Genomic DNA, 72,089 nt, shown 5'->3' on the forward strand with positions numbered 1-72,089 from the left:
ACCGTCTATCTTCCTCTTCGTCCCGTAGGTCTTCAGATTTCCAACCAGCTCTTCTATGGTCAGCTCCTGCAAGTCCTTTGATTTAACAAATAGTAGTCACCTTGCTTTCCCAAGGGCTGGATCCCAACCTGGAACTTTGTGATCTCAAGGTTATGTAAATGTGTAACAGGTTCCTTATTTGGTTCTGGATGGTAAGTTTGTTAGATCATAAAGGTACTTGTAACCTATCATGCGTTCAGTCCAGGGAGACCAAGGTAGATCTACTGGCGTTCGCAGAGCCTGAAGTCCCATTTCCCCGCTTTAGTTTCTTCTATCTCTTCTATTTCGAGAACAGTTGTACTTCTTTCAGACTTATATTTGTAGTAAATCTTAGTCGTTCGTGGATTGTGACACCAGGTCTTTGGGATAGCTATGTATTAGAGTTGTTGGATTGCTATATCACTTCCGTATTTCATAATTATATTATTTTGAGTTATTATTTGTTCCTGTTTGAATTAATAATAATGGGGGTAAGACTGTAACTGTTGGCTTGCCTAGCTTTCACGAGTAGGCGCCATCACGATTCCCGAAGGTTGGAAAATCCAGGTCATGACAAATCTGAAGATGCAATGCCTCCAACCACAGTCTAATAGTCGTCAACGGAAAACGACTGGTCCCATGCAATATAGTCTCATGCTTTGGCCGAAAACTGGTGAGCCGCTGCAGCATGTCCAGGTACTGCACACATGTCATCTCTCTTATGCCATTCGGCAGAGCAACGAGTAGCCCATATAAAACCTCTATGTCCTGTAGTGTGACGGTGGCCTCGCCAATGGGCAGGTGGAATGTGTGCGTCTCTGGTCTCCACCGCTCTATCAGGACCGTGACCAAAGACCAATCAAGTTGCAGCCTCCCGATCTCAATCATCCTGTAGAAACACGTGTCCCATAGGCACGCGACTACACGGTCATGGCGAACTCTGGCATGCAAAAAGTCCCATATACCATCCACTCTCCTGGCACGGAGAGTCTGGGTCAGTAACTCACCCTCTCATATGTGGGCGGACCTATGATCGCCCTGTAACGAGAGTAGCGCATCGCTGGAAGGTCCGGGATGAATAGACGGCACCTCCATGTCATCTGCTGTAAATTAAACAACATTAATTACATGTTAGTTTTATAATTTAATTAGTTTGTAAATTAAATAATTATTTTTTATAATTATACAATATTTAATTATGATGTATTCACATAAGGGTTCCAGGCTAGATATTTGAGGCCTAGTAGCACCAAGATATCCTGAATTCTTCCATGTGCTAGTTTTATTATAATTTTATATGTTAGTTTGTAAATTAAATAATTAATTTTTATAATTAAATACTCACATATGGGTTCCAGGCTCGAATTTGGAGCGCAGTAACATCAATTTATTCTATGTGTTAGTTTTATTATTTTACATGTTAGTTTTATAATTTTATATGATTGTTTGTAAATTAAATAATTAATTTTTATAATTATACAATATTTTATTATTAAAGATTCATATATAGGTTCCAGGCTCGATATTTGCGGCCCAGTAGCACCAAGATATCCTAAATTCTTCCATGTGTTAGTTTTATTATAATTTTATATGTTAGTTTGTAAATTAAATAATTAATTTTTATAAATAAATATTCACATAAGGGTTCCACGCTAGATATTTGAGGCCCAGTAGCACCAAGATATCCTAAATTCTTCCATGTGTTAGTTTTATTATAATTTTATATGTTAGTTTGTAAATTAAATAATTACTTTTTATAATTAAATATTCACATATAGGTTCCAGGCTCGATATTTGGAGCCTAGTAGCACCAATTTATTCTATGTGCTAGTTTTATTATTTTACATGTTAGTTTTATAATTTTATATATTTTTTGTAAATTAAATAATTAATTTTTAAAATTATACAATATTTAATTATTAAAGATTTATATATGGGTTTCAGGCTCGATATTTGTGACCCAGTAGCACCAAGATATCCTAAATTCTTCCATGTGTTAGTTTTATTATAATTTTAAGTTAATTTGTAAATTAAATAATTAATTTTTATAAATAAATATTCACATAAGGGTCCCGCTAGATATTTGAGGCCAAGTAGCACCAAGATATCCTAAATTCTTCCATGTGTTAGTTTTATTATAATTTTATATGTTAGTTTGTAAATTAAATAATTACTTTTTATAATTAAATATTCACATATAGGTTCCAGACTCGATATTTGGAGCCCAATAGCACCAATTTATTCTATGTGTTAGTTTTATTATTTTACATGTTAGTTTTATAATTTTATATGTTTGTTTGGAAATTAAATAATTAATTTTTATAATTATGCAATACTTAATTATTAAAGATTCATATATGGGTTCCAGGCTTGATATTTGAGGCTCAGTAGTACCAAAATATCCTAAATTCTTCCATGTTTTAGTTTTATTATAATTTTATATGTTCGTTTGTAAATTAAATAATTAATTTTTACAAATAAATATTCACATAAGGGTTCCAGGCTCGATATTTGAGGCCTAATAGCACCAAGATATCCTATATTCTTCCATGTGTTAGTTTTATTATAATTTTATATGTTAGTTTATAAATTAAATAATTAACTTTTATAATTAAATATTCACATATGGGTTCTAGGTTCGATATTTAGAGCCCAATAGCACCAATTTATTCTATGTGTTAGTTTTATTATTTTACATGTTACTTTTATAATTTTATATGTTTGTTTGGAAATTAAATAATTAATTTTTATAATTATGCAATATTTAATTATTAAAGATTCATATATAGGTTCCAGGCTCGATATTTGCGGCCCACTAGCACCAAGATATCCTAAATTCTTCCATGTTTTAGTTTTATTATAATTTTATATGTTAGTTTGTAAATTAAATAATTAATTTTTATAAATAAATATTCACATAAGGGTTCCACGCTAGATATTTGAGGCCTAATAGCACCAAGATATCCTAAATTCTTCCATGTGTTCGTTTTATTATAATTTTATATGTTAGTTGTAAATTAAATAATTAATTTTTATAATTAAATATTCACATATGAGTTCCATGCTCGATATTTGGAGCCCAGTAGCACCAATTTATTCTATGTGTTAGTTTTATTATTTTACATATTAGTTTTATAATTTTATATGTTTGTAAATTAAATAATTAATGTTTATAATTATGCAATATTTAATTATTAAAAATTCATATATGGGTTCAAGGCTCGATATATGCGGCCCAGTAACACCAAGATATCCTAAATTCTTCCATGTTTTAGTTTTATTATAATTTTATATGTTAGTTTATAAATTAAATAATTAATTTTTATAAATAAATATTCACATAAGGGTTTCACGCTAGATATTTGAGGCCCAGTAGCACCAAGATATCCTAAATTCTTCCATGTGTTAGTTTTATTATAATTTTATATGTTAGTTTATAAATTAAATAATTAATTTTTATAATTAAATATTCACATATGGGTTCCAGGCTCGATATTTGGATCCCAGTAGCACCAATTTATTCTATGTGCTAGTTTTATTATTTTAAATGTTACTTTTATAATTTTATATGTTTGTTTGTAAATTAAATAGCTAATTTTTATAATTATACAATATTTAATTATTAAAGATTCATATATGGGTTCCAAGCTCGATATTTGCGGTCCAGTAGCACCAAACATATGTTGACTATAATTGGACAAAGTTTGTGTTTGATCTATTAGTTATTTTGACATATTTTTGAGTATAAGAGATACTTAAACTACAGAAAAACAACTCTAAAAGACACTACATTTTACTACACTAAAAGGCACTACATTATACTACGATAAAAGGCACTATATTTTACTACGCTAAAAGGCATTACATTTTACTATCCTAAAAGGCACTACATTACTACTATTCTTCAACCAAATAAATAATTTAAATCAGATAAAATACAACAAATACATTGTAATCACAAAACATTCACAAAAATACATATAAAATAGGAATAGTAATTTAGTAACATTTTTATTAACAAATAATAATGATTTCACAATTTTTACATATTTTTTACAACATTAATATCTTATTCTGGATAAAAAAAACATACCAATTTAATCGCAAAAAATACAAAACAACACACAACACATTTAAAACAACTAATATGCATTATTTATACGAGCTTGGACATAAACTAAATAAGAATACCTCGATTTATGTTTTCCGAAAAGTTGAAGATTTGAAAATTTGACTCTGAAACAAGCAACCTGCAACAATAGAAGGCTTGCTTAGGATGTGGGACCAACAATATCTACTTTTTACCGAATGTGTGGGGTCCACACGAGCTTTTTTTGGACGTTAATGGAGGGGGGACCTCTATTTTTGGGGATCTGGGCAGAAATATGGGAGAGAGGGGAGGATTTGTTATTTATGTATATAAAATGCGGTCCATTACCGCACTTTATGTAAAACGCGATAATGTACCGCGTTTTATATAGTTATCTTTTTAGCTACTAGGTAAAATGCGGTATGCTAAAGCGTTTATATAAAGCGAGGTTATGAAGCACGTTTTACCTTAACATCCCAAACGACCGTTAAGATAAAACGCGGTTCATAACCACGTTTTATATAGAAATGTAACTTTTTCTAACACTTAAAAAAAGTGTTTTGAGTCCAAAAGAACTATATTTAGGTTCCGGACTCCTTCTTTATGTAGATCTTGTAATTTTTGCAACTCCACCTGTTACCTATTCAAATGATTTATGTTGTTGATTCTATTAAGGTGAAAGTTATACCATTAAATTTGATTCTTGTATGATGCAAAACAAAAGCAAAAAAAGGATTACATTGATCGGTAGTTTATATTTGCAAGTTCGACAAAATTCACAACTTTTAAACAAGCCTTAGACCTTAGTGACGCATTTTAAAGTTGTGTGTGACTGGATCCAAATTGAAAAATATCATTAGTAAACTGGTTTGTTACATATGGTATTTAAGCTACTCCGCATGCAAGCTTGAATAATGATGGGGCAAACCTCCGCAGTCAACTTAGTTTAGGCGAATGTCACATCCTTGAAAAGGTGGTGGGGCAAACCTCAGCGAGGATGGTGAGACCCTGAAGGGTGTATGTGACACCCTAGGTGAATCTCATATCGCTAAAATATGGGAGAGATGCTGGATATATATATTGATAGAAACTAAGAGTCCACCAAACTATATAGAGAACCAGGTTCTCTATCAGTTCCCACAGTAAGCAACAGACTATAAAACTAAACAGCATAGGGAATCAGGTTCTCTATCTGTTCCCACAGTAAATCGGCAGCAAATAAAGCACACGCGATATTTACGTGGAAAACTCCTTGCTCAAGGGATTAAAAACCACGACCTACTCTAGTAGGATTTCAACTCCACTAAACCGAGCAAACTTTAGATTACAACCTATTGCAATCTAGGAATTAAACTCTTAATCCCTCACTCCTTACATTTAACTCTATTGTAAGCCCTTTGTACTAATTCTATTATAAAACAACAAAACTTGACTAACTCTAGTCAAGAAACTAAACAAAACAGTGGTTTAAATCTGTCCTACAAAGACATTTCTTGAAAATAGTGTAGGATTACAATTGAAGAACAAAATAACAAAGATTCAACAAACCTAAGGACTTAAGATATCTTCAATCTTTGGATCTGGTCCTTGAGGTTGCAACAGCTTTGTTCTTGAGAGAGGTGGCAGCTAGCACTTAAGAGAATATTGTTTTTTGATTTGCAAGTGTTAGGGAGATGAAATCTCTTGCCTCATGTTGATAATATGTGTGTGATGTCATCAAGGATGATGCAATAAAATGCCCTTTAGTTTGGCCTTAGCAAGCTACAGCTGTGCTGATGTACTGCTGCCAGACGGTACAGTGCAGCAACTTTTATAGCTGTAGAGTTGACTGTACGACGACCAGGGTAACTGATCTCTATTTGTTCCCTCTATTGTTTCCTTATCTGATTTTATTGAGAATTGAACCAGACATCTGACTAGTTACTCTGAACGCAAGAGAACTAATTGTATTAGGTTCCTTATCTTGTTCTCTCATGAAGTTTGTCAAATCATCAAAACAAAAGACACATAACTTATACATACATACATACATACATACATATATATATATATATATATATATATATATATATATATATATATATATATATATATGACTAACATATTTTAAAGTCGTGCGAGCTTGAGCCCAAAGTGAACAATATCACAAATGTACTAGGCTATTACATAAATATATGTGAAAAAATAAGTATAAAAAAAATGTATATTTCAGAGCGCATATTTTAGATTTAAAACTAACATCTTAAATTTTATCTTTGTTCTTTAATTACGACTTTCCCTTTTCTTTTAAGGCACTTCCTCTAACCCCTCACTATTGGTGTTTTCTTCGTTAGCATCTTTTTCATTTAATCCCTTTTCTTATAAGTAATGGCTTCTTGCGCTGTGAATTCTTACAATAGATCGATGTCAAAGTTCTCACTTTCCAAAAGGACCTAATTTATAGTTTGACAAGCAACGATAGCAAAAGACTTTTAATTCCAATTATTCTGCATTCACCAATTAAGCATTTGGATTAACTAGTTTGAATAATGTGAGTTATCTGATGATTTAGTTCTAAATCTGTGTATAATATTTACTGTATATTATAGTTCATCGTTTCGACCAAATCAAAGGGAAGGTTGAATTTGAAACTAACATAATTCCAAAACCTCTATTTTAAAAAAATGTGCCACCACTTATTAATTAATGGGCCACGTCTGGCAGAATGTAACCATCAAATTTAATTTGTTGTTAGACAGTTACCTATTAATCGAGTATTCACAATAACAAAATTAACCAAACTAATGCAACAAACTATGGCATAGTATTTCATTGGCCTTTCCTTTTCAAAACTTTGAGATAAAGCATCATTAAACTCCAAGGAAACATCATTATTCCGACATTTAGAACAAGGGGAGGTATCAGAACTAAGCAGCTAACTAATAATTTAATCGAACAGTTGGAGCTGTTTATTATAGTTCCATTAATTAGTGGGGAAGTTTATTAATTAAAGATTGTGTTGGATTGGCCATTGCTCATTTTCATCTACCTAAGCATCAATGAAGTAAATCTATTTAAGTCTTTTTCTTCTTAAATTATCATATATAAAGAATATACAAGAGCTTTTGATTAAGTAGGATCTTTTTACAGCAGTAACTAAAGTAGAAAAGTTCAAAACTTAACTGGAAGTGTGTACCATATCTAGATCAACAGGAAAAAAAAACAATATTAATATTAATAATAATAATCTTCTTTCTTGATTTGTGTCTCCCTTAGTGTTAAATTAACTATCCAACTTGGACAAACTTGTGTAACAAATTAGGCCAAGTTCTGCTTGTTTGAAAATTACACCGAAAAAAAAAAAAAGAACAAATGAGAAGAGAATAATAGAAGGCCCAATAATATAAGGCACACCTCTAAACCAGTTTTTGCTAACGGTTCGAAAATTCAAATAAGTGGCTCGGAACCGAAGCTAATAGGTTAAGAGATGGGTAAACATGGACCTTATGATGTGGTGTCCACGCGCTTGTGAGGGCGTTAAATTAGGCTCTCGAAAAGTACAGTTGACCCACATATTCCCCAAACCTTAAAATTTTGGATTATATCATAATTAAGAAATTAACTTGCGACTTAACGAGGAAAGGCCAAAACCACGAGATTGCAATCTACGAGATACATAAACATTAATTAAACTTTGACTCTGGAATTCATAAAACTCTAAGATCTAACACCGTGATAAAACGGTCCCTTATGATTAGATATCCTATCCCTGAAATTTGATAAAATAATGATACATTGTAATTAAGTTATATAGAATATGACATAATAAGATATCATTGTTGTAACTTGTATATAATGTCTTTTATACTGAAGTGCGCTCAATTTTGTTGAAAAGCGTGAGACAGCAAAATATTTATACTTTTTTCAGCTGGCTAGCGCATCTAAATTAATATTTTTTTATTTTAATTCATGCTGTGGTGTTCGATAGAGCACAATGTTTACAAAAAAAAAAAGACTTTTAAAATTTATGATCTTAAATATAATATAATATTATAAAAACATGTTATTTGGTAAATTGAAGAACTCAAAATTAAAAGTGTGACATATGAAATAAAATAAAGGGAGTATGATCTTTGATGAGCAATAAAAAAAGAAATGAGAAAAAAAAAAGTTGTCACGTGACCTGTATTTCGTATTTCGTATCCTGTATTTCATATTTCGTATCTCTTATATATTGTTGTTATTTTTATTACGCATTTTTATGGTATTAATATATCATCTCCTATTGCGTTTTTGAGCCGAGGGTCTCCTGGAAACAGCCTCTCTACCCTTCGGGGTAGGGGTAAGGTCTGCGTACATATTACCCTCCCCAGACCCCACTGGTGGGATTATACTGGGTCGTTGTTGTTGTTGTTCACGTGACCTGTAATTGTTAACTGCAAATTTGACGAATTTGATAAGCAACGAAAAGGAGATAGGAGGGGGAAAAAGTTGTCACATGAACGTGTAGTCGTGTTAATGTTAACCCAAAATTGGCAAATTAAATCACAGATAACCCAAAATAAAAAATCACAGACAACAAAGAAGAAGTAACATATCCAAAAACCTAGATTGTAATTGACATGACTCTATCTCCCTCCCCTTTTTCTTTTTTCTTTTTATTTGGTATAGTAGCTATTAGGAGCTTTCTTGATTAGTTTATGCACATTCAATTTTTTTTAATTCTTGGTATAGCTACTATTAGGAGTATTCTTGGATTAAAAAGGTGAAAACGACAGAGAATCCACCAACAAAAAAAAATTAAGGAGTGGTTTGCACCCAAAATTAATTGTATATCTCTGTCACAAGGCTCACAACTAATATATTCTTGAGTACTAAAAGAATTAAAATGTATTTTACCAACTTCTCGTTTTACTATTTAAATACTTCTCTTGTTTGGTAATCTCTAGTTGTGATTTGTGAAAGCCTCACGGGCAGAGGCGGATGCAACGTGTAGCTACGAGTTCAATTGAACCCATAACTTTTGACGCGGAGTAAAAATTTATGGGAGAAGTGCACAGTTGGCCACTAATAACACATGTATTTACTTTTAAGCCACCGTTTAAAATGTCTTTAGTCTTTAGCCACTGCTTTATAAACTTTAATTGCCCGGACGAAAATACTCTTCTGCTCATGTCCTTAACTTCAGGACTACATGTCATTAACTTTTGAACTTGGAACTCTAAGTTCAGGACTTCAGGACTACATGTCCTTAACTTTTGAACTTGTAACTCTAAGTTCAGGACTACATGTCCTTAACTTTTGAACTTGGAACTCTAAGTTCATGACTTCAAGGCTACATGTCCTTAACTTTTGAACTTGGAACTCAAACTTCATGACCAAGTGTCCTTAACTTTTGAATTTGTAAGTCAAAGTTAAGAACCTATTGTCCTTAACTTTTGAACTTGTAACTGTAAGTTAAGGACTGCTTGTCCTTAACTTTTGAACGTGTAACTATAAGTTAACGACTATCTGTCCTTAACTTTTGAACGTGTAACTATAAGTTAACGACTGTCTGTCCTTAACTTTTGAACTTAGAAATCAAAGCTAAGGACCTATTGTCCTTAACTTTTGAACTTGTAACTGTAAGTTAAGGACTGCTTGTCCTTAACTTTTGAATCTGTAACTATAAGTTAACGACTGTCTGTCCTTAACTTTTGAACTTAGAAATCAAAGTTAAGGACATGTCCTTAACTTTTGAACTTGTAACTGTAAGTTAAGGACTGTCTGTCCTTAACTTTTGAACTTGTGTCCTTAACTATTGAACTTAACTTTCGGATTTCAAGACTACATTTCCTTAACTTTTGAACTTGAAACTCTAAGTTCAGGACCATGTCCTTAACTTTTGAATTTAACTTTAGAACTTCAGGACTACATGTCCTTAACTTCTGGGAAGGAATTGCATTTCCAGTTTACTCATCACTCTTTTTCTTATTTTCACAACGTCATATCTTAATCTTTTTTTAAAATCTGGAACCTCTCCCCATTCTCCTTTTGCTTTTGTAATCGTTCCCTTATGTTCTTCATGCTTGTTTAGCTTATCAACAAAAACTATAACCAAAGGCTTTTAACATTCAGTAGCATTAATAGAAGTTCGTACCATTTGGTGCTCTCGTTGACCTTGCTTACCAATAGGTGAAGGTGAGGTTCCGAATACACGATTGCGCACCTTAGATGCGGAAATGAAACAGTGTAAATACACTGCATTTCCGTTGGGAAAAGAGATGGAAGAAAGGGTAACACAATCTTTTCATATTAATTTTAATAGACTAGTGGCTACTATTGCTAATCATTATAAATGCTGGATAAAAAGTAAATACCAGCTTAAACAGTGGCTACCCCACGTCATTTCTACAAAATTTATGTGTAAAAATTCATTAAAATTGCAAAAATTAATAGATTTGAACTCATAACTTTAAAAATATAATGGGTTCAATATTAAAAATTTTAAAAATTAAACCAATAGAATTTAATTCCTAGATCCACTTCTGCTCACGGGTTGCGCAACAGTTCCTTTTGATGGCATTCCCATTTTTTCATTTTAAGCAATCATTTCTAGACCGTCATCACGGAAGTTAATTTGATACTCCCTCCGCTCGTGATTTTTTGGTTTTCTTTCCTAGTCTACAATATTTGATTGATATCAAGAAGAAATTAATTTTTTCTTTCCAAAATTATCCTTGGAGTAAAGAGCCTAGGAGTAGTTTGTTATATTTCCAATGAGCAAATTAAGGTTAATATGGTCAATTTTATTGTTAATTAATGTTAAAAGGTGAATTCCTTATTATATGTGAAAATAACCAAAAAATCACTTAAAGTGGATCCGGAGAATAATAATTAACACTCTCCATCAATATTAGCAGCAAAAGGAGTTATTGTAGAGAGAGCAAATTAAATATTAATAACCTGTAAACTAAAGAATAATTTTAGTTTGTTAAATTGTACTGATGGTATGAAAATTATATACACTGTCTATGTATATATTAATTATGTAAATTCTTACAGCTCCAGTATTAGTATAATTAAAGGGATTTATGTTGATTGTTAGGCTAGGCATTATGATAACATTGAAGTTGTTCTTGCTCGCATAATTGGATTTAGATCCATTTCAGTCAGGACTCAGGACTAGTCATTCAAGAACCAACCCCCTCAAAATGTACATTTTAGTAGAAGAATAAGAGCAAAAGAAACACAGGAAAGGAATTGGATTAAAACAAATTAAATTTTAAACCTAATTTGCAAGTTCATCTTAATCATCATTGAATCTAACTATACCTTTCTCCCACCCACTTTTTACAGAAAACAAAAATTAAGAGGTGTTGCATTAAGACCGTCAAAAGCATAATGAGACAATGCCGTCAAAAGCATAATGTGACAAAGGAATTAAGATATACTCACTCCTACTAGGTATCTCCAATTGTGACGTCATTAAATTGTTTTCACCATTTTTTTTTACTTTGTTCTTTGCTAATTATATGCTTCTGTTGGCCGATTTTAGTTTTATGAATTTTAAAAGGATGATATCAAATGTTAATAACTGTATTGTATACATTTTAATCGAATATATTTAACAAAAATACGCAAAAACTACTAGGTTCAGTAGAATAGGTTTATACCTTCGCCCATGTCTGTCAGTTCTGTACGTGGATTATGTTGTCTTATCTCTAAGCATATTATTTTCCCTCCTCTAGGTTCTAACTACTATTCTCTCTCTCTCTCTTCTTTCTCCTCTTCTGTCTTTTGTAGAATATTAAGAAATCAGGATAAAAGTTTCAATATAAAAACAATAATCAAGAGATCAGTGTATTAAACTAAATACTCTCCGGGGTTCCAGAAGATATGTGACAAGTTGTTGCAATTACTTTGAAGGAAAAAAAATACTAATATTTACACCTTAAGGGGGAGGGGGGGGGGGGGAATTAAAGAAATGTTAGTAAGACATAGCTTTCTTATCATGGCAATGCCTTCCTTTAAGGTAGACACTATACTAACTTATGGGAAAAAGTATAAAGAAAAAGAGATTGTGATTAGCAGTGAAAGTCTAAACCAATTTATATTTCAGACTCATTAGTATTGCAATCTCTAAATTCAATGCATCTTTTTGTGTACACTGTGATTGTAAGCAAAATAGTTATGTATCGAGGTCCCTGTGCACAATGACAGTTTAAACTGTAGTGTTATTACGAATTGGAAAATTTTAATGATTTTCTGTTCATTACTATATGATTGAATTTTGTTCCTTTATTAACTATGTAAAGTATGATTATACTTCGAGAAATAGGCAACATAGTAAATCGCTCAAGGGCATAATTCTATCTAAAAAAATCATAAGAGAAAAGTGGTCCATTTTCAATAACATCATGAAAGCCATAGCACTCCTAACAATTTTCCCCTCTTAGTTTTCTTTTTCTCACTTTTTTTATTTCTTTACTTTTTGCCCACCGACCAGACTTATGATGAATGGTGTGGAAAGCAACTCCGTTCATGTTGCGCACATTCTCCTTCTTTTTCTTAAATCATACTATTACAATTTACAAATGACTTATAATGGCCAAAAAAAAAATTACTAGTATTTGTTGAAAGAATCCCATAAGTTTATGCGCAAAATTGATCCATGATTTTAACTGAGTAGTGAGTAGTAGTGGCAGAGCCACATTATACTAAGGAGTAAGGGGTGTCAATTATATTGCTACCTTTTCGTCGAAAAATTACACTGTTTAGCTAGGTCAAAAATTATTTTATGTACAAAAACTGTCTCTTGGCATGCTCTTTGAGCATGCAAATAACATTACTCGCATTATTTTTTATAAAGGGTTGGAGAAAGTTAAAGAAAAGACTGATAAGTTAAAAATTTAAATGTAACTTTGCTTATAGGCTAAGGCTATGGCATACTTATTACCCAGTGATGAAATATGAGAAAATAATGTAATTAGAAATAGTAAAAAATGTTACTTAATGATAATCCTGGATCAATCAAGCAATTCTTTTTCTCGGAAGAAACGAAAAAAGTTGTTTGTCTAACAAATGTGTTTCTTTGGAGGTAAAAATGAAAGACGTTGGATAAAGTTAAGACTTCAAGCAAAAGACGGACTATCTCAACTACAATTTGGTGAAGTTGAAAAACAAAATCTCTCTATTCTAGTATACCCAACTTTAGAAAAAAGCAAGATTAATATATTTTGATATTTTATTGTCCAGATGTTACTTGCTGATATTTGTGAGATTGGTACTATCCTACCCCCATATAATGAAAAGAGAAACAAAATTGCAAGATTAAGAATGCAATAGATAGTTTTGCCCAAGTACTTTCAGATAGTAACTACTTAGTTTCTAATAGAGTATGTTTTCTTGTTTCATTGGACCAAAGAATTTTCAGATACTGAAAATTAGATGCTGTCACACATTTGCTTTTTTCTTTAAATGTCAATAAAGTGGCATTCCGATAGAAAGTTGTCTGATATTTCAAGAATTACGTGACTTTGCACCTGGCAACCAATCATATAGTGAAGGTTCTTTAATGCCAACAGTTTAAATATCAGAGATATTTCTTCCTTAAGGAATAATATTTTCATTTTCGAAAAGTAGATTCCCCTTGCTTTAATAATTTTTTAGAAAATCTAAAGACAAGTTGGTCATCCAAGTCTCCAGGGTAATTTTTTACAGCAATTCCTAATATGAAACTAGCTACGTTTTAACAACTTCAAATAACCTCCTACTGAAGTCATCGGATAATAAGTAGTTGACTAAACAAGCCTACTGATTAGCGTGAAATTATTTTTCTAAAATATTCTTTAAATATTAAGTGACGAATTTATCCTTGAGCCAAAAAAATGGATTATTCTTATTATTACTTTTATTCCATCAGTTTTGTAGGCTGAATTTGTAAGTTTTATTATCTTAATTATTTAGCCTTAATTGTTTGTTTCTCATCTTCCACGGGTGATCACTTTTATTATATCTGCTTTTTAAGTTTAATTATTTTCATTATTCAGCTTTGATTGTTTGATTCTTTGTCTTCCACAGTTACAATGTAGAAAAATGTAAAGACATTATAAAAATAAATAACATTCATATTGTGAGTCTCTATTATTCCATATAAATTGAGTATGTTGCATTATTCCTCGATGATCTCATATGGAAAGGATGCGGAAGCCTCTAGGTTGAAGTCCTCCAAATTTTCATGATATGTCAATTGGACGGTCTTACTAGGCATCAATTGGAATAGAAGTATATTGCTTCATCAAGACCTCGTGAGGTAAAAGAAGAATCTATGTTAAATTTCATTAATTTTGGCCAAGATCATGTTTTAGAGCTCAAGAATAATGTAAAAGAAGAATCTATGTTAAATTTCATTAATTTTGGCCAAGATCATATTTTAGAGCTCAAGTCCAAACATATAGACTTGTTTTCAAAAAGCACAAGAAGTCCAAGAAGCTCAAGATTGGTTTCAAGAAGCAAAGATTCTTTCCTTCTTAAAATAGGATTTATTTTATTCCTTTGAATAAGGATTTTCCTTTTTAGTAGGATCCTAGTTTCTTTTCCTTGTAGAATATGGATTTTACTCTCCTTGTCTTTAGTTATTTTATTTTCTCATTAGAATAGGAATTGTAGTCATCAAAGAAGAGACTCTAGGCCTATATGAATGGTTCTCTTGCCTTGTAGAATAGAATTCACGTTTTTTAGCGTTACCCTAATTTGCAATAGAGTGTTTTTCTCTATTTTCTCTTCTTTATCCTTGTTTTTTGTTCCAAGCAAGGTGGTGATAGTCTTTATCTTGTTTGCAATTGCGTGTGGTGTTTCTTTATCACGTTAATTGATTCCAAGTGGTGACTTTGAGAATTTTATAGTTCTTGATCATTCAAGAACACATTTCTTGATCTAAATTTGGTTTTTTTTATTATCATAGATTCATAACTTTTCTTGAACCGGTACTGCATCAATTTTTACTTGTTTTGAATAAGTAAATAGTCTTTCTTATAGTTCGGATCGTCATCTTTTACCTCGTTTTTGAATCATCAAATTTTGAGTCATAAAACTTGAGATACGTCGTTTCCTAAAATTTGCCCAAAAACCACGTTTTCGTTTCAAGATCTTGATCCTGGTCGGTTGGTTCTTTGTTAACTCGAAGAATCACATCAATTTGGTATCAGAGCTTTAACCCACAGGTTCAAAGGTTGAGAAATCATCATGTCTAAGATTTAGCCAAGAGGAAGATTTTTGGTTCAAGAAGATGAAGAAACGAGACAACATGAATCTTTTTTCCACACTAGATGTACCTCCCATGGAAAAGTTTGTTCGTTGATTATTGATCGTGGGAGTCACATAAATATTATTTCTGAGGAGATGGTTATTAAACTTGGTTTGTCAACCAAATTTCATCCATATCCTTACAGCATCGAAGTTGAAGATGATGATATTTTAGAGGTAACCCGTCAATGCCTAGTATCTTTTTCTATTGGTAAGATCTATAAAGATCGGATTTGGTGTGACGTAGTGAAGATGGATGCTTGTCACTTATTACTTGGAAGACCATGGGTGTTTGATAGATGTGCTAAATATGATGAATACCTTAATACCTATTCTTTTAGTCTTTTACAAAGGATGAACATAAGAGTATTGTAGTACCATTGAATCCAGAAGAAATTGCTAAAAGTCTAAAGCTCAATGATGATTCTTTTATGACCAAATTACAAATAATTGGTCCAATGAATAAAGAAAAGCCTTTGAACGTTGGTCCAATCAAGGAGGAGAAGCATGAAGTGGATCTGCAAGTTGAGGATTTACCTCTGAAGTTTGATGATGACCCGTTGGAGCATCCCATATGTGGGCTTAACTTTTCACCTAATAGAGATGTTCAACATAATATTAATTTGATTGTTGATTCAATCCTTCCAAACGAGGCAATATATTGCATTAATCCAGAAGTCCATGAAGATTTGCAAATACAAGAGGAAGAGTTGCTTAAAAGGGAGTCCATAATGGAGGGTTTGAGTTCATGTTCTGTTCGAATTTTTTTCTTGCCCCCAAAGGATGAATATATTCAAAAATATATAAGAGATCTCAACGCAAATTCCATCAATGGTCATGATCTAGTTAAATATGAGAGCTTTGTTGCCGATGAATTCTCAAGAAGATATACTTCAATCTCCAAGCTTGATCCAATGGTACTTGAATTTGATTCTTCTAAGGGTTTTCGTGGTGCTAAATCAAATTTTCTTAGCATATCCCATAAGCACCACATTGAAATGGAGAAGTTCAAGATTTATGAAGATCAAAAGAATATAACTTATGATTATGGAATTAGTGTTTAAAAATCGATTTAAGAGGATTCATTGCAGCAATATTGGTACAAAGTTACTATTAAGAAAGTGAGATTTAGTTCGGCCACATGTTAAGCTTTGTTACAACACGATAAAGCTTTTTGACAAGTTAGAAAAATACAACTTAGAGCCCGGTGAATATGAGTTCAACCAAAGCATGATAGTTGCCAAGATTGTGCCATTTGTGGAGCCTTTAGACTCGAGGACGAGTCTTTCTCAACCAGGGGAGAATGATGTAAAAGAAGAATCTATGTTAAATTTCATTAATTTTGGCCAAGATCATGTTTTAGAGCTCAAGAATGATGTAAAAGAAGAATCTATGCTAAATTTCATTAATCTTGGCCAAGATCATATTTTAGAGCTCAAGTCCAAACATATGGACTTGTTTTTAAGAAGCACAAGAAGTTCAAGTAGCTCAAGATTGGTTTCAAGAAGCCAAGATTCTTTCCTTCTTAAAATAGGATTTATTTTATTCCTTTTTGAATAAGGATTTTCCTTTTCAGTAGGATCCTAGTTTCTTTTCCTTGTAGAATATGGATTTTACTTTCCTTGTCTTTAGTTATTTTATTTCCTTATTAGAATAAGAATTGTAGTCATCAAAGAAGAGACTCTAGGCCTATATAAAGGGTTCTCTTGCCTTGTAGAATAGAATTCACGTTTTTGTGCATTACCCTAATTTACAATAGAGTGTTTTTCTCTATTTTGTCTTCTTTATCCTTGTTTTTGGTTCCAAGCAAGGTGGTGATAATCTTTATCTTGTTTGCAATTGCGTGTGGTGTTTCTTTATCACGTTAATTGATTCCAAGTGGTGACTTTGAGAATTTTATAGTTCTTGATCATTCAAGAACACGTTTCTTGATCTAAATTTGTTTTTTTTATCATAGAATCATAACTTTTCTTGAACCGGTACTGCATCAAATTACTTGTTTTGAACAAGTAAATAGTCTTTCTTGTAGTTCGGATCGTCATCTTTCACCTCGTTTTTGAATCATCAAATTCCGAGTCATAAAACTTGAGATACGCCGTTTCCTAAAATCCGCCCATAAATCACATTTTCGTTTCAAGATCTTAATCCTGATCGGTTGGTTATTTGTTAACTCGAAGAATCACATCACCTCATTTTTCCTTGAGAATGCTCACTAAATGAAGATATTTTAAATTGAGAAAAAGTGAAATTCACCAAGTGTGCTTGTAGTGAATAGATTTTTGGGTTTGGTAAGAAAAGATTTTTATAATGGGGCTGATCTTCTGTGGGAGATATTTATAGATTTATTGAAGTTGAATGTTTTGTAAATTGATATATACAATTGAATTGATTAACCATTTGGAATTCTGACAAATTCTTGAATTCTTAAAAGTTTCTTTCTTTACAGGTAAGGTTCAGAATTTAATTATCAGGTAAGGTTCAGATGGCATTACCAATGATTTTCTCACATATACTTTGTTTGACAGGACATGAACAAGGTTTTGATCATTCTTGTGCCTTACCACATATTTTCCCATTTACTAAAGCCCATTTCATTCTTTGTTTTATTCTTTGTTATTCTTTCGACTCTTAATATTGGATACATATTTTTGGAGATCAATTAGAGTATTTCTTTACGAAACTCTGTCAAACTGTTTGTTTTTACTTTTTACTTTGTTTCTGACTCATCTATAGCATTAGATATTTTTGGGAGTCAGATCTAAAGTTGTAATGTTTTTTAGTAAAAATTTGGACCTTCTTGTTTGTCTTTTATTGTTGCCTTAGTAAGAATTTATTTAGACTTGTGTATCATTTCCACATACTTTGATGATATTTCCATTTGACTAGAAATATGCAAGTTAATTAATAGAAAATGTGGCCTTCATTTCGTTGTAGCGAATTCAATAATATGCGAATAATTCAATAAGATACCTAAGAACATGGGGTGTGATTTATTCCTTTGTTGAATTAGCAAGTTAACTAGGTAACGTCATCTTTCACCATTTTTATCATTTTCAGAAACTTCGTTTCCCACCCTTTATTTTTATATTTAGAGTTTAATAATCATCAAAGATACGTATCTGAGTGTAAATAGTTTGTACACGCCTCTAAGTAGTGCCAACAATATTGAAAAGTAAAAAAGTTATATTGACCCGGGAACTTTCATTTAAATTTGGAGATTTATCTCATCCAAGAGCTTTCATTTAAATTTAGAAAAGAAAAGTTCTTTATTTTTAAGCAGGAGCCCTACTGTTTGTAAGAATGTATTTAAACGCACATTATCTAACTCGCATGTTAATTTGTTCGTCATAACTGATTATTGGATATTGCAGGTTTATCACATTATACAAAGGGGGGTTTGGTGAGTTATGCATATGCATGAATCATGATTTGTCAAACATTCTGTTGCAAATTACGCTTTAATCTTTATCATCTACAACACTTTCTTTCCCATGTTTCCCTTTTAGCAATTTATTTTTCAAATTCCCCCTTTTGTTGCCTCTACCGAGTATTTAACCACAATATTATCTATTATTTATTTATTATCTATCTATTATTCCTATTATATATATGAGAAGCCTGATCAATGTAAAAAGTTTGAATCATCAAATGTCCATTACAAATTGAATGATGTTTTATCTTTTAACAATAATTTTTTCCCATAGAAAATGTGTCTTGAAAATTTTTAGGTTACTTATTATAATCATAAGTATATATAATCTTCTGCTAATTAAAGGTATTTACAATATTTTGGTATCAAAAAACTTTGAGGTATCAGATCAACACAATATTCTCATCCTGCTTAATACGAGCTAAGTACATTCTTTCTTAAATTTTATAAAATTTACCCTTCAAATATTCTTCCTTTATAGAGTTAGTTATATACAAACCCATTAATCATTTTCCAGAAACTCACACTTTTTTTTTTAATTTTGTAAGTCAAAATTTCTAATAATAATTATATGATTATTTAAGTACTTTTACTTAATAATTCATATGGGACGCGCGTTGCGCGTGTCCAAGGACTAGTGAACTGAATTTGACAAGAAATATACTCTTTTGTTTTACATTTAATTTGTTTTAACTTTTTCTTCGGCCCCTATTCTCTCTTTGCCTTTGTCACTCCACTTCTGAGCAAGGAGGAATATAATGATTCAAGATGAAAAGCCGGCAAAAATGCACTCAACAGAGTTTCATTCAATATTGAATTTTGTCAAAGCTCGCTCGTATAATCTCGTTTTCCTAGTTCCTACATTTTCAACACCTTTTATCATCATCATCAATTTCAGTGTAAGAATGGTATAGCAAATTTGTCTCACAATGTCCAAGATGGCTTCTCTATGACAGCTAACAAGAAATAAGATACACAACCAATGAGGAGACTGCTGCAGCCAAATTAGCCACCTCGCTCAAGGACTTGATGAACTAAACTGCCTCTACGGTGACTCCCCAAGTCGCGACATCCTACAATGGGTGAGGATGAGGATCAGCGGGAAACAAGGTTACAAGGAAGCGGTGAATCATCTCAAAACTTGTAAATGTGATAACAGCTGCAGGGGTGGTCCGAATTAGGTTGGTCGCACAACCTCGGTAAAAGCCTTGGATGCCTTCTTGATGAAACACTTTTTTAATGCAGTCAATTACACCAGAGTACCGCTTTTCAGAATGGCGCCCCTGTTCTTGAAGCCTTGAACGTACTACCTACAGCAGAAATTCCAACATATGATTTTGTGAATGTACGTTTTTGTCATATACTCTGTTCCCTAAGTTTTCCCTAACACATAGTGAAGTGTCTCAACCATAAAGTGACCAAACAAAAATAACAAAGCCCGAGAAGGACAACAGAAACGAGAACACAGAGATGCCTTCCCAGCAGAGAGAATTTGGTAGTGTTAGAAATATATAATGAAAGCAAGGACGGAAAATATAACATAAGGTATAAGTTGCTAGAATAACAAAATTTCATATATCCATAAAAGATAGTGCAACCCATTACCCCAGAACCCACCCGGACATACTGACAAAAGGAGAATCACTAATGTTTATTCCACTTGAAAATCTCAGAGCTAAATATCCCAAAAAATATAAAAAAGAGGTAGGGAAGAACTTGACTTGCAATATTTTTGTAAAATTGCGGACCATGATATCACATGGTATACCACTTTATGTTTCAGTTAACCATTTAAACTCAATTAACAATGCAACCACCGTTGCAACATACCTCATGTGGATATGTCAATGTAGAAGCAAATATTTTGGAAACTGATGATGCAACAGCAACATCAGGGGCCCCGAGTTTATCTGTTGAAGTGTTATCTGACATCATCACAACAGACCAGCACAATCAGATACAATGTCATCCTTTCTAAGAGGTGGGAAACCAAATAGTATAAAGATACTGAACTAACTAGAAGTAAAAGGAAATATGACCATAAGTGAGTAATCACCTCGCTTGGCCAAGTAAATCTTAATTTTCTCATAAGTTGGGAACTGAATGGCTACATGACTAACACCAGCCAAAGCAGGCACCAGACCGCTGTCCACCACAAAGCAAATACAAGTCAGCAAAAACAGTGGTAGACAAGCAATTTGGAACATTAAGAGCAACAAATTTCAGAAAAGAAAACCACTGACCTGTATAACCCACGAATGCCCTCTTCACATGCTATTCTCCTTAAAGCAGATAATGTACCCCTGTAAGGCTCGAGACCTGCTTTCATTCCTTGAGTCTACAGAAGGTTAAGGCAAATGAACAAGGGTGAGAATATGATTAATGCTTTGTGGTGAAGTGCATTCAGAAACATATCTTCGGTAAACACATCTTTAACAATTATTAGATGGCATAATTAATTGACAATAACGATCCAGAATAAAAAGATCCTTTCACATAAAAATTTTCACCAGAAGTACATATACATTAATTGGTCAATTACATGGTGTAACAATTCCCACTGCTGCATTAGCTACATTGTCCCCACAAAAAAATAGAACACTGAATGTTATGGAATATTGTACTTCTTGTCGATATTAGCCCTCCAACTTAGGCATGACAGTGAGGCCAGGCCATGCAGGTGAGGAGTTGGGCTTAGCTTCACTAGCAATAGCCCTGCCTGGATGCCAAACCTATCCTCCTGTCAACGCCCTCAATTTCCCAAGACATGCACACTCGCATTTTCTTACTTTTGAGCAAAAGTTCTGCTGTGTTTGGTCTTCTTCTTAACATTAAGATCTTGAATTTCAGTCTCTCTACTCCTTCGGGGTAGGGGTAAAGTCTGCGTACACACTACCCTCCCCAGACCCCACTAGTGGGATTTCACTGGGTCGTTGTTGTTGTTGTTGTAGTGATTGCACAGTCCGTAGTGATACCTTCCCAACTCCATATGACCTCCTTTCCCTTGTAATCCACTAAATTTTACACAAAAAATAAAAGATAGATAGCCAAGGTAGCCAGCAACTGGTGGAGTATAACGGCTGAGGTGGCAGCTGACTGTGCCTAACAATACTGGCTATGGTTGAATTACTGATGGTGAAAGTGGATAGAAGAGCAACTACAACCGAAGAGAACAGGTAGGAGGCTACTTTTTAGTTGGAATGCTAACTTTTAAATGCAGCTTTATCTTGTTGGTCCAGCCCCAATCCGCCTGCGCCTCATGGCACCACCCCACCTCTTCCCGCATTGCCTTATGTGAGGTGGTGAATCTGGGGACTCACCTGTCCCACTGGCATCTCTACTCCAAGCACTTGCTAAAACAAGCAACCTCGAACTACATAAATATTGACTATCTATCTTCTTCCTATTTTTCAAACGACTATGGTGTCCCGTGTTCTGGCTAGATCGCACGCCCCTCGACTAATCCGCCGTGTACCTGCTACTTCACACACAGGCGTCGGGCAACTCTGTCTACCAAGTCTTAGACAGATTGGAAGAATACATCTAATCTAATGTCACCTTTACTCGAATTCGGACGTCGGACCCAAGTTGTCACTCCAACTCTTCAACTAGCCACCCCTTGGGGACAAAGAACGTCTATCATTCACTCAAACTTATAAAATGCAAGACAGCTTATGAGATCTTCAAGGCATATCAAGACATTAACCTGATTAAAACTAAAAAGACCAACCCATATGGGCATGACATACTATTTCCAGTTGAACTTCAGTGAAAAATTGAAATAGTGATTTGGTTTGAATGTCATTCACGCGAAATATTTCACTAACAGAAACTTCTTTTCCAACTGAAGTTCAAACTTCCACAATTTTTTTGACCAATTTCAACTTCATAGACTTTCCTATTTCAACTCAAATATTGTGCAAATGCCTACTAAACCACAAAAGGACAGTGACAATTAGGACAACTTAGCATTGAAGACTCGATTAAAAAATGTTACAAGAATTGTGGTCATAGAAAGGAGAGATGGTTGGCATCTCCCCCTCTCCCCCTCCCCCCAACCCCCCCCAAAAAAAAAAAGCTGGAAAAGAATAGCTTCCGGGCTTTTCTTGTTACCACACATCCGGGTAAAATATGTCACAAGAATCGGGTACAGGTACCAAGTCCAACATTCAAACTGGGGGTAACTTTAATAGTAAAAAATGATTTTAAAAAAAACAACAACTGGGACACACAACCATTCAGAAGCAAGGAGAAGAAAGTATAGACCAGGAGATCAAATTCTATGGAATACCCAAAAGCAGAATATAGAAGAGGAGCAAACCTAAGGCAATTAGATCCCACAGCTGAAATAGAACAACGTTGTATTGCACAGATACCCATTGGTCCATCTATTTCTGTTAATCAGGGACAAGCGCGCAAAAGCCACCCCAAGACGCAAATGCACAATGGCATTATTAGGTTTACAACTCTTAGAGTATGTTATATAGCGGTACCACCTTGACGCAGTTTGTGTAGGCCAACTGATCACCTTTGTCATATCAGTTGGTGAAGCAAATGTGCCATAAAAACTAAAATCACACTCCCCTCTTTCAGTTAGTTACTAAAAAAACAAGGAGATGGAAACAGTCACACATGTTCCATTGCAAGAACTCTTCGTTTTCCATTTTCCTCTTGTAGGATAAGGGAAAGCCATATTGGTACATGTCTTTCTCTTGAAATCCTCCCCCTTCCCTGACCAAAACTACAGTTATTATAAGAATTCAGAAGGCCCTTCCAGCTGCTTTATTATTTGTAGTTTTTTGACAAAACATTCTTCCACTCCATACCGCAAAAGTCGATACCAAACACTTAAACAAAGTCGTCCTAGTGTCGGATCCAGCTTTGGTTTAAAGGATTATTAGCAACATCTTTACCTCTTTCACCAAGCCACACAAATAAGAAGATCAAGCTAAATATCAAAATTTGGATTCCTAAAACACACCTGAAGACGTGTCTTCACAACCCAGAGAGGATTTGTTGCAATTGTGGTTGCAGCTCCGGCACCGGAAGCAGCTAACATGTTTGCACCTATCGAAAGCTGATGACTTCCATCTACAACAACCACCAAACGAAAAATATTTACCACTAAGTGCAATGTAGTTAATCAAAAATTAATTTGAAAAGTAATCAGTCAATGGAAAAACAACTTTGAGGAAAGAAGGTCATCTACTGACCATCAGAGCCAAGAAAGCTTTTCAGCTGTTCATATATAGTAAAATAGACCTGCAGAAAAGGAAAATATGTATGAGATCACTCTTGCTATAAACTTAATTATTTCTCTAGGAATTGAGGAAAATCATGATCACATCTTTAACACTGAGTGCATAAACACCATAATGTAATAAGAATTGAAGTCCTTATCGGAAAAAATACGTAATAAGGATTGAAGCAAGAAACCTCAATTTTAATTAGTGAAAGAGAAAAGTAAATGTAAGCCTCCCTTTGTCGCCATGTGTGACTGGCACTTAAAATCGACTAAACAATATGCCGATATGCAAGGAATGCAGGAAATATTAAAAAGACCTTTTCACTGGAACTCAATAGAACTCAGGAAACTCAGACGCATCGGGATAGTGTTCAAATTAACCTTATCCAATCCATTTGCACATATGAACAAAAAAGAACGGGACAAAGATTATGGCTAGAAGCAAAAGAATTTGAAACGACAAAATGACCATCATTTTTTAATTCTTGAAGAAGATACCTTTCCGTAAAAGATTTGATCTTTTTTTTTAATTTCATATTTCTCCTACTTCTATGGCTCTCCACTGTTTTGGAACCACAGTCTAATTTCTGATTTTGGTAAGTAAATTAATCAATCAACCCAAGATAGTTGGGATCCGCAATATGAATCTTTTAGAGGACGTCACTTTATAAGTGAGCAAATAATTATTACAATAAAGCCAAGCACTAAGATAGTGCTGGACAAGAATTATAGTTGTTCTCCCACTTACATAGTCTGATCAAGTTTATAACGAGCTATTGTAGGGGCCACCTGTTTTTTGTACTTTTGAGTACCTTCTTGGTAGCTTTATTAATAAAAAATTTACCTCATCAAAAAAAAAATTATAATGAGCTGTTGAAATCTATCGTAACATCCTCTTCATATACATAATGCAAATTTTACCAGAACATTAACAAGCTAAGACATTTATGTTTTAGAATAAAACAACTTGATGTAGCTTTACCCCGGAAGCATCATTACTTCCTTACCTTCCATAACACCCAACACAGACAAGGTGGAATATTTCTCCAAATCTGTCAGTTCCATTTTCATCTTATATCCTCTCCAGCCCCAAAATGCTTCTTTGACGGTCTGTCATATAAACCATTTCGTCCAAAAACGTCTAAAAACAACTTCCACAGTTGAATTGCAAACTGGCAATGCAAGAAGAGGCTTTTCTCTGTAGTTGTTAAGTGAGATAGGCACCCAACTAAAGCAAGCCACCTTATAGGAAGCTTTAGTTTCCCACGATCTTATCCAAGACCACTGCAGTATATTGCAATTTCCAGTACATAAGTTTTTGATAAGGTCTGTCATATAAGTTATGTACATTTCCTGTACGTAAGTTATGATATTTGACTTCATACTAAACAAACCATTTCTTTTGGCAGTCCATATCAAAGAATCTGAAGCCTCAGAGCGTGTTTGCACATCTCCCAGGTTTTCCAAACTAAAATCATCCTTTCAATTTCCCATCCTAACAGCCCCCTCTAAAGCATACTTCTCACCCGGTCTCCGATCTGCACTAAGCTATAGTGATTCTGTGTGTAGAGCGTAGGGCAATGCTGTACAAACCTGTGATATTATCTCTGCTGAAGAATATCATAACCATTCATCCTGTCAAAACAGTTGATTCTTCTACCATCCCTTACATTTTTATTATTATAGAATTCAAGCCGAAGTTTTCTTAGTTGTTTCTAAACTCCTACTGGAGCAATTTCATCAAAAGAAAAAGAACTATGCAAAGCAATTGACTGCTTTGGCACACCATGAATCCTGTTCACCAAATTTTGATTGTACTATTTTCCTCCTTGGTGTATCTCCACAACCATTTGAAGAGCCGACTCTTGTTGTGAATATTTAAGTTTCTAGCTCCTAATCCTTCTTCCTTCTTGCTTAACATTACTATCCAAATTGATTAAGAACTTAGAAGGTACTGGAAGCAGTGACATCATATAGGTTGGCAATGAGCGAAGGACGCTGTTTATGCTACTAGCCAGCCTCTTAGAGACAAGAAACTAAACTATGTGCAGAACAGCAGCGATACTACTCGTGCATTTAGTTTAGCTTGAGTCCACCTAAAATATGCATTACTCTGGTGTTACATTATACAGCAAATACTCAGTGGAAACAAACATACACCATCTTTTCTATGTTCGACCACCAGCATTCACACAGCCCGTGGAAGGCATTTGGAAAAAGCCATCATGGGTTGCTCGGGTTGACAAGAGAAGCTGTGTAGATTTGGTTTTGATAAACAAGTTAACTGTGATTTCTTTTTCTTTTTTAAGAAACAGAATGTATATATAGATCTATATATATTCTGTGATATTAACCAGAAGGAAGAAGGAGAAATTATAAAACACAACGCAAAAGTGAATGCATCATGTTAGAAATCTTTGTCAAACAATCAATCAACTACACCTCAATCCAAAATTAGTAGTGCTCAGCTATATGAACCCTTTTGTAAGGTTCAGAAAATAGAGGTTGCCACTAGAACAAGGTCAAAGGCTTCAGCTGAGTACCAGCAGAACGACAAGAAGTCAAATCAAAAACAGAATTTTCACAACAAATTCAGGAGGATGGCCTTCAACAAGAAGAAAAGGAGGACAAGTCATGGACTAAACGAAACAAAGATGCTCATATCAGATTTCATTGGGTCACATCAAATACGAACAGTAAAAAGAAGGTAAGACAATATCTTGGGTATATAATCATGCCCTAAGTGCACAGAAATAAAATATAAACTAAATCAAAATCAGGTGAATTTTAGGGGAGTTATTGCAGAATGACATGATTTAAATGTGTCAGCAAAAACAGGCCAAGTAAACCAAGAATGATGTAGGAAGAGGACAATCATGACTAAGAACAGGATATCAAAGTCCAGTAAACTTCAACTCCCTTATCAACCAATTACTAAAAAGAAAGAACAATAAAAAGTTAAAGTGCAGAAGTTGAGAGAGAGAATGTACGTCAAATTTAGGAACTATGAGATGAAGCAAAAGCTACGTAGCAAACAGCTCTTGCTCTATCCAGATAAAACAATAAAGAGACTTAACCAGAAGATACCATGAAAGTGTGATGCTAAAGTTAAAATTGAAAAGTAATCTGACTCACCGCCCAGTTTGGCAGTAATGCTAGCACTGTTGGGGAAAGCCCTCTGTACATTCCACGCAACCCCTCCCTTTGAAATATCTGCTCCAAACTCCCAACTATAAGACTACCTGATTAGAAGAAACAAAATCAGATGCCTTTGATATATTCACCTCATAAAATCTTACCTCTCGACTCATCTTTTCATATGTTTAACTATAACTTGATGGAAGATGATTATAAATCCCAATATAAGCATGCATGAGCAAGTATAAGTGGTGGATCTACTATGACCGCAACAACTGCTTTCCACCCGAACTATATATACTAGTTGATTCATTTTAAAAATATACACTTATATTGAATCTACACCGATCGCCACAAAGTAATGGGTTAAAAACCCAAACGTGTGACATGTAAACAGCACAATCAAATGTGTACATCGAAAGCTTTTTGGTGAGAGATTTAAGAACCTCAACTATATCAAGAATCATTTTAACATATCAATTAAGGCAATTACCTCTAACGTTAGCAGTTCCTATCTTTGGCAACCCATGAACCTGCAACCTAGTCTTGATAACATCTAAAGGGCACACAAATGTAGCCGCTATTACTCCTGCAACATATTAATTGAGCAATCCCTTTCAGTCATGTGTCAAACTTCCAAACTAATCAATCAAACATAAAAATTCCATGTCCATATATATGTTTTAAACATATCCACAAGAACCCTAATTAAAATTTGATGGTCAATTGGGGAAACAAAGGGAGGATTAAATAGAAAGAAATAAAAAGTTCTTTCTTAAAAATCTTTACCAGCAGCGGCACCAGCACCAGCATTGCAAAGAAGGCCTTTGGGAGTAGGGCCATGAGTATCAGCGGCCATTGCTATTGCTAAATCTAGGGCAATTAATTACAAAGGAAACAGCAGCTGCAGAGATATAAAAGACTTGAACTTGATTCTTAAAGTCCTCTTTTAAGAGGGAGATCGCACAGAACCACAGTCGCATGGCCAGTAGGTATAACTCCAAAATAACGAAATTTCACCAGTCACTCGCCAAATTGAATTGCCCCCAAACAAGTTTTCTATTAAAGGGGCAATTCAAGATTTAATTTTTCACAAAAGGGATTTGTTTTGGCTACGTTGGTTGTTGAGTGAAGATGAGATCAAGAATCTAAAATCGCCTGAGAGGTGGTCCAATTTGGCAGCTCTCGGTAAGGTGGCGATAAGGTCAGAAGATGAGATTCATATACGGAGTAAGAGTATTTGATTTGAGTCCGAAACCACCCACCCTCTTCCGCAAGCTTGCAATGTCATCGACCGCACAATGACTCAAATGGGTCCACCCTTTTTAACTTCTTTGGGATAAGCAGCACAAATTTTCTTCCTTTTTTTTCTCGTCGGCAACAAAAAGAAATAGTATCAAAATGCACTTTCTTGATTGGCTACTACTTCTACACCAACCTACCCTTCACTCTATTTTCAAATGTTACCCAAATCTTCTCCTAATTACGAGATCCTCTGCTTACTATGGGCAAAGATCTAAATTTGCCCCTCAATTATGTAAATCAATCAGATTTTTATTCATTTATAGTTGAGGTCAAATTTACTTTTGCCGACTCTAGACAATGTAACCTCTTTATTGACGATATTTTCTTCACATTATTATTTATTTCATTATTATCAACTAGCAGCTCATTTTGCTCTTGAAGAAGAGTACGGTGGGAGAGAAGTTGGCGGTGATAGCAGCTTGGAGAAATAGCAGTGATGTTGAAAGCATATGGGTTAGGACAACTAGTTATATTAGAGAAGCAACTAGGGAGGTGCTGGGGTTTTGAGGGGCAACTTTGGCGGACATCAGGAGATTGGTGGTAGAATGGTAAGGTCCAAGGGAAAGTGAAAGCCATGAAAGTTACTTATGCCAAGTTAGTGAAGAGCAAAAATGAGGAGAATAAGAAAACGAATAGGGAGGTGTATAAGACAACAAAGAGGGAGGCGAAACGGCAATATTAGAGGGCTTGTATGCATAACTTGAGGACAAAGGGGGATAAGAAGTTGTACATGCTAGCCAAGACGAGGGGAGAGGAGGCCTCAAGACCTAGACCAAGTGAAGTGCATCAAATACGAGGAAGACCATATTTTGGTAGAAAAGGCACACATTAGACGAGATGACAGAGATATTTTCATAAATATGTGAATTAAAAGGGGGACAGGAATATCGTGCTAAGTGACTTGGAATACTCTGCGAGTCATTGGGACGTTGGGTATTGCAAGCGTATCAAGGTCGAGGAGGTTGAAAGGGCTATACATAAAATGAGCAGGAGAAGAGCGACCGGGCCGGAGAGATCCAGTTAAATATTGGAGGAGGGCGGCAGAGCAGGTTTGGAGTGGCTGACTTGGTTGTTCAATGTCATTTTCAAGACGGCGAAAATGCCTGAAGAATGAAGATGGAGTACGATGGTCCCAGTATACAAGAACATATATTCAAAATAACAACAAAGATAGAAGTATCAAGCTGCTAAGACACACCATAAAAGTTTGAGAGAGTGCGGTGAAAATGAGGGTAAGGAGGGGTGTGTCTATTTTCGAGAACCAGTTCGAATTCATGATAAGGCAATTGACTACGGTGGCCATTCACCTTGTGAGGATACTGTTTGAACAATATATGAAGAGGAAGAGGGAGTTACGTATAGTATTTATCAACCTAGAAAAGGCATATGATAAAGTCCAAAGAGAAGTTATTTGGTGATGTATGGAGGTTGGAGATGTACTTGTAGCGTATATTAGGGTGATCAAGAGCATGTACCATGGCCAAGACCCAATTGAGGACAATGGACGGAGACTCTGGTCACTTTCCAGTTTCGATGGGATTGCACAAAGGATCTGCCCTTACCCCATTTTATTTGCTCTGGTGATGGATGAATTGACGCGACACATCCAAGGGGAAATGCCTTGGTATATGTTATTTACAGATGACATAATATTGATTGACGAGATTGGGGCAGTGTTAACACTAGGTTGGAGGTTTGGATACAGAATCTAGAGTCTAAGGGTTTCAGGTTGAGCAGGACTAAAATAGAATACTTGGAGTGTGAGTTCAATGATGTAACACAAGTTATTCCGAAGAGAGGAAGTTCAAGTATCTTGGGTGTATAATCTAAGCTAGTGGGGGAGATTGACGAGGATATCACTCACCCTATTAGGGCGGGGTGGATGAAACAAAGGCTCACATCTAGTGTTCCGTGTGATAAGAATGTATCACATAGACTTGAAAGTAAGTTCTATAGAGTGGTTGTTAGGTCGACTATGTTGTATGAAGTGGCTAATCAAGAGCTCCCATGTCCAGAAGTTGCAAGTAGCGGAGATGAGGATTCTGAGATGGATGTATGAGTATATTAAAGAGGATAGGATTATGAATGAAAGCATTCAGGACAAGGAGGGAGTGACCTCGTAGTGGACAAATTGCGGGAAGCGAGGCTCACATGGTTCGAGCATATAAAGAGAAAATGTCCAAATGCCCTAGTGAGAAGGTGCGAAAGATTAGCCATGGTGGGTATACTAGAGGTAGGCCTAAAAGTATTAAAGAGGGGTGATAAGACAAGATATGGCACATCTTAAGCTTACCGAGGATATAACCTTGAAAGAAAGGTGTGGAGATAGAGAATCCGGATAGAAGACTAGTAGGTAGTCGCAAGTTTATCCTTTTCTTACCTGTAGGATCAATAGCATTCTCATATTTTCATATACTTATACCTGTATTATTACCTGTTATTTCTTTTGCTCTAGTTTTCTTGTTATCCTGATGTTGTTGGTATTGTTCTGTGTTACTATTTCCTCTCCATAGTGTATACATTATTATTTTCTTTTTAACAAATGATATGACTATGTTTCCCCTGAGTCGAGGGTCTATCAGAAATATCCTCTCTATCTTCACAAGGAAGGGATAAAGTTGCGTATATATTATCCTCCTTAAATTCTACTTGTGGGAGTACACTAGATTTGTTATTGTTTGTTATTGGATTACGTGTCTATAAAAGACCACCCAAAGCAGCCACTATAGATACTGTTAAGAATCTATATGGCTATATAAATGTTGTTGTCGCATATAATACACAACATTTACTCATCTTGAAAAATATAAAGTCTACAGTTAATTCCCAAAAAGAAAATAGTATGAATACATACAACATATTGTTTACCCGTAAAATGATACAGTTGAATTTGTATGTGGTTTATAGACAAGCGGACCGATTTGATCCCAAAATAATAAATAAATGAAGTAAAATACAAGACTTAGCGTTGTAATCGAGATCGGACAACAAGTAGCTTGGATCGGGGAGCAAAACTTCCAAAGATAGTAATAAGAATATTAATAGACGAGAAATGAAGTGTTATTGAGCTTAGAATGATGTGTAGCATAAGTTTGTCCAAAAATTCGTGTTCTTTACAATGGCAGTTGAAGTCATTATTTATAGATGTACCTAGGGAATAAGGTCCTAGGATCAATCCCCTCTTAAATGACAATTATAGGGGCTGTGAATGCCAAAATTCTCTATAACAGATTGTGTATTTAATACTGCAGAATATTCTTCATTGAATGTTATCGGGTAGTAAACATTCGTTTATCTTCATTAGAAATATTCCCCTCGGGGTCTTCCTGGTGCCAACCGAAGCTGCTGCCCATGGTCTTGGTTTCTACCCTCGCTTTCCGTCTGTCCCCGGTTCCGCGTATAATTCTATTATTTGATTATTTAACATGAACCGATTTTATCCTATACAAATAGCTGCCCTGCTTTTCGGTGGTACATCTTTGTGTCATCGCGAAGTTGGTGAAGATACCTTTCTTGGCGGAAAATTTTCTGATCCCTCTGAAAAGTTTCTGACGCTTGATTAGACGCATATCTCTCCACATCTAATGCACCAAACACGCGTCACTCCACGATTTAGCAATACTTTTTCCAGTTTTCGAGGTAATTGTAGTGCCCCGAGAAAAGTTTCGAAATGTTATAAGGTCACTAAGAGGTCCGACGTGTGCTAATAATATTAATTTATATGCGAGTGTTAATTAATAATATAAAAAATATTTCATGAACAAGATATCAAGTGTACGAGGTGTATTTGAAGTGATATAGGGCCTAAGGAGAGCCCTTAGGACAAGTCAAGTTGGAAATTACATGATAAACTAAAGTTTCAAATGAGTACGCACAAGACCTAACTTTACATATACATATACATATACATATACATATACATATATATATATATATATATATATATATATATATATATATATATATATATATATATATATAACCTAGGCCAACAAGGCTGCAACAACAGTATAACAGCTATCCAAGAGGCCGATAGGAGCATACAAAAAATATATATATACAATGACCTAGTAAAAGGTATCCAACAGAAAAAAACTTATGTCACGACCCTAACCCCGAACCTGGTCATGATGGCGCCTTTCATGAAGACAAGGTCAGCCAGTTAAATCCAATTCACTTTTTAAAAACAATTAATCAACATAAAAATAGTCTAACCATGATTTAAATGTACTAAATAGCAGAAAATATCGATAAAATGCGAAAATACACCCGACACAACCCTAACCAGAGTGTCACAAGTCACAAGCATCTAACAATACTAAATCCTCAAATGTAACTACAGAGTTTTAAATAATGAACAAAGAACATAAGGAAATGGATAGGGAGGAGCTCCAGGCTGCGAACACCAACAGCTACCTAAAGACTCCTCGAAGATCCGCCTGAAGCTGGAATGAATCAGCACTCGGGGGCGGGACCAGCTACGCCTGAATCTGCACACGGGGTGCAGGGAGTAAAGTGAGTACTCCAACTCAGTGAGTAACAAATGTAAATAACGACTGAAAGTAAGAAAACACGTAAGGCACAAGGCATTCTATAATGAAGCAGTAAAATCATTTAAAAGTAGTAAAATAGTAGAAAGTCAAGTAAAATCCTCCTTTCAACAAGTAAACAAGTAATTGACAGGTAATAAATGTAAAGTAAACAAATAGAAGTTCGCCCCTCAGGCACAATATCAACAATTCCGCCCCTCGGGCAATATCTCAAAACAATACCAGCCCCTCGGGCTCAATCTCACATCACAATGGGTACCCGCGCTCACTGGAGGTGTGCAGACTCCTGGAGGGGCCCCTTACGGCCCAAACACAATAACAAGCCATCTCGTGGCATCAAATCTAGGCCCTCGGCCTCATATCAATCAAGTCACCTTGTGGTGTATATATCTCAGGTCCTCGGCCTCCAAACAGTATCAATGTTTCCTCACAACCTAGGCCCTCGGCCTTACTCAGTCAAAATCATCACAAGCCTCTCGGGCAATAGTAAAATAATATTTCTCAGCCCAAACATTATTTAAGTGTTAAAACTGAGTAAACATGGTTGAGTAGTAAAAAAGTGGAAAATAGCATGACTAAGTTCAACTAATATATCAAAACAGTGAGGAAATATCAATAAAAAGCCCCGAAGGATTCAGATAGTTGGCACTAGGCCCAAATATGGCATTCAGCCCAAGTAATGATGATAGCAAATAGTTTTCATTCAAATACGCGGTAAAATCATCAATCGGGATGGACCAAGTCACAATCCCCAATAGTGCACGACCCCACGCTCGTCATCAAGCGTGTGTCTCACCTCAACATAGCACTACGATGTGCAATCCGGGGTTTCAAACCCTCAGAACATCATTTACAATCATTACTCACCTCGAACCGTTTAAATTTCCAGCTCGCGATGCCTTTGCCCCTCGAATCGGCCTCCACGCGCGTCGAATCTATCCAAAAATCAAAACGAGGACGTCAACATATGCTAAGGGAACAAAGCCCAAGCAAAAACAATCAACAAAGGGCACAAATCCCGAAATTACCAAAACCCGACCACCGGGCCCACGTCTCGAAAATCGGAAATTTTCACATCAATAGATTTCTTATCTCCCCACGAGTTCATACATATCAAAATTTCTCAAATCCGACCCCAAATGGTCCTCCAAATCCCATATCAAAAGTCCAATTTCTCAAGCCCTAGTTCTTCAATTTTTGGCTTAGCTTTCAGGATTTTCTAGGCGGAATTCACATAATAATCGAAAATTTAGTCCAAGAATCTTACCTCCCAGCGATTCCCCTTGAATCCCTCTTCAATCTCCTTCAAAATCTCCCCAAAACAACAAGTTATGGAGGAAATGAGCCCCAAAATCGCAGACAAGACGAGTTAAAAACATTCTGCCCAGGCCTTAATTTCCTTCTTCGCGAACGCGGTCAAAGCCTCGCGTTCGCAAAGCACAAAAATAACGTTGACCAAAATCCTCTTACACGAACGCGATACAACCCACGCGAACGCGATGCCTTTCCTAGATGAACCTTCGCGAACACGATCCTTCTATCACGAACGCGATGGGTTAATTTCCATTGAAGCTTGACCTTTCAATACCTTCTATGCGAACGCGATTACACGTCCGCGAACGCGTCACCTGCCTCGCGAAGGCTAAACTTCCACCTCCCTCAGCAGACTCTTCGCGAACGCGAGGGTCTTCTCGCGAATGCGAAGACCAAAATGTCTGCAACTGCTGGAACTCAAAATCTGCAATTTTCTAAACTCCAAAATGATCCGATTGACCACCCGAAACTCACTCGAGGCCCCTGGAACCTCAACCAAAGGCACCAACATATCTTAAAATCTTATTCAAACTTGCACCAATCTTCAAAACACCTCAAACAACATCAAATCACCCAAAACACATCGGATTCAAGCCTAAGTTTCTAAAATCTTCTGAAATACGCTTTTGATAAAAAACCCAACCAATCCACGTTCGAATGACCTGAAATTTTACACACACATCCCAAATGACACAACGAAGCTTCTATAACTCTCGGAATTCCATTCCAACCCTATATCAAAATCTCTCCTATCAACCAGAAATCGTCAAAATCTCAACTTCGCCAATTCAAGCCTAAATCTACTCTGAACCTCCAAAACTCATTCCGGTCATGCTCCTAAGTCATAAATCACCTCCCAAAGCTAATGGAACCATCAGAACTCACATCTGAGCCCTCTAACACATAAGTCAATATACGATTGACTTTTCTAACTTAAACTTCCTTAAAAGAGACTAAGTGTCTCAAACCTTACCAAAATCATTTCGGATTCGATCCGGCCAACCCGATACCATAAAACGGCGGATAATAAAGCATAAAGAAACAGAAATGGGGAAAACGGAGCGATAACTCATGAGACGACTGGCCGGGTCGTCACATCCTCCACGACTTAAATAAACGTTCGTCCTCGAACGAGTCAAGAAACATACCTGAAGCCTCAAACAGGTGAGGATATCTGCTCCGCATCTCCCGCTCGGTCTCCCAGGTAGCCTCCTTCATGGGCCGACCTCTCCACTACACTTTCATTGAAGCTATATCCTTTGATCTCAACTTTCGAACCTGACGACCCAAAATAGCTACTAGCTCCACATCATAGGTCAAATCATCATCCAACTGAACCGTGTTGAAATCCAGAACATGAGACGGATCCCCAATATACTTCTGAAGCATAGAAACATGAAATACCGGATGCACACTCGACAAACTGGGTGGAAAAGCAAGCTCATAAGCCACCTCCCCAATCCTCCGAAGCACCTCAAAAGGCCCAATGAACCGCTGACTCAATTTCCCTTTCTTTCCAAATCTCATAGCACTCTTCATGGGTGAAACCTTCAACAGAACCTTCTCGCCAACCATGTAGGACACATCTCGAACCTTCCTATCAGCATAACTCTTTTTCCTCGACTGCGCTGCACAAAGTCTCTCCTGAATCACCTTCACCTTTTCTAAAGCATCCTGCACCAAGTCTGTCCCCAATAGCCTAGCCTCACCGGACTCGAACCAACTAATTGGAGATCTACACCGCCTCCCATACAAAGCCTCATATGGAGCCATCTGAATACTCGACTGGTAGCTGTTGTTATAAGCAAACTCTATAAGTGGTAGAAACTCATCCCATGATCCTCCGAAATCAATGACACAAGCACGCAACATGTCCTCTAATATCTGAATAGTACGCTCGGACTGCTCGTCCGTCTGAGGATGAAAAACTGTGCTTAACTCAACCTGAGTACCCAACTCTCTCTGCACGGCCCTCCAAAACTGCAAAGTAAACTGAGTACCTCTATCTGAAATGATGGAAACTGGGACACCATGCAAGCGAACAATCTCTCGGATATAGATCCCTGCTAACCGCTCTGAAGAATAGGCAGTGCACACAGGAATGAAGTGTGCGGACTTGGTCAACCGATCCACAATCACCCAAATAGCATTGAACTTCTTCAAAGTCCGTGAAAGTCCAACAACAAAGTCCATAGTGATCCTCTACCACTTCCACTCAAGAATATCCATCTGCTGTAGCAAACCACCCGGTCTTTGATGCTCATATTTCACCTGCTGACAATTGAGACATCGAACTACAAATCCCACAATATCTTTCTTCATTCTTCTCCACCAATAGTGCTGCCTCAAATCCTGATACATCTTTGCGGTGCCCGGATGAATGGAATACCGCGAGTTGTGGGCCTCCTCCAGAATCAACTCCCGAAGCCCATCCACATTGGGCACACAGATCTGGCCCTACATCCTCAACACCCCATCATCACCAATGGTCACATCTTTGGCATCATCATGCTGAACTCTGTCTCTAAGGACAAGCAAATGCGGATCATCATACTGGTGCTCTCTGATGCGCTTATATAAGGAAGACCGAGAAACCACACAAGCCAATACCCGACTGGGCTCCGTAATATCCAACCTCACGAACCGATTAGCCAAGGTCTGAACATCAACTGCATGAGGTCTCTCCTCAACTGGAATATATGCCAAACTTCCCATACTCACTGCCTTTCGGCTCAAAGCATCGGCCACCACATTGGCCTTTCCTGGATGGTAAAATATAGTGATATCATAATCCTTAAACAGCTCCAACCATCCACGCTGTCTCAAATTAAGATCCTTTTGCTTGAACAAATGCTGAAGACTGCGATGATCAGTGAACACCTCACAAGATACGCCATACAAGTAATGCCTCCAAATCTTCAAGGTGTGAACTATGACAGCCAACTCCAAATCATGAACGGGGTAGTTCTTCTCATGGGGCTTCAATTGATGAGAAGCATAAGCAATAACTCTACCATCCTGCACCAATACACAACCAATCCCAACTCTCGAAGCATCACAATACACGGTATATGAACTTGAAGTTGATGGCAAAACCAACACTGGAGCTGTGGTCAAAGCTGTCTTGAGCTTCTGAAAGCTCTCCTCACACTCGTCCGACCATACAAATGAAGCACCATTCTAAGTCAACTTGGTCAAGGGCGATGCGATAGATGAGAATACCTGAACAAACCGGCAATAATAGCCTATCAAACCAAGAAAGCTGTGAATCTCTATGGCTGAGGACGGTCTGGGCCAACTCTGAACCGCCTCTATCTTCTTCGGATCAACCTGAATACCCTCGTTGGACACCACGTGCCCCAAGAAAGCCATTGAACTGAGCCAAAACTCACACTTGGAGAATTTTGCATAAAGCTTCTCCTCCCTCAATCTCTGCAACACAACTCTCAAATGCTCCGCGTACTCCTCCTGACCACGCGAATACACCAGAATATCATCAATGAAGACCATGACAAACGAATCGAGATAAGGCCGGAACACGTTGTTCATCAAATGCATGAACACTGTTGGGGCATTGGTCAGCCCAAAAGACATCACCAAGAACTCATATTGACCATATCGGGTCCTGAAAGCTGTCTTAAGAATATCCGAATCCCTGATCTTCAGCTGGTGATAACCTGAACGGAGATCAATCTTGGAGAACATTCTCTCTCCTTGAAGCTGGTAGAATAGATCATCAATGCGAGGCAAATGATACTTATTCTTAATTGTTACCTTGTTCAATTGCCTATAATCAATGCACATTCTCATTGTGCCATCCTTCTTCTTCACAAACAGAATCGACGCACCCCAAAGTGACACACTAAGCCGAATGAACCCCTTATCTAGGAGTTCCTGAAGCTGCTCCTTCAATTCTTTCAACTCAGCTGGTGCCATACGATATGTCGGAATAGAAATGGGCTGAGTGCCCGGCACCAGGTCAATACCAAAATCAATATCCTTATTCGGTGTCATGCCTCGCAGGTCTGCAGGAAACACATCGCAAAAATTCCTCACAACTGGAACAAAATCAATACTGGGAGCCTCAGCTCCGACATCCCTCACAAACGCTAGATATGAAAGACAACCCTTCCCAACCATACGCTTGGCCTTCAAGAAAGAGATCACTCTATAAGGAACATAATCAGTCATACCTCGCCACTCGATCTGTGGCACACCCGGCATAGCCAATGTGACTGTCTTAGCATGATAGTTCAGAATAGAACGACACGAAGATAACCAATCCATGCCCAAAATGACATCAAAATCCACCATGTTCAATAATAATAAATCCACTGGGGTCTTCAGACCCCCAATAGTCACCACACACGACTGGTACATATGGTATACAACAACAGTATCGCCCACTGGGGTAGATACATGAACAAGTAAAGCAAAAAACTCATGGGGCGTACCCAAATAACGAGCAAAGTATGATGACACATAAGAAAAGGTGGAACGGGGATCAAATAATACAGAGGCATCTCTGCGGCAGACTGAAACAATACCTGTAATAATAGTATCTGAAGCGATAACATCGGGTCTGCCTGGGAGTGCATAGAAACAGGCCTGACCGCCCCCTGATCGACCTCCCCCTCTGGGACGACCCCTACCTGACTGACCTCCACCCCTAGCTGGTTGGGCGGGTGGTAAAGAAGCAACTGGCACTGAAGCCGATGACTGACCTCTCTGCTAAGATGAACTAGCAAAATGACGAGGACACTGCCTCCACATATGACCCATCTCGCCATACTCATAACAACTCCCAGGTGCTAGAGAAGGGGACTGAAGGGAACCACTCGCACCGGAGTGACTCACAGATGCACTTGGCAAAGAAGAGCCCTGAGTTGATGGAGCACGGGTTGAACTCTAAGCTGGAAGGGCGCTGAGTGATGATTGGCCTACTGAGATCCGTGATAACCATGACCCAAAGATGCCCCACGAGAACCTGGGCGAGTTTGCGGAACAGACCTGAATGGATGACCTCTGGCGTGCTGAAACTAACCCCTCGAAGGAGTATTACTATAGATGCCAGATCCTCGAGGCCTCTTGGCCTCCCTCTCCTCTCACTCCTGACGGCAAACAGACTCAATCTCATGGGTGATATCAACAACCTCCTCGAACGTAGCACCAGATACCCTCTCCCTAGTCATAAGAATATGGAGCTGATAAGTAAGACCATCAACAAACCTCCTGATCCTCTCTCGATCTGTCGAAACCAACCAGATGGCATGACGAGCTAACTCGGAGAACCTCAACTCATACTGCGACACGATCACCTCCCCTTGATGCAACCACTCAAACTGCCTACGTAGCTCCTCTCTGCGAGACTGCGGCACATACTTCTCCAGAAAGAGAACGGAGAACTGATGCCAGGTAAGGGGTGCTGCACCAACAGGCCTATGCCTCTCAAATTCCTCCCACCAAGTGAAAGCAGCTCTTGAAAATTGATAAGTAGTGAAAGCGACCCCGCTGGTCTCCAGAATACATGCGGTACGAAGTATCCTCTGACACTTGTCCAGAAAACCCTAGGCATCCTTGCCCTCTACACCACTGAAGGTCGGAGGCTGCAATCTACCAAAACTCTCCAACCTACGCTGCTCATCCTCTAGCATGACAGGTGTCACACCTCCTTTTTCTTGCACCCCCGAAGGTAGTACAAGGGAGTTTTTCCAATTTAAGTGACAATCGAAACAGGATTTATTTATTTAAATCAGAATCGCCACTTGGGATAATTTATGGTGTCCCAAGTCACCGGTTTTAAATCCCGAATCGAGGAAAGATTGACTCTGTTTTATAGTTCGCGAACACAGATATCCGGGCAAGGAATTCTGTTAACCCAGGAGAAGGTGTTAGGCATTCCTGGGTTCCGTGGTTTTAGCACAGTCGCTCAACTATTGTAAATAGCTTATTATCTGATTTTAAACAAATTTTAGCCTATGGTTCAATTTTAACCTTATAACCGCTTTAATTATTTTTAAGGAAAATTGCAACATTGTTAAAACACGTCTTGAACCACATCACATAAATGCACCCACGGTCTTCGACATATTTTGACATTGTTGAGATTTGGATTTGGGTCACATAAATGCGCACCCGAATTTAGGAAGATAATATTATTAAATGACGTGCCTAAGCAGCTACACGTTTGCAACTTTGCGAGGGCCATGAAATTTTGCTAAATGGCGTGTCTCGAATTCTAAGGATCAAAACGACGTCAATTGAAATGAAGGCCACGCAATTGTCATTTTATTTGATACGACTCACCTCATAATTAAACACTAATCAGTTCAAGCGATAAATGAACTTGAGAATTCTAGCTAAAAAAAACTTTGGGTCGAAATCCTACACACAGGTGCCTTCAGATTTGGGCCCAAACGTGAACCCAATTTCTTAAGTGAGATGATTGTCCAAGGTCATACCCCAGACAGACTCAGCTGGCCTTGACTTTCGTCAACTAGGCCAGTATCAGGCCCATAATCTCAGAATCGACATTTAAGCCCAAGTCGGCTGGCTACAAATCACTCAAAATTATAAGCAGAGCGAGATCGGACTAACAATTATTTCTGAACCTTAACTAATCAACACAAATTGACTAACTAAATGTCTTTCTATTTTTACATGTATTAAACAAATCCGCTTATAAAGGGAAACATCTAGTGAACCAAACAAGCAAGCTACTAGGCTCAAGAAGCAAGCCCAAGTAGCGGCAGCAGGCCTTTTCTTTGCAAAGGACTTCAGTATCCAAGGCTCAATGAGCTTGTCACACCTCCTTTTTACCTACACTCCCGAAAGGGTGTATAAGTACACGGGAGTTTTTCCAATTAAAGGACAATCGAAACGGGATCGTTTATTTATTAAAAAATCAGAGTCGCCACTTGGAAGATTAATGGTGTCCCAAGTCACCGGTTGAATCCCGAACCGAGGAAAAATACGACTCTGTTAACAGTACGCGAACCAGAACTCCGAGTAGGGAATTCTGTTAACCCGGGAGAAGGTGTTAGGCATTCCCAGGCTCCGTGGTTCTAGCACGATCGCTTAACTGTTGTATTTGATTTTATCTGCTTTTAATACATGCTAGCTTATGTGCCTTTTATTCGTAAACCACTTTTATTATTATTTTAAAAGAATTGCAACGTCATGAAAGTGCGTCTCGAATCACGTCGCAATCAATGCACCCGTGATTGTCAACACATTTTAACTCCGTTGAGATTTGGATTTGGGTCGCATCAATGCGCACCCGAGTTTAAGAAAATAATTTAATTAAATCGCGTCTAAAGAGTCTAACGTGTTATTATTTTTGGGGAGGGCCGTGAAATTCACTAAATGGCCCATCCCGAATTCTAAGTATTTTTTTTACTTTTACTGAAGGCCCCGTAGTTTTGTACATTTTATTCAGCGAGGCTCGTCTCAACATTTTTTATTTAATAGTCCACCCTAAAGTAAACTATGATTTTCTATGTTATTTGTCTCTATAATAAAGAAAATTCTAAGGTTGGAGCCCTTTAGTTTGAGCCCGCTACCTAACTCGAAGCCAAAACGTGCCATTTAAAAAACTAATGGACCAATGGTTATTTTTTAAAAATAATGGTCCCAAAGAGCCCAATCACACGTCTCAGGCAGAAACTTCCGAAAAATCTCAAAACTGGGCCTGAAACCGGCCCAAGTCCAAAGCCAGCCGACCGCGCAAGAAAAATAAGGGATCGAATCCCAGGGGTTGCTACGATTCTAACTGCAACAAATCACGCAGTAGCCACAACGGGACACAAATGACAAAACTCACCCTTACTTTAACCGATGAACTTGAGCTCCAGACTTTCTAAATCAGTTTATTATATTAATCAGCTAACACGAACTAACGATCTTAATGAGTTGATTCAATGTAGATGAACCTTGGTTTCTTAACCTTTAAACCGATTTCAATGTTAATTTTCTAACAACAAGCCAAGTTTACACTAATTGAACTCAATGCCTTTATTCAAACGCAGATTTTCATTACACTAGCATGACTAATGACAAAGTTACTAGTAATTAGGATGAATGATCCAACCAGTTCATGAATTGAAATTTCACTATAAGATCATTACTGAATTCATGTAAGGCAATGAACCTTCAAATCACTTCAAACCCCTAATTCCACGAGCCTGTTGAACTAACTACCTTTCAACATTTGAGGGTTCAACTCAACAGTTTAAATATTACAACATTTAACAAATAATCAACTCCGAAGAAACAGTCCTAATTACAGTCCAAATTCTGACTACACTGAATAACCAACCAAATCATAGAAAGCAGATCTACTTAAACGCAATAAGGCTATTCAACAGCAGATCTATAGAAAGCTTCAATTTCATTCTCATTTCAGCTGAAATTCTACATGATGCTGAGGTTCAGAACATGTACCTGTAGTTTGAAGTGAAGTAAGAAGAAGAAAAGGTCAGCAATAGCAATGGTAACAGCCAGTGGTAACCAACAGTCACGGGCAACAACAATCAGGAACAATTTTGGACCAAAATCACTTCAAAACCTAGAGATTCAACACAGAACACAACCCAGAACCTAGCACCCTATGGCTGACCCAAAAAAAAAAACTCGAAATCAAACCAGTGACACTCCAGAAGCTTCAGCAAACAAACCACAACAGAGTGAGAATCAATGGAACAGTAGCATTGTTGATTTTTTTTTGTGTTTTCTTTTTGTTTTCTTTTTGTTGGCTTTTTTTTTTGAGATTTGAATCCTATTTCAGATCCGAAAATAAAACTAATGAGGGGAAATTTTGGCTCCCCAGCCGGACCCCTCTCTAAGGCATGAGAATGCCAATTTATAGGCAACCCAAGAGTGAATAATCAGATTTTTGGTTTTCTTTTTTAGTCCTTCTTTATTTTCAGTTTAGTCCTCTTATTTCTAACTTGTTACTCAAGTAAGTACCTCTATTGTGCTGAAATGTACACTAAAATCCTATTCTAGAAGGCCCTAGGGTGTTCTTCTACCCATGCAATACCTATACTATCCTTTCTTTGTTTTGAAATTACCATTCTTAATAAAACTACCCTTTTCCATGCCTAAACTACCCTTCTACTAGTCTAAAATTTACAAACTACTGTCAACTGAACCCAGCCCCTTCACCCTAGTTATTAACTGGGTCAATTGTTCAAAGGATCAGAAAGATTCAGCTAAATCCAAACAAATCTAATAAAATCATCCCAACCAATCCACTCTAATTACCACCTAAGGTGAACAATGAACTAATCAAAACAGGGCAATGGAATCCCATTAAACTATTAATCCACACTAAACTTATTTACTACACAAATTAGCCATTTTAAGGGGATTAAACTATGATCTAATTTCCAGCAACCAAATCGAATCAACCTAACAGAAAATCAAGAAACAGAACAAAATTAATCCAAAACTAAAGACCAAAGTAAAACAGAAACAATTAATCACGAAGAAAAATCAATCAAGTACGAAATGAACCTTACTAAGAAAACGAAAATCCCAAAGAAAACTTAAACTAAAACCAGAATCAATGACTATAGATGATTCAACGATAACTGTGCTTGAACGAATGACCGAATTAAACAAACAAACTCAAGTGATCAATTAACCGAACAAATCAACACAGAAAAGAACAAATTGATTAAAAATAAAAACGACACTCAATGCATGAAGAAAAGGATGATTCAAACAAAAGAAGAACGGGTGACTCACTGGTTCAAGTCTTCAACTCGACGGAATTCATACGTGGTCTTCAAATAGTATTATGGGTTTGCTCTTACCAAGAACAAACACATAATACAATTTTAAAACCATGCAAGCCCTGGCCAACCCTAGAAATTCCCATAACCTCGACAACAACCCTAGATCCGAAAATCCCTGAGCTCTAGTAAGATTCGAGGAGTTTCAACCGAGGATTTGAGGTGAGGAAGGTCAGGGGACTATCTGGTATCGATTTGGGATCATTTGGACGAGTTTGTGTTTTGGACCCGAGTTTCAGACACATATTCGATGAGTCTGGATGTGATTCGAGGGAATATGATGGGGGATTCGTGATGAGGGAGAGGAGAGGGAGCTGTGGCGTGAATTTGGGAGCGATTGGAGGCGGCGCCGCCACCAGCGGCTTAGAGTTTTGGGGCGGCGCCATTAGGGTTTGTGAGAGGAGTGGTGGGGTGAGGGAGACGACTGAAAATAGGGTGGGGGGCTCAGATTCGGACATATATATAAATAAAACATCCTAAGACGATCTCATCTGTTTGATCAAGAAACAACGGTTGAGATGGACTCCTGAAAACGATGTCGTTTAGACTTTTTGAAGATCCGGACCGGCTCTGTGTTGGATTGGGCTTGGGTGAGGTGGATGATGTGGGTGATTGAAGTGGGCTGGGACATTAAAATTAGCCCAAATTTGAGTCTTCAACGAAGATCACTTTTTTTAAAAATATTTTCTTTTTGTTTTGTTTCTTTTCCTTGTTATTTCATTTTGTATTTTTGTATTAATTTTTCTGTTTTTTTACAAAGATGCAAAATTAAACTAACAATTAAACTAAAACTAATTAATGCCTAAAATTTTTTTAAAAACTATTTCGTGACGATTTCACAATTAAACAATAAAATGCGAAAGCGAACTATTTTTGTTATTTTTCATATTTTATTCTAAAAACAAATTATCCCCTAATTAATACTAAAAATATGAAATTAAATCCTAAATGCAAATGTATTTTTATATTTTTTTATATGAATTAAAATGCACAAATAAAATGCAACAGTTACTAGAAAATGCCATAAAATTCACAGAAGTTGTAAAATCAAGAAAAATCATTTTGTTTGAATTTTTGGGAATAATTCATATACAGGGCAAAAACCACGTGCTCACAGCTGCCCCTCTTTGCTCGGAAACATGAAGAGTTTTCGTGCAAAGATAAGTGAGCAAATACGAACGATTTTTGCCCGTTTGAATATTTCGCGTGAAGCATTTTTGAAAGAGCTGACCGCATCATGCTTCAGAGGTTACCTACATATCCTGGGCTAAACAGGAATCAAGTCAGTGTAATTCGGTAGTGTCTGGTTGCTGGGACTACCAGGAGCTGTGATTTCATTGCGATTGCTGCTGCTGCTGCTCACTGACCTTCCTTATTACACCATGTCAAAATAAAAGAAGCTAGCCTAATCTATGGACTATGAATTACAAAAGTCCTATCTGAAATCTTCTAATTGCGTCTTGTACTTCCTTGTTGTCTTGCGTTCCCTTGGTGAAACTCATTGTTGTTACTTCAAATCGTGAACTAAGATGTTATTTCTTCTCTCCAAATTGCTGAACTTGAATAATCTTGAACTTGAATGTATTTCTCTGTTATCTGGGCGGACTCTCAATTACTGAAACTTGAACTGTATGTCTCTGTTCTCCAGGCGGACTCCTGACTTCTGAATCTTGAAATTAAATGTATTCCTCTGTTATCTAGGCGGGCTCCTGACTGCTGAACTTAAACTTGAATGTATTCCTCTGTTATCCAGGCGGGCTCCTGACTTCACAAAATAAACCGAACAAAGAAAACTTTCTACCATAGTTTGGAAAACTGGGTACATGTTATCAGATGTTAATAAGAGTTAAAACTAAAACTTGAATTGTATTACCTCTATTCTACAGGCGGGCTCCTGACTTCAAAACTTGAATGTATTCCTCTATTCTCCAGGCGGACTCCTGACTTCAAACTTGAAATGTATTCCTCTGTTATCCAGGCGGGCTCCTGTCATCGAATAGACAAAACAAAGAAAATTTTCTGCCCCAGTTGGTGGCTGGGGACAGATGTGATTGTAAAACTAAACCATATTACCAAGTATTACTAAGGATTTGAAAGCTAGGTCCCATTATTCAGGGGGGGTCCTGACAACTCTTGACTAAACGATGATTTAAAATCTAAGTTATATCTTCTACAGGTGTGACTTCTGCTAAATCATGCTATCTAAGAGGATCTTTAAACTACCCCCCATTATCTAGGAGGGTCCTAAAAATCAAAGGTCAAATTTTATCTTAAGGGTGACAACTTTCATGTCTGAGTTATACTACCCTACAACAGAGTTTACGCTAAATGTTGTTATCTCATTGAAATCTTAAAGCCAAGTCCCATTATTCAGGAGGGTCCTGGAAACTCCTAATTGAATCCTTTCTTGAACATGCCGACTTCTAAGCTAACTTATATTCTTTTGGGATACATTTATGCTAGATTATGCTATTTCTGAACTTTAAACTAGGTCCCATTTTTCAGGAGGGTCCTGAAAATCAAAAAGCAAACCTTTTTGGTGACTGCCTTTCTCCACAGAGAGTTCCCCTAAAACAAACGAACTTTGCTGCCCCTGTTTTAATCAAAGAAAATTTGTTAGTTCAAAAATGGTGGTTAGTTGGTGGCATTCTTGCTGGAGATCTTTCTACTGCATTGTTTTGTTCCGACTGGCTTCCCGAACTAGCCTTGAATCGCTTGCCTTTCTTCTTGACTTTCAAACCCCTGACTCTGACAAACCGAGTGTTCTGTACCCATGTTGTTGTTTCACACCTCTGACCCTTTTTCTGAACTTTTGCACTTTCCACGACATTTCCCAATCATTCTGACACTTCCGTGGATACCCTGTATTCCACCTTTCATCACATTGTTTTTGACATGCTCTGACCATATCGCGCTTTACACTTTCCGGAATCTGGTGGTGAGTTTTGAAATCCCTTTCCACTTGCTTTGAACAAAACTGACATTGAAACATTTTAGACAGATAAAACCCCCAAAGAAAATGAAATGCCATGAGTTTACGAGTTAAGGATAAGAAGAATCCAAAACTGGATGACTGTTAAAAAGAAAAAGGGAAAGAAAGTTATCTGACTAGAACAGCTGGTACCAATGGTCATGACATGCATTTCGGACTAATAGGCCCAATCTGCCCAACTAACCAGCTCTTGGTCACCACACTTTGTTGCCCCAGAATTTCCATCACTTGATTACTTTACCCAAACCTTAACCCTGTTCATCCTGCGGCGCCTTGAAAGATTTGCACCAACATACCTCTTTCACTCGTTCATCTCTCAAACTCACTTTCGCCTTACGGTGCCCGTGAGGGTTTTCACCAATAAGACTCTCTCATTTTAATTTCTCTCCTTACTTGTACCAAAGTGTTGCCCCTGACGGGAATTACTTTTACCTGCTTGACTTGGCATTCCCCAAAGACTGATCAGAAGGTCTTTCTTTGGACCGTAATGTGGGCTTTGGACGGGGTTTAGAAAGAAAGGGTATGAAAGGCTCAAAACAATTTCAAAATGGGTTAAAATTACAACTTTCGAAATTAGATTTCTTACAACAACCACGATTTCTGCCCCAGTTTCTTGCTTGGGAACTTTTGGATTTTATTTTGGTATGACTGAACCTCAGCGAGGCTGCCTACGTACCCTTGCGGGATCAAGTCAAACGTAGTTCACGTCATAGAGACTACGTTGTTTTTTTTTCTTTTCTGCTCTTCTTTTCCTTTCTTTTCTTCATTTTCTTTTCTTTTCCCTTTCTTTTCTTTCTTCTTTTCACTTTCAATTTTCCTCTTCTTTTCTTTTCCTTCTTTTCTCCTCTTTTTTTTCACTTTTCTTTCTTTTTCTTTTTTCTTTTCATTTTCTTTTCTTCCGCACTCGCGTTTCTTAATGGTGCCATTGATTTCGAAAAAAGGGATATGAAAGAAAATAAGTAAGGCTCAAAGGGGATGACAAGGGGTAAAAGTGTTTAGATAGCAGAACAAAACGCCTTCGTCATTTCAATCTTTAAAGTATGCCAAATACAAACAAGTACAATCAAAATAAAGAAATCATACATAGTATCTCTTGACCGCATCGGAATTGATGGCCATTTCTACACATTTTCCTTCTATGTCTGTCAAATATAGTGCACCATTAGACAACACTCTGGTTACGACAAATGGTCCCTTCCAATTTGGAGCAAACTTTCCTTTTGCTTCTGCCCAATGAGGCAAAATACGTCTCAACACTAACTGTCCGACTTCAAACTTCCTCGGACGCACTTTCTTGTTGTACGCTCTTGCCATTCTTTGCTAGTACAGTTGACCATGGCACACTGATGTCAATCTCTTCTCGTCAATCAAACTCAACTGCTCAAGGCGGATTTTCACCCATTCATCATCATCAATCTCAGCCTCTACTATGATTCTAAGAGACGGGATTTCCACTTCTGCGGGTATCACTGCTTCTGTGCCATACACCAAAGAGTAAGGAGTTGCCCCCACCGAGGTACGAACAGTGGTGCGGTATCCCAATAATGCAAAAGGCAGCTTTTCATGCCACTTTCTAGATCCTTCCACCATTTTCCGGAGTATTTTCTTTATATTCTTATTGGCTGCCTCAACCGCACCAGTTGCCTTAGGGCGGTATGGAGTGGAATGACGATGAGTAATCTTGAACTGCTCACATGTCTCCTTCATTAGATGACTATTGAGATTAGCGCCATTGTCCGTGATGATTACCTTCGGAATCCCAAACCGATAGATGATATTTGAATGCACAATATTAACCACAGCTTTCTTGGTCACAGACTTGAACGTCTTGGCTTCCACCCATTTGGTAAAATAATCTATAGCTACCAGAATAAATCTGTGCCCATTTGACGCTGCTGGATCAATTGGCCCAATAACATCCATGCCCCAGGCAACAAAAGGCCATGGTGCGAACATCGTATGTAGTTCTGATGGCGGAGAATGAATCAAGTCTCCATTCACTTGGCACTGATGACATTTACGTACGAAACTAATACAATCTCGCTCCATAGTAAGCCAATACTAACCTGCCCGTAGGATCTTCTTTGCCAAAACATATCCGCTCATATGCGGTCCACAGACTCCCGAATGTACCTCAGTCATGATAGATGTGGCCTGCCTCGCATCCATGCACCTCAACAACCCGAGGTCTGGAGTTCTTTTGTACAACACTCCTCCACTAAGGAAAAACCCGCTTGCCAACCGTCGAATTGTTCGTTTCTGATCACCTGTGGCCTGTATCGGATACACACCCATCCTGATATATTCCTTGATGTCATGAAACCACGGCTCACCGTCAAGTTCCTCTTCCACTACATTACAATAAGCGTGTTGATCGCGGACCTGAATCTGCAAAGGGTCCATATAAGCCTTATCCGGATGGTGTAACATCGATGTCAGAGTAGCCAACGCATCGGCCACTTCATTATGAATCCTTGGAATGTGCTGGAACTCTATTGACTGAAACCGCTGACAAAGCTCATGCAAACATTGTCGGTACGGTATAAGCTTTAAGTCCCGTGTTTCCCATTTTCCTTGAATTTGGTGTACCAGTAGGTCCGAGTCACCCATGACCAAGACTTCATGGACACCCATATCTACAGCTAATCTCAGCCCCAAGATACATGCCTCATATTCTGCCATGTTGTTCGTACAATAAAAACGAAGCTGAGTTGTAACAGGGTAATGTTGCCCTATTTCAGAAATAAGCACCGCTCCTATTCTCACGCCTTTCATGTTTGCAGCCCCATCAAAGAAAAGTTTTCATCCTGGCTTCTCACCTTGTTCCAACTCTTCAACATGGATCACCTCTTCATCAGGGAAATAAGTCTTCAAAGGTTCATAATTTTCATCAACCGGATTCTCGGCCAGATGGTCCGCCAAGGCCTGTGCTTTCATTGTAGTCCGAGTCACGTAGACAATGTCAAACTCTGTGAGCAGGATCTGCCACTTTGCAAGCCTCCCTGTGGGCATAGACTTCTGAAAGATATACTTTAACCGATCCAAACGAGATATGAGGTAAGCAGTATAAGATGACAAATAGTGTTTCAGCTTCTGTGCCACCCTAGTTAGGGCGCAACATGTTCTTTCAAGATGAGTATACTTAACCTCGTAGGGTGTGAACTTCTTGCTGAGGTAATAGATGGCCTGCTCCTTCCTTCCAGTGATATCATGTTGACCCAATACACAGCCGAACGAATTGTCCAGTACCGTTAAATATAGAATCAAAGGTCGCCCTAGTTCTGGCGGAACCAACACGGGTGGATTTGACAAATTCCCCTTTATCTTATCAAACGCCTCCTGACATTCGTTTGTCCACTTGACCGCAGCGTCTTTCTTTAACAGCTTAAAGATAGGCTCACAAGTTGTCGTGAGCTGGGCGATGAACCTGGTGATATAATTTAATCTCCCCAGCAAACTCATCACCTCGGTCTTGTTCCTCGGAGGTGGTAATTCATGGATGGCCTTGATTTTAATGGATCCAGTTCAATACCCTGGCGGTTGCTGACCCGGTATGACCCGGTAGCAGTATGTTCCCCAACATACCTGGCAGATTGGAAGCCTTTGTAAGTTGCCCCAATATTTTTCAAACCAAACGGCATGACCCGGTAGCAGTATGTTCCCCATGGCGTGACAAATGCCGTCTTTTCCATATCTTTCTCATCCATTAAAATCTGATGATAACCCGCGTAACAATCCACAAAAGAACCAATCTCATGTTTGGCACAATTATCAATCAATATGTGGATATTCGGTAGCGGAAAATTGTCTTTTGGACTTGCCTTGTTAAGATCCCAATAATTGACACATTCCCTGGTCTTGCCATCTTTCTTTGGCACATGCACAACATTAGCTAACCAGGTGGGATACCGTGTAACCTGAATGACCTTCGCATCGAACTGCTTGGTAATCTCTTCTTTGATCTTTACACTTATGTCCGTTTTGAACTTTCTCAACATCTGCTTGACAGGATGGAATGTCGGGTCAGTGGGTAATTTGTGAACCACTAAATCGGTACTTAGACCAGGCATATCATCATATGACCATGCAAAAACATCCTTGTACTCGAATAATGCTTTGATTATCCCCTCCTTGAGCTGTGGCTCCAGATGGACACTTATTTTAGTTTCACGAACATTGTCTGGGTCCCATAGATTAACTGCTTCTGTGTCATTTAGGTTAGGTTTAGGTTTTTCTTCAAAGTGACTTAATTCTTTACTAACTTCCTCATAGGCCTTGTCATCATCATATTCCACCTCATCATGACACTCGATTTCTTGCACTATTATTTCTGAATTAGATTGGCTTTTAAAACTGGGTCGAAGATTCCTCATGCATGTCATGTCACCAATATCAGCATAAAGAGAACTGTACAGAAAAGAAAATAAAAAGAAATGGAAACAAAATTAGGAATTAAGAAGGAAAAGGAATTGAATTTCATTGAATATAAAGATAACAGGGTTTTAAGTCATCCAAACGGGCGGAACATAGCAACTGAATTACAAACCCTGGAATAATCCAGGGGAACAAAAGGAAAACAAAACCCACTACCGCGACTCCCTCCGAGATGGAAGAGGAGTGGCTTCCCAGTTGGTGACATTAGCATGTGGCCCGATGTACTGTATATCTGCTTTGCTCGACCCTTCCCCGGCCTCAACCATGTTCACCTCAGCAAATACCTTCTCAAGCCCTTTCTCCAAGTTCCCATCTGCACCAATCAGCGGACCAAACACCTTTGCGAATAATTGCTTCCCGATACTTGGCCTGACGAAGGACCTGGACAAATGTGGAATTGGTTTGGGAAGAACCCAGACTTTTTTCTTCATCTTACGGGCTCATCTCACATCCGCCGCCGTGGGCTTGAACCCCAGCCCAAAGGTATCCAGATTCTTGGGAAAATAAACTGGCTAAACAATACTTGCAAATCAGCACCCAACCCTTTGCCTGGTACAAACCTATTTTTCAACATTTCAGAGGCTACCATGATAGTTGCAGCTGTTATTCTGGGGACCGGGATGCTTTTCCCTTCAGGAACCTTTTCTACCGAGACTGTATCAAAAACCTGGTAAACCCACGGTCCCTTATCATCATCAGTCTCTATGAAGGGTACGATGACATCACTTACAATGCTCATGTTGTCTTCCCCATGTACTATGATCTCTTGTCTATCCCACTCGAATTTGACCATCTGATGTAGTGTAGAAGGCACCGCTTTGGCAGCGTGGATCCATGGTCGCCCCAACAGAAGATTATAAGACACCGCCACGTCTAACACCTGAAACTCTATGGTGAACTCGACTGGACCAATTGTCAATTCAAGTATGATGTCACCCACTGTGTCTGTACCACCACCATCAAACCCCCGAACGCAGATGCTATTCTTATAAATTCTTTTATTATCAACCTTCAACTTGCTCAATGTAGACAAAGGACAGATATTGTCACTGGACCCATTATCAATCAGTACTCAAGTGACTACCGAATCTTCACATTTCACGGTCAAATAAAGAGCTCTATTATGTTCAGTACCCTCCACGAGCAATTCATCATCAGAAAATGTCACTCTATTTACCTCAAAAATTTTGTTCGCGATTTTCTCCAAATGATTCACTGAAATTTTATAAGGGACATGAGCTTCGTTCAATATCTTCATCAGAGCCCGACGATGTTTATCCGAGTGGATAAGTAATGAAAGCAACGAGATTTGGGCTGGCGTTTTCTTTAGCTGCTCAACAATAGAATAATCTTGCACTTTTATCTTTTTCAAAAACTCTTTTGCCTCTTCCTCCGTAATAGCTTTCTTAACTGGCGTCAGATTTTCCTTGGGAGCCTAGCCTTTCTCAACTCTTCGGGGGCAAAACAACGTCCCGAGCGAGTTAAACCTTGTGTTTCACAAACTTCCTCTTTGATTTCCTTCCCCTTGTAGGTCACAACTACCTGTTCATACTTCCACAGAACGGCTTTACTGTCAATCACTGGTAACTGGGTTACTGGCTTTATGACAACTGGTTCCATGTGAGCCCCCTTCACGACTGCCGCAGGTGTGCTTGATACTCCCCGAACCACTACCTTGATCGGCTCTGGTTTCTTCGCAACAACGGAAGATCCTTTCCCCATCACCACAACTGGCTTGTTGTCTATTCTTTTCAACTGAACTGATGGTTTCACACTAGCTGACTTTTCATTCACTTTGGCTTCACTAGAACGGATCGTCATGACTGCCTATGAGGGCTTCTTAAACTCTGCTCCCTTATGTATCAGTTCAATCATGTTGGCCTCATGATGCGCTGGCAACGGGTTCTGGTTGATATTGGGCGACTCTGGGGCCTGAACCTCGATCCTGTTTGTGTCAATAAGCTCTTGCACAGCAGTTTTCAATTTCCAACATTTCTCGGTATCATGTCCAAGAGCCCCTGAACAATACTCACAGCTCACTAAATGGTCCAGATTTTTAGGAAGGGGATTTGGCATTTTGGCCTCAACCGGGTTCAACAGGCCTAACTTCCTCAATTTGTGGAAAAGAGTGGTATAGGATTCTCCTAGTGGAGTGAATGTTTTCTGTTTCTGCATTCTCTCGTTTCTGAAAGCCTGGTTTGGGCAGAAGCCGGATCATGGCCTATAAGTCCTCGGGTGTGGATATGTGTTTTGTGGAGCTGGGTATGTGTTTCGAGTAGCTAGCGCACGCCATTGCGCGTGAGTCGGAGGCTGGGTATAAGTTTGGGCATGATGGACGGAAAAGTGTGGCTCTGGTGGTGGATAATAGTGTTGAGGAGAGCCATATGGGGTATACGGGTAATTTGGGTGGTGGGGTTTGGGTTGGTTGTAATAGGGTGAAGGGCTTCTAGACCTGGACCATACTCCGGATTCGACAGTTGCAACCTCTTCTTTCTTCTTCTTCCCAAGCACACCCCCAGTGTCATTTTGAATTGCTTGGGTGGTTGCTTTGATTGCTGAATAGCTCATGATCTTATTGGATTTGAGTCCCTCCTCAACCATGCCTCCCATTTTCACAACTTCATTAAAGGACTTGCCCACTGCTGACACCAAATGACCAAAATAGGTGGGCTCCAAAGCCTGTAAGAAATAATCAACCATTTCACTCTCTTTCATCGGGGGGTCAACCCTCGCCGCTTGCTCTCTCCAACGGAACTCATATTCTCGAAAGCTCTCACCGGGCTTCTTCTCGATCTTTGTCAATGACAGTCGATCTGGGATGATTTCAAGATTGTATTGAAACTGACAGGCGAAGGCTTGGGCCAAGTCATCCCAAGTGTACCACCTGCTATGGTCTTGTCTAGTGTACCATTCCAACGCCGATCCGCTCAAACTTTGGCTGAAATATGCCATCAGCAATTCATCTCTCCCTCCTGCTCCTCTCATTTTGCTATAGAATCCCCTTAAATGTGCTACTAGGTCTCCATGCCCGTCGTACAAATCAAACTTAGGCATCTTGAACCCGGCCGGTAACTGAACATCTGGGAACAGACATAAATCTTTATATGCCACACTTACTTGGCCCCCTAAACCCCTCATGTATCGGAATGATTGCTCCAGGATTTTGACCTTTCTTATCATCTCCTCTTGCTCAGGGTTTTTGGGCAGCTTCTCGGTGCCTGCCGTGAGATCAAGATGAGGGGTATAAGAGTAGGGTTCTGGTACTTTGAAGGTAGGCTCAGGGGGATAATACTGGTTGTCGTGCGTCTGGAATAGAGGCTCACTGGGGGATCGGTGTAGGGTAGCAGACGGAGGTGCCACAAAAATAGGAGTGATTGGTGGAGGAGGGTATGAGACTTATTTGGATGGAGGAGCCTGTGATGTATGAGAAGTGGTGCCTTGCCATTGTTGGTAGAGTGGAAATGCTGGAGATGAATTCACAGTGGGTGGCTCCTGAGGCTGAGCCAATGGTGGGATATAAGCGGGGTTAGTGGGATAAACTGGCGGTGGATGCCCCTTCACCCAGGCTTGGTACATTTCAGCCATCTCTTGTTTCAATTTATACATTTCCTCCCTCATTGCATGAACGTCCATTTCTTCTACTTCTTTCGGTGGGTCAACAATACTCGTATCAGATTCTGGGCCAGTCATGTTCACTTTATCTTTAGACCGGGTGTTGTATGGATGAGTTGCCAGAATGCCAAACAACTCTTATTTTCATTCATTTTTTTTCTCTTGTCTTTCCGCTTTTCCCTTTCTTTTTTCCCTTTCTTTGTTTTCTTTTCTTTACTCGGTTACGGTCGAATCCTATGGAGATTGCCTACGTATTATGACCCCACATGAATCAGACCAGGCGTAGTTCGTGAAACTAAGTGCCAAAATAAAGGAACAAATTTTTGGGAATTTTCAAATTTTTCATTACCACAACATTCTATTACAAACTAAACATTCTGAAATGGAAAATAACAGACTCCAACTAAACTCAAATACAGACTCCGAACATACTAGCATACTTGGACGCAAAAAGAAAACAGACTGACAAACAACAGACTCTAAAATGGAAAATACAGACTCGATATATGAATACATTAGTGCTTCAAAAGTGGGTGCCCGCGGGGCATCGTTCGGCCTCGCCGCGGGCTTAGGTGCCAAATCCCTTTCAAGTTGCTCCAGCTCATACATGGTTCGCTTGACATAAATCATCACTACCGAGAAGAAGGTAGTGCGGGTCATGTCTTCACATGCCCGACATCTCCTAAGGATGGCGTGGACAATGGTCTCAATCCTGTCTCTTGTTCGACCCTTTTCTATAAGCAATCGCCTTACTTGATTATTGCGAGCCTCCAACACACGAGAATCCTGAATATGCTGATCCTGCAGCTGCTGTATTTCTACTTCCATTCGGGCCAGTAAATCATAGCAGTGTCCACTTTCGGTCTTAAAAGCTTTAACTTGCTTAGCGGCTTTATCCTCAAGGGTGACCACTTTTCTTTTCAGACTAGCAATGGTCTTTTTATAATCCCTTTTTAATTGTTGCATGTAATGGGTGCGTTCTTCTATTCTTTTTACCCACTGTGCCCGGAGTCCAGCTATGGTGCCCTCGGATTTTTTCAGTTCATCCCGACACTCACTAATTTCCTTTTTAAGCCCCTTTATCAACCGCTTATCCGACCGGCTCCTTTGTTGGTTATTGGAAGCTATCCTCATTTGCTGGATTTGGGCCCTAAGCGCCTCGTTTTCTTGGGCCAACCTGTTCTTTTCTCCCTGATCAGCAACAACTTGCACACTGTTCTCAAATTTCAGAGCTCCAATCTGTTGTTTCAGCTTGCCGATTTCAGCCTGATAGCCTTCTTCTTTTGCTAGCCAACCCCATTGTTCTTGTGATGATTCAGTGAAATCCTGGATGTGGGGTCTTTTAGCTGGCCTCTGATGCTCCAATTCTCTTCTGTACCATGCGAGGTATTCTGGCGACATTTCTCCTTTGGCCCGATCCTGCACACAAGTATCTGCTTGTAGATATTGACATTCATTCCATATCTCACGGACTTTTGCTTCGGGAAATTGTCCGTCAGGGCTAATCTCAATTACTTGAGCACTAAGATCTTCCTCCTGTGGCACTGTTTAGCATCTCCCGAGTTGTCTCAGAACCCGATATGGAGCATAAGGTTGGATGCTCTTAAGTCCCATCAAAAGAAAATGCGACCTAGCTGCTGGCATGTATATGATTTCTTCAACAGGCAACCATCCCAACGTCCACTGTATCTGACTATCCTTAAGAGTACGAAAGTATGATATCCACGCTGTTACTCCTTCAGGCGGACTAACCCCGTCAATCCTTGTGTAAAACTCTCCTATACAGGTTTTGTCAGACGAACCATAACTCAAGAGCTAGGAACGGTGGCATAGATGCTCGGTCATCCACATTTGTAGCAACAAGTTACACCCCTCAAAAAAGTTGCATCCGGCTTTGCAGGCAGTGAGAGCTCGGAAAATGTAAGACACGATCATAGGCGCAAGAGTGCTTTTATCTTGAGTAAGCAAGGTACTGACGACCCCGGTTACTTTTATATCAATATTCTCATCTTTCCTTGGGAACACCAAGAGGCCCAAAAAGGTTATCATGAAAGCCACCCATCTGTGCTCATCCCATTTTTGACGGTTATTTTTACTGCATAGCTTGATGTCCGTCTTGTTAAACCCTCCCACGTGGCCATACCTGTCGTATATGAAGCGCAGAGTGCAGAAGCCTTTTGCCAAATCTGGATTATGGACTGTCCTGGGTATCTTTAATGAGTCTAAAAACCGATGCACCGTGAGGGCTCTTGGAGCAACCAGATATTTTCCTCTTAACGGAACCTCAGCATTTCCGATGTACCCGGCGATTTCCTCCAGAGTTGGGGTGAGCTCAAAATCTGAGAAGTGGAAGACATTGTGCGCCAGGTCCCAACAAGTGACTAATGCTCTTATAATATCACCCCGATGCTTGATTTCCAATAAGCCCGTGAGACCTTTCAGATATTTCTTGACTTCGTCTTGTCCTTCTTTGCTTAAATCGATCCACTATAGCCGCAACTCGAAAGGGATTTTAGTCCTTATTTAGAAAGGTTCATGTTGCATCGTGCTCATCCTGCACATTTATTAAAGTGTTTTAAGTAAAAACAAAACTTTTATTTGACTCAAAACAAAATTAACTATTTCACTTTCCCAAATTTAAAATGAAAGACTCGGCTTTCGAACACGGCCTTTCAGCACTCCCAAGGACGAAGATTTTAAGGCTGTGAGAGTCAACTGGTCAAAAATAAAAATTGACCAAAAATGGCCATCTTGCAAAGTCAGCCTTCCGGCGTCCATTTCGGGAACGTTTGGTTGTTTTTTGACGAAAACGGAATCACCCGACTTATTTATGCCAAAATTTAAACTTAAATATTTTTGGTTATTTTTGCAAATGGGAGGTTGGACCCGATGAGGGTTGCTTACGTATCTCACATTCGGTGAGAATCAAACCTGCCTAGTTCGGGCAAAGAAACTAACTATATTTTTGAAAACAAGGCTCTTTCTTTTCATTTTCCATGGCAAGACAAACTATTTTTCCTTTTCTATTTTTGAAAACAAGACAAAATAACGACTCTCCTTTTCTTTTTTATTTTCAACAAACAATAAACAACCTATTTTTTTCCCAAACTAAAACAAAGACTCTTTTTCTTTTCTTTTTCAACAAACAACTTTCCAAAAATAAAAGACTCTTTTTCTATTTTTCCTTTGCTTTTTAGTAAAACAAACTATTAAAAATAAAACATTTTCCTTTTTCCATTTTCTCAAAATTTCGGCAGAGTTTCGACAGTATTTGGTCATTGGTTTTTCTAAAATAATCAATTAACTTCCTAACTGCTATTCCTCTCTTTTTCTCTTTTCCTCTTTTTCTCAATTTTTCCAACATTCCCGAGATTCAAAAATCGGTCAACATGCTGGTTCGAAACAAATATATGTACAGAACAAGTAGGATGCAGCAGGGTGGTCTTTTCATTTCAGGTTGCTAGTCCTAAACGGACCCAACCCCTGTGTTGAGTCCCCTAAGTCAAATGCAGCATGATGCAATTAAGCGCTCCTACTAAGGATCCGACATGAAGTCAAGTTATTCTAGGTTCAAAACCTGGGTATGTGTTCTAAACAGAGCACTCGAGCGGATAACTCGAGTCGAGGAGGGGGCAACGTACCGGGGACCCGCGAGATCGTCCGGCTTTGCAACTTATCCGAGCCTCTTTTTATTTCAGGGTATGATACTAACAGAATAGGGAGTCTCAACCAGTAAGCACATCCCCGGAAGTGAAGAGAGAAGGGTTTCGGCATAGCTTATATACAATTTAGATAATATCAAAGCGGTAAAGCATTTAGCATATTTAGCATGAAACATGTAAGGAGATCAGATAAAGCCAACACAACAATTATTCTAAGCTCGAATTCTTAAACCCTGAACCAGAGATTCTGGGTTCGTTCCCTAGCAGAGTCGCAAGAGCTTTCACACTTCCTTTTTACCTACACCCCCTAAAGGGTGTATAAGTACAAGGGAGTTTTTCAAATTAAAGGACAATCGAAACGGGATCGTTTATTTATTAAAAAATCAGAGTCGCCACTTGAGAGATTAATGGTGTCCCAAGTCACCGGTTGAATCCCGAACCGAGGAACAATACGACTCTGTTAATAGTCCGCGAACCAGAACTCCGAGTAAGGAATTCTGTTAACCCGGGAGAAGGTGTTAGGCATTCCCGGGCTCTGTGGTTCTAGCACGATCGTTTAACTGTTGTATTTGATTTTATCTGCTTTTAATACATGCTAGCTTATGTGCCTTTTATTCGTAAACCACTTTTATTATTATTTTAAAAGAATTGCAACGTCGTGAAAGTGTGTTTCGAATCACGTCACAATCAATGCACCCGTGATTGTCAACACATTTTGACTCCGTTGAGATTTGGATTTGGGTCGCATCAATGTGCACCCGAGTTTAAGAGAATAATTTAATTAAATCGCGTCTAAAGAGTCTAACGTGTTATTATTTTTGGGGAGGGCCGTGAAATTCACTAAATGGCCCATCCCGAATTCTAAGTATTTTCTTTTACTTTTACTGAGGGCCCCGCTGTTTTGTACATTTTATTCAGCGAGGCTCGTCTCAACATTTTTTATTTAAAAGTCCACCCTGAAGTAAACTATGATTTTCTATGTTATTTGTCTCTATAATAAAGAAAATTCTAAGGTTGAAGCCCTTTAGTTTGAGCCTGCTACCTAACTCGAAGACAAAACGTGCCATTTAGAAAACTAATGGACCAATGGTTATTTTTTAAAAATAATGGTCCAAAGAGCCCAATCACACGTCTCAGGCAGAAACTTCCGAAAAATCTCAAAACTGGGCCTGAAACCGGCCCAAGTCCAAAGCCAGCTGACCGCGCAAGAAAAATGAGGGATTGAATCCCAGGGGCTGCTACGATTCTAACTGCAACAAATCACGCAGTAGCCACAACGGGACACAAATGTCAAAACTCACCCTTACTTTAACCGATGAACTTGAGCTCCAGACTTTCCATATCAGTTTATTATATTAATCAGCTAACACGAACTAACGATCTTAATGAGTTGATTCAATGTAGATGAACCTTGGTTTCTTAACCTTTAAACCGATTTCAACGTTAATTTTCTAACAACAAGCCAAATTTACACTAATTGAACTCAATGCCTTTATTCAAACGCAGATTTTCATTACACTAGTATGGCTAATGACAAAGTTACTAGTAATTAGGATGAATGATCCAACCAGTTCATGAATTGAAATTTCACTATAAGATCACTACTGAATTCATGTAAGGCAATGAACCTTCAAATCACTTCAAACCCCTAATTCCACGAGCCTGTTGAACTAGTTAACTTTCAACATTTGTGGGTTCAACTCAACAGTTTAAATATTACAACATTTAACAAATAATCAACTCCGAAGAAACAGTCCTAATTACAGTCCAAATTCTGACTACACTAAATAACCAACCAAATCATAGAAAACAGATCTACTTAAACGCAATAAGGCTATTCAACAGCAGATCTATAGAAAGCTTCAATTTCATTCTCATTTCAGCTGAAATTCTACATGATGCTGAGGTTCAGAACATGTACCTGTAGTTTGAAGTGAAGTAAGAAGAAGAAAAGGTCAGCAATAGCAATTGTAACAGCCAGTGGTAACCAACAGTCACGGGCAGCAACAATCAGGAACAATTTTGGACCAAATCACTTCAAAACCTAGAGATTCAACACAGAGCACAACCCAGAACCTAGCACCCTATGGTTGACCTAAAAAAAACTCGAAATCAAACCAGTGACACTCCAGAAGCTTCAGCAAACAAACCACAACAGAGTGAGAATCAATGGAACAGTAGCATTATTGATTTTTTTTGTGTTTTCTTTTTGTTGGCTTTTTTTTTTTTGATATTTGAATCTTATTTCAGATCCGGAAATAAAACTAATGAGGGGAAATTTTGGTTCCCCAGCCGGACCCCTCTCTAAGGCATGAGAATGCCAATTTATAGGCAACCCAAGAGTGAATAATCAGATTTTTGGTTTTCTTTTTTAGTCCTTCTTTATTTTTAGTTTAGTCCTCTTATTTCTAACTTGTTACTCAAGTAAGTACCTCTGTTGTGCTGAAATGTACACTAAAATCCTATTCTAAAAGGCCCTAGGGTGTTCTTCTACCCATGCAATACCTATACTATCCTTTCTTTGTTTTGAAATTAACATTCTTAATAAAACTACCCTTTCCCATGCCTAAACTACCCTTCTACTAGTCTAAAATTTACAAACTAGTGTCAACTGAACCCAGCCCCTTCACCCTAGTTATTAACTGGGTCAATTGTTCAAAGGATCAGAAAGATTCAGCTAAATCCAAACAAATCTAATAAAATCATCCCAACTAATCCACTCTAATTACCACCTAAGGTGAACAATGAACTAATTAAAACAGGGCAATGGAATCGCATTAAACTATTAATCCACATTAAACTTATTTACTACAAAAATTAGCCATTTTAAGGGGATTAAACTATGATCTAATTTCCAACAACCAAATCGAATCAACCCAACAGAAAATCGAGAAACAGAACAAAATTAATCCAAAACTAAAGACCAAAGTAAAACAGAAACAATTAATCACGAAGAAAAATCAATCAAGTACGAAATGAACCTTACTAAGAAAACGAAAATCCCAAAGAAAACTTAAACTAAAACCAGAATCAACGACTATAGATGATTCAACGATAACTGTGCTTGAACGAATGACCGAATTAATCAAACAAACTCAAGTCATCAATTAACCGAACAAATCAACACAGAAAAGAACAAATTGATTAAAAATAAAAACGACACTCAATGCATGAAGAAAAGGATGATTCAAACAAAAGAAGAACAGGCGACTCACTGGTTCAAGTCTTCAACTCGACGGAATTCATACGTGGTCTTCAAATAGTATTATGTGTTTGCTCTTACCAAGAACAAACACATAATACAATTTTAAAACCATGCAAGCCCTGGCCAACCCTAGAAATTCCCATAACCTCGACAGCAACCCTAGATCCGAAAATCCCTGAGCTCTAGTAAGATTCGAGGAGTTTCAATCGAGGATTTGAGGTAAGGAAGGTCAGGGGACTATCTGGTATCGATTTGGGATCATTTGGACGAGTTTGTGTTTTGGACCCGAGTTTCAGACACATATTCGATGAGTCTGGATGTGATTCGAGGGAATATGATGGGGGATTCATGATTAGGGAGAGAGAGGGAGCTGTGGCGTGAATTTGGGAGCGATTGGAGGCGGCGCCACCACCGGCGACTTAGAGTTTTGGGGCGCCGCTGCCACTGGCGGCTTAGAGTTATGGGGCGGCGCCATTAGGGTTTGTGAGAGGAGTGGTGGGGTGAGGGAGACGACTGAAAAAGGGGTGGGGGGCTCAGATTCGGACATATATATATATAAAACATTCTAAGACGATCTCATCCGTTTGATCAAGAAACAACGGCTGAGATGGACTCCTGAAAACGACGTCGTTTGGACTTTTTGAAGATCCGGACCGGGTCTGTGTTAGATTGGGCTTGGGTGAGGTGGATGATGTGGGTGATTGAAGTGGGCTGGGACATTAAAATTAGCCCAAATTTGAGTCTTCAACAAAGATCACTTTTTTAAAAAATGTTTTCTTTTTGTTTTGTTTCTTTTCCTTGTTATTTCATTTTGTATTTTTGTATTAATTTTTCTAATTTTTTACAAAGATGCAAAATTAAACTAACAATTAAACTAAAACTAATTAATGCCTAAAATTGTTTTAAAAATTATTTCGTGACGATTTCACAATTAAACAATAAAATGCGAAAGCGAACTATTTTTGTTATTTTTCATATTTTATTCTAAAAACAAATTATCCCCTAATTAATACTAAAAATATGAAATTAAATCCTAAATGCAAATGTATTTTTATATTTTTTATATGAATTAAAATGCACAAATAAAATGCAACAGTTACCAGAAAATGCCATAAAATTCACAGAAGTTGTAAAATCAAGAAAAATCATTTTGTTTGAATTTTTGGGAATAATTCATATATAGGGCAAAAATCACCTGCTCACAGCTGCCCCTCTTTGCTCGGAAACATGAAGAGTTTTCGTGCAAAGATAAGTGAGCAAATACGAGCGATTTTTGCCCGTTTGAATATTCCGCGTGAAGCATTTTTGAAAGAGCTGACCGCACCCTGCTTCAGAGGTTGCCTACATATCCTGGGCTAAACAGGAATCAGGTCAGCGTAGTTCGGGAGTGTTTGGTAGCTGGGACTACCAAGAGTTGTGATTTCACTACGATTGCTGCTGCTGCTGCTCACTGACCTTCCTTATTACACCATGTCAAAATAAAAGAAGCTAGCCTAATCTATGGACTATGAATTACAAAAGTCCTATCTGAAATCTTCCAACTGTGTCTTGTACTTCCTTGTTATCTTGCGTTCCCTTGGTGAAACTCATTGTTGTTACTTCAAATCGTGAACTAAGATGTTATTTCTTCTCTCCAAATTGTTGAACTTGAATAATCTTGAAGTTGAGTGTATTCCTCTGTTATCTGGGCGGGCTCCCAATTACTGAAACTTGAACTGTATGTCTCTGTTCTCCAGGCGGACTCCTGACTTCTGAATCTTGAAATTGAATGTATTCCTCTGTTATCCAGGCGGGCTCCTGACTGCTGAACTTAAACTTGAATGTATTCCTCTGTTATCCAGGCGAGCTCCTGACTTCACAAAATAAACCGAACAAAGAAAACTTTTTGCCCTAGTTTGGAAAACTGGGTACATGTTATCGGATGTTAATAAAAGTTAAAACTAAAACTTGAATTGTATTACCTCTTTTCTACAGGCGGGCTCCTGACTTCAAAACTTGAATGTATTCCTCTATTCTCTAGGCGGGATCCTGACTTCAAACTTGAAATGTATTCCTCTGTTATCCAGGCGGGCTCCTGACATCGAATAGACAAAATAAAGAAAATTTTCTGCCCCAGTTGGTGGCTGGGGACAGATGTGATTGTAAAACTAAACCATATTACCAAGTATTACTAAGGATTTGAAATCTAGGTCCCATTATTCAGGGGGGGTCCTGACAACTCTTGACTAAACGATGATTTAAAATCTAAGTTATATCTTCTACAGGTGTGACTTCTGCTAAATCATGCTATCTAAGAGGATCTTTAAACTACTCCCCATTATCCAGGAGGGTCCTGAAAATCAAAGGTCAAATTTTATCTTAAGGGTGACAACTTTCATGTCTGAGTTATACTACCCTACAACAGAGTTTACGCTAAATGTTGTTATCTCATTGAAATCTTAAAACTAAGTCCCATTATTTAGGAGGGTCCTGGAAACTCCTAATTGAATCCTTTCTTGAACATGCCGACTTCTAAGCTAACTTATATTCTTTTGGGATACATTTATGCTAGATTATGCTATTTCTGAACTTTAAACTAGGTCCTATTTTTCAGGAGGGTCCTGAAAATCAAAAAGCAAACCTTTTGTTTGACTACCTTTCTCCACAGAGAGTTCCCCTGAAACAAACGAACTTTGCTGCCCCTGTTTTAATCAAAGAAAATTTGTCAGTTCAAAAATGGTGGTTAGTTGGTGGCATTCTTGCTGGAGATCTTTCTACTGCATTGTTTTGTTCCGACTGGCTTCCCGAACTGGCCTTGAATTGCTTGCCTTTCTTCTTGACTTTCAAACCCCTGACTCTGACAAACCGAGTGTTCTATACCCATGTTGTTGTTTCACACCTCTAACCCTTTTTCTGAACATTTGGACTTCCCACGACATTTCCCAATCATTCCACCGATGACACTTCTGGTGATTCCCTGTATTCCACCTTTCATCACATTGTTTTTGACATGCTCTGACCACATCGTGCTTTACACTTTCCGGAATTTGGTAGTGAGTTTTGAAATCCCTTTCCACTTGCTTTGAACAAAACTGACATTGAAACATTTTAGACAGATAAAACCCCCAAAGAAAATGAAATGCAATGAGTTTACGAGTTAAGGATAAGAAGAATCCAAAACTGGATGACTGTTAAAAAGAAAAAGGGAAAGAAACTTATCTGACCGGAAGAGCTGGTACCAATGGTCATGACATGCATTTCGGACTAATAGGCCCAATCTGCCCAACTAACCATCTCTTGGTCACTACACTTTGTTGCCCCAGAATTTCCATCACTTGATTACTTTACCCAAACCTTAACCCTGTTCATCCTGCGGCGCCTTGAAAGATTTGCACAAGCATACCTCTTTCACTCGTTCATCTCTCAAACTCACTTTCGCCTTACGGTGCCCGTGAGGGTTTTCACCAATAAGACTCTCTCATTTTAATTTCTCTCAACTCCTATTGCCTTACGGTGCCCGTGAAGGTTTTCACCAATAAGACTCTCTTATTTTAATTTCTCTCCTTACTTGTACCAGAGTGTTGCCCCTGACAGGAATTACTTTTACCTGCTTGACTTGGCATTCCCCAAAGACTGATCAGAAGGTCTTTCTTTGGACCGTAATGTGGGCTTTGGACGGGGTTTAGAAAGAAAGGGTATGAAAGGCCCAAAACAATTTCAAAATGGGTTAAAATTACAACTTTCGAAATTAGATTTCTTACAACAACCACGATTTCTGCCCCAGTTTCTTGCTTGGGAACTTTTGGATTTTAATTTGGTATGGCTGAACCTCAGCGAGGCTGCCTACGTACCCTTGCGGGATCAAGTCAAACGTAGTTCACGTCATAGAGACTACGTTGTTTTTTTTTTCTTTTCTGCTCTTCTTTTCCTTTCTTTTCTTCATTTTCTTTTCTTTTCCCTTTCTTTTCTTTCTTCTTTTCACTTTCAATTTTCCTCTTCTTTTCTTTTCCTTCTTTTCTCCTTTTTTTTCACTTTTCTTTCTTTTTCTTTTTCTTTTCATTTTCTTTTCTTCCGCACTCGCGTTTCTTAATGGTTCCATTGATTCCGAAAGAGGGATATGAAAGAAAATAAGTAAGGCTCAAAGGGAATGACAAGGGGTAAAAGTGTTTTGATAGCAGAACAAAACGCTTTCGTCATTTCAATCTTTAAAGTATGCCAAATACAAACAAGTACAATCAAAATAAAGAAATCATACATAGTATCTCTTGACCGCATCGGAATTGATGGCCATTTCTACACATTTTCCTTCTATGTCTGTCAAATATAGTGCACCATTAGACAACACTCTGGTTACGACAAATGGTCCCTGCCAATTTGGAGCAAACTTTCCTTTTGCTTCTGCCCAATAAGGCAAAATACGTCTCAACACTAACTGTCCGACTTCAAACTTCCTCAGACGCACTTTTTTGTTGTACGCTCTTGCCATTCTTTGCTGGTACAGTTGACCATGATACACTGATGCCAATCTCTTCTCGTCAATCAAACTTAACTGCTCAAGGCGGCTTTTCGCCCATTCATCATCATCAATCTCAGCCTCTACTATGATTCTAAGAGACGGGATTTCCACTTCTGCGGGTATCACTGCTTCCTTGCCATACACCAAAGAGTAAGGAGTTGCCCCCACTAAGGTACGAATAGTGGTGCGGTATCCCAATAATGCAAAAGGCAGCTTTTCATGCCACTGTGTAGATCCTTCCACCATTTTCCGGAGTATTTTCTTTATATTCTTATTGGCTGCCTCAACCGCACCATTTGCCTTAGGGCAGTATGGAGTGGAATGATGATGAGTAATCTTGAACTGCTCACATGTCTCCTTCATCAGATGACTATTGAGATTAGCGCCATTGTCCGTGATGATTACCTTCGGAATCCCAAACCGACAGATGATATTTGAATGCACAAAATCAACCACAGCTTTCTTGGTCATAGACTTGAACGTCTTGGCTTCCACCCATTTGGTAAAATAATCTATAGCTACCAGAATAAACCTGTGCCCATTTGACGTTGCTGGATCAATTGGCCCAATAACATCCATGCCCCAGCAACAAAAGGCCATGGTGCGGACATCGTATGTAGTTCTGATGGCGGAGAATGAATCAAGTCTCCATGCACTTGGCACTGGTGACATTTACATATGAAACTGATACAATCTCGCTCCATAGTAAGCCAATAGTAACCTGCCCGTAGGATCTTCTTAGCCAAAACATATCCGCTCATATGCGGTCTACAGACCCCCGAATGTACCTCAGTCATGATAGATGTGGCCTGCCTCGCATCCATGCACCTCAACAACCCGAGGTCTGGAGTTCTTTTGTACAACACTCCTCCACTAAGGAAAAACCGCTTGCCAAGCGTCGAATTATTCGTTTCTGATCACATGTGGCCTGTATCGGATGCACATCTATCCTGATATATTCCTTGATGTCATGAAACCACGGCTCACCGTCAAGTTCCTCTTCCACTACATTTCAATAAGCGTGCTAATCGCGGACCTGAATCTGCAAAGGGTCCATATAAGCCTTATTCGGATGGTGTAACATCGATGTCAGAGTAGCCAACGCATCGGCCACTTCATTATGAATCCTTGGAATGTGCTGGAACTCTATTGACTGAAACCGCTGACAAAGCTCATGCAAACATTGTCGGTACGGTATAAGCTTTAAGTCCCGTGTTTCCCATTTTCCTTGAATTTGGTGTACCAGTAGGTCCGAGTCACCCATGACCAAGACTTCCTGGACACCCATATCTACAGCTAATCTCATCCCCAAGATACATGCCTAATATTCTGCCATATTGTTCGTACAATAAAAACGAAGCTGAGCTGTAATAGGGTAATGTTGCCCTGTTTCAGAAATAAGCACCGCTCCTATTCCCACGCCTTTCATGTTTGCATCCCCATCAAAGAAAAGTTTCCATCCTGGCTTCTCACCTTGTTCCAACTCTTCAACATGCATCACCTCTTCATCAGGGAAATAAGTCTTCAAAGGTTCATAATTTTCATCAACCGGATTCTCGGTCAGATGGTCCGCCAAGGCCCGTGCTTTCATCGCACTCCGAGTCACGTAGACAATGTCAAACTCTGTGAGCAGGATCTGCCACTTTGCAAGCCTCCCTGTGGGCATAGGCTTCTGAAAGATATACTTTAACGGATCCAAACAAGATATGAGGTAAGTAGTATAAGATGACAAATAGTGTTTTAGCTTCTGTGCCACCCAAGTTAGGGCGCAACATGTCCTTTCAAGATGAGTATACTTAACCTCGTAGGGTGTGAACTTCTTGCTGAGGTAATAGATGGCCTGCTCCTTCCTCCCAGTGATATCATGTTGACCCAATACACAGCCAAACGAATTGTCCAGTACCATTAAATATAGAATCAAAGGTCGCCCTAGTTCTAGCAGAACCAACACGGGTGGATTTGACAAATACCCCTTTATCTTATCAAACGCCTCCTGACATTCGTTTGTCCACTTGACCGCAACATCTTTCTTTAACAGCTTAAAGATAGGCTCACAAGTTGTCGTGAGCTGGGCGATGAACCTGCTGATATAATTCAATCTCCCCAGCAAACTCATCACCTCGGTCTTGTTCCTCGGAGGTGGTAATTCATGGATGGCCTTGATTTTAATGGATCCAGTTCAATACCCCGGCGGTAGACTACGAACCCTAACAACTTTCCAGACGGCACCCCAAACGTGCATTTTGCAGGATTAAGCTTGAGATTGTACCTGCGAAGCCTTTGGAAGAACTTTCTCAGATCCCTGACATGGTCAGATTGCTGACCCGGCATGACCCGGTAGCAGTATGTTCCCCAACATACCCGGCAGATTGGAAGCCTTTGTAAGTTGCCCCAACATTTTTCAAACCAAACGGCATGACCCGGTAGCAGTATGTTCCCCATGGCGTGACAAATGCCGTCTTTTCTGCATCTTCCTCATCCATTAAAATCTGATGATAACCCGCATAACAATCCACAAAAGAACCAATCTCATGTTTGGCACAATTATCAATCCATATGTGGATATTCGGTAGCGGAAAATTGTCTTTTGGACTTGCCTTGTTAAGATCCCAATAATCAACACACACCCTGGTCTTGCCATCTTTCTTTGGCACATGCACAACATTAGCTAACCAGGTGGGATACCGTGTAACCTGAATGACCTTCGCATCGAACTGCTTGGTAATCTCTTCTTTGATCTTTACACTTATGTCCGTTTTGAACTTTCTCAACATCTGCTTGACAGGATGGAATGTCGGGTCAGTGGGTAATTTGTGAACCACTAAATCGGTACTTAGACCAGGCATATCATCATACGACCATGCAAAAACATCCCTGTACTCGAATAATGCTTTGATTATCCCCTCCTTGAGCTGTGGCTCCAGATGGACACTTATTTTAGTTTCACGAACATTGTCTGGGTCCCATAGATTAACTGCTTCTGTGTCATTTAGGTTAGGTTTAGGTTTTTCTTCAAAGTGACTTAATTCTTTACTAACTTCCTCATAGGCCTTGTCATCATCATATTCCACCTCATCATGACACTCGATTTCTTGCACTATTATTTCTGAATTAGATTGGCTTTTAAAACTGGGTCGAAGATTCCTCATGCATGTCATGTCATCGATATCAGCATAAAGAGAACTGTACAGAAAAGAAAATAAAAGGAAATGGAAACAAAATTAGGAATTAAGAAGGAAAAGGAATTGCATTTCATTGAATATAAAGATAACAGGGTTTTAAGTCATCCAAACCGACGGAACATAGCAACTGAATTACAAACCCTGGAATAATCCAGGGGAACAAAAGGAAAACAAAACCCACTACCGCGACTCCCTCCGAGATGGAAGAGGAGTGGCTTCCCAGTTGTTGACATTAGCATGTGGCCCGATGTACTGTATATCTGCTTTGCTCGACCCTTCCCCGGCCTCAACCATGTTCACCTCAGCAAATACCTTCTCAAGCCCTTTCTCCAAGTTCCCATCCGCACCAATCAGTGGACCAAACACCTTTGCGAATAATTGCTTCCCGATACTTGGCCTGACGAAGGACCTGGACAAATGTGGAATTGGTTTGGGAAGAACCCAGACTTTTTTCTTCATCTTACGGGCTCATCTCACATCCGCCGCTGTGGGCTTGAACCCCAGCCCAAAGGTATCCAGATTCTTGGGAAAATAAACTGGCTAAACAATACCTTGCAAATCAGCACCCAACCCTTTGCCTGGTACAAACCCATTTTTAAACATTTCAGAGGCTACCATGACAGTTGCAGCTGTTATTCTGGGGACCGGGACGCTTTTCCCTTCAGGAACCTTTTCTACCGAGACTGTATCAAAAACCTGGTAAACCCACGGTCCCTTATTATCATCAGTCTCTATGAAGGGTACGATGACATAACTTACAATGCTCATGTTGTCTTCCCCATGTACTATGATCTCTTGTCTATCCCACTCGAATTTGACCATCTGATGTAGTGTAGAAGGCACCGCTTTGGCAGCGTGGATCCATGGTCGCCCCAACAGAAGATTATAAGACACCGCCACGTCTAACACCTGAAACTCTATAGTGAACTCGACTGGACCAATTGTCAATTCAAGTATGATGTCACCCACTGTGTCTGTACCACCACCATCAAACCCCCGAACGCAGATGCTATTCTTATAAATTCTTTCATCATCAACCTTCAACTTGTTCAATGTAGACAAAGGACAGATATTGTCACTGGACCCATTATCAATCAGTACTTGAGTGACTACTGAATCTTCACATTTCACGGTCAAATAAAGAGCTCTATTATGTTCTGTACCCTCCACGGGCAATTCATCATCAGAAAATGTCACTCTATTTACCTCAAAGATTTTGTTCGCGATTTTCTCCAAATGATTCACTGAAATTTTATCAGGGACATGAGCTTCGTTCAATATCTTCATCAGAGCCCGACGATGTTCATCCGAGTGGATAAGTAATGAAAGCAACGAGATTTGGGCTGGCGTTTTCTTTAGCTGCTCAACAATAGAATAATCTTGCACTTTCATCTTTTTCAAAAACTCTTCTGCCTCTTCCTCCGTAATAGCTTTCTTAACTGGCGTCGGATTTTCCTTGGGAGCCTAGCCTTTCTCAACTCTTCGGGGGCAAAACAACGTCCCGAGCGAGTTAAACCTTGTGTTTCACAAACTTCCTCTTTGATTTCCTTCCTCTTGTAGGTCACAACTACCTGTTCATACTTCCAAGGAACGACTTTACTGTCAATTACTGGTAACTGGGTTACTGGCTTTATGACAACTGGTTCTATGTGAGCCCCCTTCACGACTACCGCAGGTGTGCTTGATACTCCCCGAACCACTACCTTGATCGGCTCTAGTTTCTTCGCAACAACGGAAGATCCTTTCCCCATCACCACAACTGGCTTGTTGTCTATTCTTTTCAACTGAATCGATGGTTTCACACTAGCTGACTTTTCATTTACTTTGGCTTCACTAGAACAGATCGTCATGACTGCCTGTGAGGGCTTCTTAAACTCTGCTCCCTTATGTATTAGTTCAATCATGTTGGCCTCATGATACGCTGGCAACGGGTTCCGGTTGATATTGGGTGCCTCTGGGGCCTGAACCTTGATTATGTTTGTGTCAATAAGCTCTTGCACAGCAGTTTTTAATTTCCAACATTTCTCGGTATCATGTCCAGGAGCCACTAAACAATACTCATAGCTCACTGAATGGTCCAGATTTTTAGGAAGGGGATTTGGCATTTTGGCCTCAACCGGGTTCAACAGGCCTAACTGCCTCAGTTTGTGGAAAAGAGTGGTATAGGATTCTCCCAGTGGAGTGAATGTTTTCTGTTTCTACATTCTCTCATTTCTAAAAGCCTGGTTTGGGCGGAAGCCGGATCCTGGCCTATAAGCCCTCGGGTGTGGATATGTGTTTTGTGGAGCTGGGTATGTGTTTCGGGTAGCCGGCGCATGCCATTGCGCGTGAGCCGGAGGCTGGGTATAAGTTTGG

The 72,089-nt window shown here is 38.5% G+C and overlaps 1 protein-coding gene across 1 annotated transcript; it reads right to left on the minus strand.

The window, feature by feature from the left end:
* Positions 1-19,589: 19,589 nt before the first annotated feature.
* Positions 19,590-28,375, minus strand: LOC107783372 (nicotinamide adenine dinucleotide transporter 1, chloroplastic-like). The gene is given in 9 exon segments (NM_001325361.1): positions 19,590-20,113; positions 20,634-20,728; positions 20,860-20,948; positions 21,047-21,141; positions 23,785-23,894; positions 24,017-24,065; positions 27,184-27,290; positions 27,680-27,775; positions 27,976-28,375. Coding segments are annotated over 9 exon segments (948 nt in total). The 5' UTR covers positions 28,046-28,375; the 3' UTR covers positions 19,590-19,876.
* Positions 28,376-72,089: the final 43,714 nt, after the last annotated feature.

Source organism: Nicotiana tabacum, chromosome 22, assembly GCF_000715075.1.
Source record: "Nicotiana tabacum cultivar K326 chromosome 22, ASM71507v2, whole genome shotgun sequence".
NCBI classification, from domain to species: domain Eukaryota; kingdom Viridiplantae; phylum Streptophyta; class Magnoliopsida; order Solanales; family Solanaceae; genus Nicotiana; species Nicotiana tabacum.